Source organism: Microtus pennsylvanicus, chromosome X (genome assembly GCF_037038515.1).
Source record: "Microtus pennsylvanicus isolate mMicPen1 chromosome X, mMicPen1.hap1, whole genome shotgun sequence".
Taxonomy (NCBI): Eukaryota; Metazoa; Chordata; class Mammalia; order Rodentia; family Cricetidae; genus Microtus; species Microtus pennsylvanicus.
This window is the reverse complement of record NC_134601.1, coordinates 138,052,595-138,124,683: the sequence shown is the minus strand read 5'-3', so window position 1 is coordinate 138,124,683 and position 72,089 is coordinate 138,052,595. Positions and strand designations below refer to the sequence as shown.

The window sequence follows — 72,089 nt, the reverse complement described above, 5'->3', positions numbered from 1 at the left end:
ATATGAGGTGTTCCCCATTTTCTTATAAAATGGGCTTTGTGCCAACCCCAATACCCTCCAAAACATGTTAATATGGTTAGTGTTATGTTAGGCAATTTTCATGGCAACAATAATTGTAATAATAGTAAATACTGTCTTTTCCAGGTATAGTGGTACACACTTAGGATCTCAGCACTCAGGAGACAGGGTGCATCATTCTTGCAAGACCAGCCCCAGCTACATACAGATTTCAAAGTCAGCTGGGTTCACATGAGACACTGTCTCAAAAATATATAATAAAATACAATAAAAAGGAGAGACAACTCAGTCAGTAAGGCTCTTACTCTTCACATGCCTGGAATCCCAGTGCTGGGGAAGGAGAGACCAGAATGTCATTGGAGTTCACTGGTCAGAAAACCAGTGAGTTTAAGGTACTGTGAGACCCTGTCTCAAAAACTAAGATAGTGCTGCAATGATTGATGGTCAGCGGGTAAAGGCACTTGCTGTCAGGGGACCAGCCTCGACAAAAATACCACATGCCAGGGTAGGGGCATGGGGATCAGAAATATAAGCAAAGAATACTAAGATGAGTTTAAAAATAATAAAATAGGAAACATAGAATCGCACTGGAAAGGAGTTCCGGTGAATACTGAGCTTGCCCATGTTTAATTTCCAATTGCTTAAAATATCCCAACCCCAAGAGGTAGGAGTAAGATTTAAAAAAAACTGCATTAACGTGTTACAACGAAATGAACAGGCCAGTTGAAGGTCACAGACTAGACTCAGAAACATTCTGTTGCTAGAACAAAAGAAGTCACACTCACACCCTGGACCAAAACATTCTGTAGGCAAACCACTCCCTGGGTGGAATCCAATGGTATCTCCTTAAGGGAACTGGAAATTAGTTGGATCCTTATACTTTTGTTCCAGGTAGAAACACAATCTATTTCTCTATTCCTGAAATACAAGGTCTGGCTATTAGCCACACCTGTTGACAATAACCTTGAGAGAGAAAAACTCTCTGTTCTGAATCTAGGTGGGAACTTTGTTTGAGTTAGAAACATAAAAACCTTGAGGGAATAGAGGTAAGTTCCAACACTCTGACCTTTGGTCAATGTGGAAATAGGCTCACATTTTTGGGCCTCCACAACTTGTCCCATAAGCCAGATGACCTGAGTTCAAAGTCCAAAACACACATAAAGATGGAAGGAGAGAACTCCACAAAGCTGTCCTCTGACCTCTGCATGCCAGCTGTGCCGTGTGCACCCACGCCCCCACCCACCTCCACAATAACAATACATTTAAAAGTAATAAGGACAGCAATGCCGACCTCTGAGCTCTGATGAATGTACCCACTCATTCATGCACACCCACCCCACTCATGAACATGCACACACAGAAAATCACTCATTCATTAAAAACACTGTCTCAATAGAGAACAAAATGATTGGAGTTATTATCCACCAAGACACATCCCTACCAGCTTCCCTTCCCACACACACCATTCAGGGTTGGTCCTCTATTGACACCCAAGCTGGGAGACTGGGAGGGGCAGGAGGTGGTGCACTGTCTGCCATAACAGCTAGTAACCTCAGATGGACCCAGGGGTTACAGGGCCATCAACAGCATCTGCAATATTTGCCCTTGTATGTGCCACATGGTCACATTATTTCTTCCCAGTTCTCTTCTGTAGATCCAGAAGTACTTCTTGGTGAGTAAATGTCTGAATGAATGAACAAGCACAGAGTTCTTGGTCAGGTGTTAGGAGAGAAGATAAACTTGGGGCTGGGGAGCTGGGATCAAATTACAGACACTGTCGATGCTATCATGAGTTGTCGCCCTTAATAACTAGAGGGAATGACTTCCACAGGTAAAACTTGGCAGCTATTTAGGGCTCCAAGTTCTAGGCCCACCTGAGCTACATTTCGAGTTCAAGGTCGACTTGGGCAACTTATTGAGAATTTATCTCAAAATCAAAATACAGGGCTGAGTGGTAACTGAGTGGCACAGCTTTTGCCTGGTTTCGGGCCTAAGACTGGGGAGTTGGAGAAGAAAACACAGGAGTTTCAAGTCATAAAAATCTCCAGGTGCTGGATGGTGGTTGCGCACGCCTTTAATCCCAACACTCGGGAGGCAAAGGCAGGTGGATCTCTGTGAGCTTGAGGCCAGCGTGGTCTACAGAGTGAGTTTCAGAACAGCCAATGTTTAGCGTATTGAAAAAAAATCCAGACAATTGGGACAATAAGATCACTTGAAAAGCAGGGGTCATTTCCCTCATGCTAGGAGTTTTGAGAGCCTTAATAGCTCCTTCTGAGGTCACCCCCAGACCTCCCTCTCCATCCACGTAGAATGCCGCTGCTGCTTTTCGGTTTCCTTTTCAAGCCTAAGTGCTATTAAAAGTAACAACAGGGGCAAAACTAAAGTTACCCCCAGACAGGAAGAACAAGTTGTGTGGAAATCAAGAGTCTTCACTTAATTACCCGACACTCCCTCCTGGCCCAGTTCACGGCCACGAAAGTGACCTGCCCACCACCCTTGGGCCAATAGGTGTGTCCTTCCAAGCACTCTCAGGCCCCACGTGTGCTGGCACTTAGATTAGCCTATTCCACCCTGGTGGTGTGGAAGCAGAAGGGAATCAAGTTGCTCCTATACCCTCTGGTCCTGAGCTAGGCCCAGGAGTCCCTGCTCTGAGCCACTGAGGGCCTGGAATCATCTGTTCTACCTAATATAGGTATGACCACAGTAGGGACCCTACCATAGGGGATTGGGTGGCTACAGTGAACAAGGACCTTGTCTTTTACTGGCCTGGGACCTACCTCTACCTCCACACACAGAAGCTGAGTGTACATCATCACTTAGAGCATATAGCCCTTCTGATGGGGATCAACCTAAACAGGAAACGAAGAATGTTCTATAAGCTCTTGAGGTTTCTGTAACTTCTTTGCTGATTTTTCTTAGCAAATATCCAGACTCTGTGGCACCTATCTCCTGTGCTCTCCTTAGCTGGGAGTGCTCACAAGCTTGGGTCCCTAATGATAACTGTCCCCATCTATCAGTGAGCTTTTTTTTTTCTTGAGACAGGGTTTCCCTGTGGTTTTGGAGCCTGTCCTGAAACTAGCTCTTGTAGACCAGGCTGGCCTCGAATTCACAGAGATCCACCTGCCTCTGCCTCCCGAGTGCTGGGATTAAAGACATGCACCATTACCACCCAGGTTGTCAGTGAGCTTTTAAGCTTAGCTTTGGGGTAGTGGCTGCTGCTGCTTCTCCTCCTCATTTTTCTCCTTCATTCCTTTAGTATTGGGGATTGAACCTAAGGTTTCATGCGTGCTAGGGAAGTATATGTTTAGTATTTTTTAAAGACTTCTTTTATTATTTGTATGTATATGTGTGGTATCTAGAGGAGGGTGTCAGATCCCCTGGAGCTGGAGTTACAGGTGGTTGTGAGCTGCCTGATGTGGGAGCTGGCAGCTGCACGCAGCTGTCCTAAGAGAGCATCAAGCTTCTCTCAACCACTGAGTTCTCTCGTCAGCAGCCCCTTTCCTCTATCTTTTGAGGCACGGTCTGTCTAAGTTGCTCAGGCTGGCCTTGGACTCATTCGGAAGCCAAAGAAGACATGAACTTATCATCCTCCTGACTTACTGTGGTTACAGGCCTGAGCCATTAAATCCAGATTCAAGGATCCCTTTTAATGAGCTAAAACTGCAGCTCACCTTCACACCGCCCTGTTTTTTATGACAGAACTTTCTAGGGGGAGTTCAGTAGATGTTGACTTCTCAATATCTGCCTGTAGTTTGCTTTCCTTTTCTTTGTCTAAATCCAACCAGGGCAGAACTTTCTGTCTGGGCCACACACACCATATTGCAATTCAGGATAAGATGCCTTGTCCTCTTGTAGCTCACGTACCTCCCAGACACACCACATGGTTCTTAGATGCTCGGGGGATGGGGTACAGAGAGAGGAACATGTCCTCTCAGAGTCTCAAATAGGAATTTGGCCAAAGACATCCAACATGTGGTTTCTCTTGTACTTTGCTCACCGTTCCACCCTTGTCTCTGGCCAGAAGCCCAGAAGAGTGACCTCGGAAGTTGCCGCCACTCCTTTCCTGGCCCTGCCTTCAGGTTTCTGTGCACAATTCGTGGGAACCAGAAGCATTTGGTCATATCTTCCTATTCCAGGGCAGCAAGACCCAATGGCCAGAAAGATATCAGTTCTCTACCTTGGGAGAGACATTGTGACTTGAGTTCTGTGGGACTGACTTGTGATCTACTAGAGAAATTTAGAAAAATCTTTCCACTTATCAAGCAGATGGTTTCAGGCTACCCAGTGAGAAAGTTTTTGTTAGTTTGATTTGAGACAGACTGTAGCCCAGGCTGGCCTAAAACTCATAGCATAGTTTTCACCTTCCAAGTCAAGATGAGTAAGTAGCCTCCAGACCACAGACAGCACAGGCCTTAGTGACTCTCACTATGTCCATGCCTGGCCCATTCTCCTGTCAGCCACTATCATCTTGTCCATCCTCCTAGACTACCTTAGTACGCAGACGTTTATGCTGGCCTGCTCTCAGAGACCAGCAGGACATAGCAGCAGCCGCCAATATGGGACAGGGTCACTGCTGCAGCCACTAAGCAGAGCACTCTCCCTATGTGCATAAGCTATATCCTCTTACAAAGGCAGGCCCCTCCCTCCCCTCTCACTCTCCTTCTGCTCTTGCTCAGAGGCCTCCTCTGCACCTCCCCTCCCCACAAACCTTTCACATGAGCTCTATTGCCTGATGCATTTGTGGCGCCCCTTTGCTCCAGCCCAGAAAGGTCACCTTCCTCAGCTAAACTAATACCTTCTTGTGGTTTGTGGAGCTCAAAGCCAGGGCCTCTCTTGAATTCCTGCATGTTTCTCTCCAGGACCACATGGGCTGACCCTAAAGTTTTACCCACATTTCCCAGGGTGACTATGAGCTGCTCTTCAGGGACCCAAGTGATGTCATATGCTTCCTTGTAAATCACCCTTCCTCTAGTGCTTAGAAATGTCACTAAAAATGTAGATTCTAAGCCAGGCCTGATGGAACAGTTCTGCAATTCCAGTATTTGGGACCATCGTGGACTGTACAGTAAACTCAAGGCCAGCCTCAGCAATTTATGCAGAACCTATATATCTTGAAATTAAAAAAAAAAAGCTGAGGGCTGGAGAGATGGCTCAGTGGTTAAGAGCACTGCCTGCTCTTCCAAAGGTCCTGAGTTCAATTCCCGGCAACCACATAGTGGCTCACAACCATCTGTAATGAGGTCTGGTGCCCTCTTCTGGCCTGCAGACATACACATAGACAGAATATTGTATACATAATAAATAAATAAATTTTAAAAAAAAAAGCTGAGATTTAGCTCCGTGGTGGAGTGCCTGCCTGGCATATTAGACCTTACTAGCATCACCAGCCTCCCAGCTTGTAATTTTAGCACGTGATAAGGAGACGCGGGGGGGGGGGGGGGGGATCAGGAATTCAAGGACAGCCTGGCCTATGTGAGACCCTGTCTCAAAAAGACAAAAACTGAACAAGAATTTAAAAAGCAGATTCCATGTGGCTCAGCTGCAGAGGGCATGCTTAACACGTGTAAAGCTTTGGGCTCCATCCCCAGCACCAAAACGTAACCGAAGTAACCAATCAACCAAACAAGAACCCTTGGGGATAGATCTTCATCTCCATGTCATAGATGGGGAAACTTAGGTTCACAGGAATGAAGTCACACCCTCAAGATCGAACCCAGGCATGGCCAATTCCAAGCCTGTCTTTTTGTTTTGTTGCTGAGTGAGGCCTGAACCTGGAGGTCACGGATGCTAAGCCCACTCTCCTACAGCTGGCCCCTATCCCCAGCATAGCCTACCGCCTGGCTACCACATCCAGGCCCAGGCTTCAGAAGAAGAAGACTATCTATGGAGGAGAATGCCTGTAATCCCTAGCACTTGGGAGGCTGAGGCGGGAGGATCACTGAGAGTTGGAGACCAAGACCAGGTGTCAAAATTAAACCAATTTCCCACATCAAAAAAAAAAAGCAGATTCCCAGCTCCCGGGAATCTCTGAAGGTAGCAGATATGACTTTTGGTCATGGCTTAAACTGAAATGCAGTTCACATCCCATAAATTTTACTCTTTTTAACTGGATAATTCAACTGGGAATGTAGCTAAGTGGTGGTATGCAAGAGACTCTGGTTTCCATGGCTAACAATGCAAAAAAGGAAATTAAGCACATGATTCAATCAGTTTTGTCATAACCGCAGAACTCTGCAACCATCATCACTACCTAATTTTATTTTCAAATTTTTTTTTGATTTATTTTATGTATGTGAGTGTTTTGCTTGCATATATGTATATGCACTATGGTGTCCTCAGAGGTCAGAAGAAGCATATGCTCTGTGTTATTATAGTGAACTGGAGTTACAGATGCTTATGAACCATCATGTAGATGCTGAGAACCAAACTTAAACTCAAGAGCAACGAGTGCGCTTAGCCCCTGAGCCATCTCTCCAGCTCCTCCCTAATTTTAGAGCATTTCTGTCTCTCCCCAAAGAAATCCCTTCACTATTAGCAGACATTTCCCATCCTCATCCACAGATCTGCTCTCAGCCTCTACGGGTGCACCTGAGCTGGCCTCTTCATAGAAACAGCATTGTAAGGCGGGAGGGTGGTGCAGGCTTGTAATCCTTTACCTTGGAGGTAAAGGTTTTCCTCAGCTACAGACCAAATCCAAGGCCCGTCTGGTTTCCATAAAACCCTGTCTCAAAAAAAAAAAAAAAAAGCAAACAAGAAAACTGGAATCCTACACAATATGTGACCCTTTGTGCCTGGAAGCTTGGTGGAACGTTTCCAAGGCTCATGCCTTGAACTTCTTGGACTTCCTAGGAGATTGAATGGAGGCCCCGCTTGCCTTTGATGTTTTGGTTTTCGAGACAGTGTTTTTCTGTGTGGCCCTGACTGTCCTGGAATTCAGGCTGGCCTCGGACTCACAAATCCACTTGCTTTGCCTCCCCAGTGCTGGGATTAAAGGCGTGTGTCCGGCATGCGTGACTTTTTAAAATAACATCCACACAGCCCTTGACATGCTCTTCCGGCAATCAAACAAGGGTCGAATCCTTGACAATACTTTTTTCTCCCCATTGAGCCACAGCGTGGCTACGTTTAGGCATTCCTATGTTGAGCTCAGAAGCTATCATCCTGAGCAAGGTGCTGCCTAGCCTCGGATTGGATCATCTCCCCCTTCTCCCCCCAAAATCCTAGGGTGGGGACGGAAAGAATGGTGTGCTTAGAGGCCTTAGCTCTGCCAAGGGATTAACTACTCAGCACCAGACCGTCCGGGTGGTAAAACCTAAAAGCCCAAGTGATGAGAGATATTGAGATGGAAGTTGCTGGGGGAGGGGAAGGACCCAAAACCAAGCCCAATCCTGACTCAGTCTTCCGAGCGGCGAATCCGCCACAGCAATTGCATCGTGGAACCTCCGCAGCACAGTGCTGACGGGGGGGGGGGGGGGGGGCTGGTATCTGTTCTCCATCTCCGCCCCCGAAAGGATGCTGCGTGGTTACCCGAAGCTAGATGACAGCACCTGCTGCGAGCGCCCCGAACCTCCTTGGTATTATTATGGTATTAGCTCTGCCTTGTCCGCGGGCGAGCAGAGTAATGGGACGCAATGCTGCAATTGTTGCCCTGATCCAGCAGTTTTGATTCTTTCCTAGAGCCACAGGCAATCGCTTCCATCACCGCTCCCCACCCTCAGCTTGAAGATACTAAACAGGAAGTGGCTGTTTCTCCCAGGAGGGCTGTATGGGACTTCAACATGGTGGGAACCTTTCAGGTTGGGGCGTTGCTTTGCACACTCGATACTAGGCTCTCTCCCGCGCTTGCTCTTTCTAGCATCCCCCACCCGGTCCCTTCCCTCCTCCCATCTCCTTTCCTTCTCCTCCAATTGCCCACTCCTCTTCACCCTCTCTTCCTCCCCCCCCCCCCCCACCCATAGGATGTGTACTGAGGGTTAGAATTCAGGTTGAAGCCCAGCATCCAGGTTGCAAATGTTAACACCAAGCCTTCGGCACGACTGCAAGTTGTTAATCAAGCACAACTCCGGGTAGCCAGAGTTTGAGGAGGGGCGTCTTTTTGTTCGCTTTGTTTTGTTGTTTTGTTTGAGACAACGTCTAATCGCGTAGCACGGATAAGACTAGCCGTAATTCTCCTACCTTAGTTTTACAAATGCTAGGGTTACAGACACTCCAGCCGCAGGGGATTTGCAGGAGTAGGCGTGCTGGGGATCAGACCCTAGGACGTGGGTGTAAGAATGTAATAGAATTCAGCAGCCCTTCCCCCATGCAGACACAGACCGAGATCGTCTACAAATAGCTAGCTCACAGACTTCCAGGTGCCAGGGTTTCTCACCTGGGGAAGTGAGTTTACATCAAAGGCTGCCGCCTTCGGTAGCTAGGCTACGCAGGCTGCCTCCCTCCCAGCCCCTTCCCTAACTTTTGCCTGAGAATGGGAGAGCCTAGCTGCTAGCTCCTGCTCTGGAATCTCCACCGTCGCTGCACACAATCCCACTTAGGCCGGGATTTCTCACTTCAAAACCCTTGCTGTGCCTGCCATCGGTCCACAGCGTTGACTCTTCTAATAAGTACACCGCTTACTCCCAAGAATCTGTCTCAGTGTCACTTTGAGCCCCACATCAGAGACGTTTTTTAGGGAGTTTGCTGTCAGGCCCTCCACGACTGAACTACACCCCCAGCCAGTTTTCATTTTCAGTGTGTTTTATTTTACTTTTAATTACATTTATCCATTGATTTAGTGTGCGCATGTGTGTGCGGGCGCATGCGTGCCATAGCACGCCTTTGGAGGTCAGAGGATAAATTGCAGGTAGTCTTTCCGTCCACCGCGTGCATGGGTCCCAAGAAGGGACTCAGGTCACTGGGCTTTAGTATTTAGAGAGCACTTTTAGCAGCTGAATTGAGCTGGCCCAGATTTGGGGGAGGGGAGGAGTGTTTTAAACAGTGAAACTTCAATCTTTTGAGCTCCATTTGTCTTTAACCTGGAAAAAAATTGCGGTTTGTTTCTGTGTGCTGCCCGTGTTCCTTTTGGAATAGGTCACAATGGCATTGTGGCTTTTCATTTGTCCCTGGACTGCCTCATATGTCCTGATGGCGGCCAAAGTAGAAGAGGGGTGAGCGATGACTCCATGCGCAGGAATCTGCGTTTGTTTTCTTTCTGTCAAAACAGTAGAGCCGCTGTTCCCGCTGTTCCCGAAGGACTGCAAGCTCCTGGGCCACAGCAGGCCTCCCTCCTAGCTTCCTGGAATTGTGGTAGTTGTGCTGGTCGATGGGCAAATGGTGTTTTTTCATTTGTGGCTTTGGAATTAAGGCCTTTTGGGGAGGGAGGTTGTTTTGTTTTGGGGGATTTTTTTTTAAGACCTAATGGCTTCCTTATGGGCTACCATCCAAATTCTTACTAAATTTTGCTCAGCCTTTATGGCTTTCTTGTGTCTTTTCAGCCAGCTCTCTCAGTCATGAATAAATAAGCTGAGGCGAACCTCTGCCCTTTGCTTTTTCTGCAGCCAGATGAATCACCCAGCCCCTCCACTTCCCTCTCTCAGAAGCTGTGGAGAGCATGACTAAAGGAGACTCTACCCCAGAGAAAATCCTGCCAGCCCAGCCCCCCTGACTTCCCACAACAAATTAATTCCAGTGCTGGTGGGGAGAGGGGAGCTTTGTTCTCAGCGGGCAGAGACCAAAGAACTTCCTAAGAGGGCCTAGAAATGTCACCATGTTCTGAGGAACTGAGAAAGGACCTAGGCCTCCTGTTGCTTTATAGAGTGACAGAGCTATGAGATACCTGACTAGCCAGGGTCAGTCACCTGTCCTCAAAAGCCAATTTCCCCCAACAAGTAATGGTGAAAAGCGGAAGAAGGAGACTTATTCAGGGATGCTGCCGCATTTCCAAGAGCAGAGGTCCAGTAACAACCCCCAAGTCCATTTCTTGGGTCCTAACTTGAGAGTTATGATCTTTTATTTATTCCCAACTACATACATATATGTGGTGCATTCTGATCATGTTCCTCTTCAATACTCCGTCCCACCCCAGCAACCATTAATTGCCTATAAGGTGCAGGTGTTAATAGAGGGCCAGAGGTATACTACATGTAACAAAGCTGTTCATCCCAATCTAGGTGCGGACACCCATCACCGCTGTTGTCATTTATAAACACATGGTGGGGGAACAGTTCCACGAGGGTGGTGGTCCCTAGAGGAGTAGTGGCAAGTCCCCTTGGTGGGTGGGAGACCATGGCAGGCAGGGCTTGTCTCTTAAAGGGACAAGGTACCCAGGTGACAGACCAGGCTAGCAGATTACATTCCCATCTTTTTCTTATAATAAAAAGGCGGGAAATTGGGCATAGCAGGTTGAGGGAATTGGGATGGCAGAGTCTCAAGACTGCTTCCTGCTTACTTGTGGGTGTTATCTTGGGGGGGAGGCTGAGAAAGTTGGGTGCTGGTCACATCCTGGGGTAGCTGGTAACTTTACTCCCATCCAGGGTTTGTGGTATGGAACTGTCTGGTGTCTCTTGGACCTGGTAAGGTGTTGGCAGAGCAGCGGACAAAGTTAAGTTTAGGAAGAAAAAATTTTTAGGACCAAGGAATTGAGAAGGAATTGAGAGACCTCTTTAAAGTGGGTCCTTCAATTTGGTTCCCTGGAACTCACAGGAATTTTGAGTTTGTGGATGTATGGATGTAATTATTCAGCCACAGATAAGGCTGCACTTCTGGGTTCTAAAGGCAGGCACATGTGGGTGGACCCTTGGTCACGCCCCATGTGACCTACGTGCATGCATGTGTGGTTACCTCCACGTGTGACTCAACTAAAACCCTTGTGTGCATGCATGGGTCACCCGCCATCTGCATCATCAGCGTGTGACGTAGCCACGCCACCTCCCTGCGCACATGTGCTAGACGTGGGTCACCCGTCATCTGTGTTATCAGCGTGTGATGTAGCCATGCCAACCCCCTGTGCGCATGCGCTAGGCAGCTTTTAAAAGCTGGACGTGCCCTCTTTGCTCTCCTTCCGTATACCATTCCCATGCCTGTGTGCACTTTCCCCTCTAATAAACTCCTAAGTGGGTTTGTTCACGTCTCGTGTTTTCTTCTCACTCATGTCAGATCATTTCAGTGGAAACATAAGTTTTAGAAACATACATTGTACATAAACAGCAGCATAATTTATGTCAGAATGACTGTGACAGATGTTTTTGCACAATGAAAAGTATTTTTAAGACTATGAATACTCATCTAGCTTCGAAAAAAAATTAGCCAGGCAGTGGTGGTGCATGGGATCTACCTGAAGAGCTGAGTTCAAGCTTGACTGTAACAGCTCTCAACATAACAGGTGAAATTTATACTTGTGAAAGACAAGGAAGAAAAAAACTAGAGAAAAATGGTAGAACTGACAATAGTGGAGAACAGCTTAATGTATTTAAAGCAGGGTTGAAATATATATATATATATATATATATATATATATATATATATTGTAAGAGATTTAAGTTGGTAGTTACTTTTTTTCTCTTCTGTCCCATATCATGGCTCTTCTGACATAAAGCATAGATTTGGATTTGACTTTAATAAGCATTCTTTGGTTTCGAGAAGGAGAGAGCCACATTCCAACTCAAAATCCAGCTTTAATCTTTAACTGGACTGGGATTACAAAAAGACCATTTCTAGTATATGTCTGTAGAGAAGAGCAGAAACAAACATTTGGGAAGATTTATGAAATTTTTACCCTGTTGGAAATGTGATATACCAATAGGCCAATTTAATCTTTTTCTTGAGACATTTTTTTTTCTGGATGATTTGTCCTTTTTCTTTAGGTGTCTCATTTGCCCAGGAATCTTCAGATTCCTTTGCTGGATGCCTTTATTATCTTGAAAAGACAAAAACAAAACCCTTCCCCAACCCTAATTTTGGGGAGATTCTCTTTTGGCAAGTTATATCTAATCAAATGAAAAGCATTTGTTATTTTTATAGGTTAGTTTAGATTAAAAGGCCATGATGTTTAATGAACTATTATCTCTTTAATTAAGAGGTACCTCTTGTTCAAATTTTGATTTTATCAATTTCAATGGTATCCATAGTTTTTCTTCCCTGTGGACACAAAAGCAAAACCCCTTCCCCAACATAACACATGTCTTAGTTTCCATTCTGAGGTCAGTACATCTTTAGAGTATATTGACTGATTTAATTCTGTAGCTTTTTCTACTGTCCAATGTCTCTCTGCAGCTCTTGTTCTCTTTTCATTAACATTTAGAAAAATCAAAGTTAATAAAGCATTATGCAATCTATTTCTGGGGGTATTTTTCATCCCTTTTTGTTTATTTAACATATCTTTTATAGCTTGAATTGATCTTTCTATAGCTACCTGATCTGTAGGACTGTGTGGTATATCTGTAATATGATTTATATTATAAGTAAAAACCTGTTTCATTTTCTTAAACACATATTCTGGACCACTATCTGTCTTTATTGCAAGTAGACCCATGGTAGCCATAACCTCTACCAAATGTGTGATTACCAAATCAGTCTTCTCTGAACTTAAAGAAGTTGCCTATTGAAAATGTGAATAGGTCAATGGCTTGGTGTAAATATTTTAGTTTTCCAAATTCCACAAAATGGAACACATCCATCTGCCAGATTTCACTCCTTTGAGTACCCTTTGGGTTACTTCCTACAGATAGTAGTGTTTGGTTGTATAAAGAACAAGTAGGACATTTCCTTATAATCTCTTTGGCTTGTTGCCTTATAATGAAAAAGTCCTTTTTAAACTTTTGCTATTGCCAGGCAGTAGTGGCGTACACCTTTAATCCCAGCACTCAGGAGGCAGAGGCAGGCAGATCTCTGTGAGTTCGAGACCAGCCTGGTCTACAAGAGCTAGTTCCAGAACAGGCTCCAAAGCTACAGAGAAACCCTGTCTCGAAAAAAACCAAAAAAACAAAAAAAAACAAAAAAATTAGATAAATAAATAAGCCTTTGCTATTGACATGATGTTTTTTATGAAATTCTGAGGCCTTTAGCACTTTTCAATCAATAATTGATCAATTTCTTCATTATCTTGTGCTAGAGAACCTGGCAGACATGTATGGGATCAGATATGTGTTATATATATGGGATGATGACTATTCCTGATCATATCTTGTTCCTGAATATTAATGAAGTCAATTCTGTATCATCTGGTATGAATTCAGTGGTTTCAATAGGCAAAACAATTCTTTCTATAGATTGCAAATCTGTAACTATGTTGAGAGTTTCCTTACAATCCCTTAGTATCATGAGAATAGTATATAATTCTGATTTTTGGACAGAATCCTAAGGGTTTTGTTCCACTTTACTTGAATTTTCTGATTTGTAACCTACCTTTCCTGATTTATTTACATCAGTATAGAATATTGGGACTCCAGTTATTGGTGTATCCTGTACAATGCAAGGAAGCATCCAATTAGTTCTTTCTATAAATCAAATTTTCTCACTTTTGTTATTAATCTCTCCCCAAAAATTACTACAAGCTCTTTGCTGAAGCTGAATGCATAAAAGGGGGAAAACACAAGTCAAATAATCTGAAACTGACTCTGAAAAGAGTATTTTAAGGTTTTTCTTTATTAAAGGGGAAAACTCACAGAACAGGAATGGGGGTCCAATCTCAAGTAGTGAAGTGCAGGAAGAAGAGGCTGAGCTGGGCAGGCCAACAGCTTTCTCTGGGTAACCAAGTCACTCCCTAACCTGGTCCAGTCTCCCAAAGCCATTTGCTGAAGGAGGTTCCATCACCTCCCCCTTTTGTCTAAATAAGAGAGTTCCCAAACCAACACAAAACTGTATACACTAAGAACAGATAGCAAATATAAAAATTAGAATTACAACCAGCATAAACAATATTAAGCATGGAGGATATGTTAAATGTTTTAATAAACATCCTATCCTAAGGAGTTTAAGTCTTATATTAGAAATGGCTTGCCTAGATCATAAGAGGAAGTAACTATGACTATCTAATCTTCAACCAGATTGAAAGCCTGAGAAGGGAGATAATATTACTTGAGTAGGCAGAAAGTACAATCAAGAAACTTCCAAAATGTGCAGTAGATGACAGAGACAACTGGCTACCTGTGCAGTCACCCAAAGTCTGATTTGCATTGTTGAAGCAACCAACTTTGGCTAAGGCCTAGAGTAACTGACAGACCATTTTCAGAGGCAGGAAAAAATTTTCAAAACCGACTTACCCTGTCTTGGCAAGGTTTGGCAGTCTTTTTTCTTGTCTTCTTTGTCTAGTCAGGTCATTGTACACTTTGTCCGTGGTCAAGACATGGGCAGTTCCTTGCCCAAAGGCCAGTTTTGCCAAGAAGAAAACAAGCTCCCAGTGGAATGTCTTTGGTGCTCAACATTCTCTCAGGAATAGATTGGTGCTGCCAGAAGCAACCGTGTCTCACGTCAACAGAACCCTAAGTTATTTAAATGCCCTGTTCTACGGATCTTTGAAGTGGTTGAAGATTACCTATCTATGTATAATACAATCTGTATCTAAAGAACCTAAATAGTCTGACTATAAGTATGACAAACATTGTCCATTAAAATCCCAGCAAAATTCTTCAAAGACCTCGAAAGAAGAGTAGTCAACTTCATTTAGAAAAGCAAAAAAACCAGGATACCCAAAACAATACTGGGTGATAAAAGAACTTCTGGAGGCATCACAATCCCTGACTTCAAACTCTACTACAGAGCTACAGTACTGAAAACAGCCGCGTATTGGCATCAGAACAGACAGGAGGACCAATGGAAGTGAATAGAAGACCTGAATATTAATACACATACCTTTGAACACCTGATTTTTGACAAAGAAGCAAAAAATATCAAATGGAAAAAAAGAAAACATATTTAACAAGTGGTGCTGGCATAACTGGATAGCAACATGTAGAAGAATGAAAATAGACCAACATCTATCACCATGCACAAAACTCAAGTCCAAATGGATCAAAGACCTCAACATAAAGCCAGCCACAATGAACCTCACAGAAGAGAAAGTGGGAAGTACACTTGAATGCATCGGCACAGGGAACCACTTCCTAAATATAACCCCAGCAGCACAGACACTGAGAGAAACAATTAATAAATGGGACCTCCTGAAACTGAAAAACTTCTGTAAAGCAAAGAACACGGTCAACAAGACAAAACAACAGCCTACAGAATGGAAAAATATCTTCACCAACCCCACATCAGACAGAGGTCTGATCTCCAAAATATACAAAAAACTCAAGAAATTGGATACCAAAAGATCACATAATCCAATTTAAAAAAATGGATTACAGACTTAAACAGAGAACTCTTAACAGAGGAATCTAACATAGCTGAAAAGACACTTAAGGAAATGTTCAACATCCTTAGTCATCAGAGAAATGCAAATCAAAACAACTCTGAGATTCCATCTTACACCTGTAAGAATGGCCAAGATCAAAAACACTGATGACAACTTATGCTGGAGAGGTTGTAGGGTAAAGGGAACACTTCTGCATTGCTGGTGGGAATGCAAGCTGGTACAGCCCCTTTGTATGTCAGTGTGGCAATTTCTCAAGACCCAATAATACCACTTTTAGGTATATATCTAAAGGATACTCAATTGTGCTACAAGGACATGTGCTCAACTATGTTCATAGCAGCTTTGTTTGTCATAGCCAGAACCTGGAAACAACCTAAATGCCCCTCTATCAAAGAATGGATAAGGAAAATGTGGTACATTTACACAATGGAGTACTACACAGCAGAAAAAAAATAATGACATCTTGAATTTTGCAGGCAAATGGATGGAGCTGGAAAACATTATTTTGAGTGAGGTAACCCAGACCCAGAAAGACAATTATCACATGTACTCACTCATAGGTGGGTTTTTTTAATATTTATTTATTATGTATACAATATTCTGTCTGTGTGTGTGCCTGCTGGCCAGAAGAGGGCACTAGACCTCATTACAGATGGCTGTGAGCCACCATGTGGTTGCTGGGAATTGAACTCAGGACCTTTGGAAGAGCAGGCAGTGCTCTTAACCTCTGAGCCATCTCTCCAGCCCCTCATAGGTGGTTTTTAAACATAAAGCAAAGAAAGCCAGCCTACAAACCACAATCCCAGAGAACTTAGACAACAATGAGGACACTAAGAGAGACTTACATAGATCTAATCTACATAGGAAGTAGAAAGTATAAAGAGACAAGATCTCCCCTTGGGAGCATGGGGACCTTGGGGGAAGGTTGAAGGGGGGAGGGGAGAGGCAGGGAAGGGAGCAGAGAAAATGTAGAGCTCAATAAATATCAATAAAAAATAATAATAAAATAAATTTAAAAAAAAGAATTTCCAATTATCTCACCAAATCTACCAATGATGTTGATGAAGATGTGAGGCTGATTGCTGCTACATAGAACAGTAAAAGCCTGGCTGGATTTCAAGGCAGCAGCACAAGAAAGGGGCTCAGGAAGAGCCTGCAACCCACAGTGGAGAGAGAGAGAAAAGAGAGAGGGAGAGAGAGACAGAGACAGAGAGAGACAGAGACAGAGACAGAGACAGAGAGAAGAAAAGAAAGCCTAGCTGGGTGGGGCTGGATCCAAGCGTGCAACTCCAGTGGGAGCCCTACATGCAGCCCCCGGCTGTGTTGGTGACTAAAAAGTCTCAATCAAATGACTTTTTCATAAATTTGTACCCCAATCATTGGACACCAAATGTAGCAAGAATAATAAAAACCCAGAGTCCAATATTGGGGTTCAACCCAAAAACCAGAAAAGCAAGGCAGCCAAGCCACCAGAGAAGTCTTACCTTTACCAAGGCTGGGTAAGCACAGACTAAACAGACTAGGCCTTTCCTCTCATTTTATATTCCCTCTAGTGCTGAGATTAGGACTTTTTTTTTTTTTGGTTTTTCGAGACAGGGTTTCTCTGTAGCTTTGGAGCCTGTCCTGGAACTAGCTCTTGTAGACCAGGCTGGTCTCGAACTCACAGAGATCCACCTGCCTCTGCCTCCCGAGTGCTGGGATTAAAGGCATAAGACTCCCTAGTACTTGGATTAAAGGTGAGGCACCACCACCTAGATTTGTTTCTGTATCAACACCCTGCATAGCCCAGGGTGACCTTGAACTCACAGAGATCCAACTGTGTCTGTCTCCCAAATCCTCACATAAAAGGTGTGTGCCACCACTGCCTGACCTTTAGTACTTTAGCCTTGCCCTTCTGATCTTTAGGCAAACTTTATTTATTAAAACAGAAATAAAATACCATTATAGTTGTGAATTTGCTTAGGAGCCACTCTGAAACCTCATCCAGGCCTAGGCCCCCACTGAGAGCCTTAAAAAGTGACCCCAAGTATAACCTCATTAACTGCCCTGAAGCTCAGACCTGAGGATGCACCTTCTCAGCAGAATAACCTTTGCCTCCCACGTACCCTGCTCACCCAGTTTTACAGCTTGGGGACCACTCCCACCACAAAAGCAGTTTCTAAGGACACTAGAATCAATTCAGCAAGCAAACAAACAAAGCCATAAGTGTAATTCTCTCACCTCAAAGTGTGTAAGAGTTTATTCAGGAGCCAAATGTGAGTGAGCATTGCCTGGGAACACAGATTTAGATTACCTCAGGGTATTCAGATGCTATGTCCCAACATGATAACACTTTCATTACATTTTTATAGTGATAGAACAAAGAAAGCATGCATCAAGACACTTTTCAAATACTTGGGTGGGTCCATCAGGTAGGCAAGTAACAGCAAAGTGATAAAGTCTCTTTTGTAGCCCCCTGATGACATTCTTAGCTTTCGGGCTGATGGAAGCTGGATACCTATTTGTACATTCCAAAAGGATTTACCTAATAGCTACAAGGAAGTTAGGTCAAACAAGAAGTGGACAATAAATGGTTATTTAGAGGGCTCAGATAACTGAAGGGAGTTTGGCTCTAAACCTGCAAATTTCAACTCTCCAACAATCATTGACCTTTTAATTGGTCAATCAGCCTTATAGAATATAAATGTGGCTGCTACCGTTTTCTCCTGGAGCTTCTCTTAACACTGGCATCCAACACGGGGAGCTGGCAGTCCATCCCAGACATTGTCCAGCTGTGGAAAATAACTTGAGTTAAAAAATAACTAGCTGGTGACTCTTACCTTCTCCCAGATATGTGGAGAGGACAGAGCTCATTTTCCAGGAAGTTAGCACATGAACTGCTAGAAGTCTTGAGCAAGTGCTTCTGGAAAGTCCACTGAGAACCTATCCACCCATCTGCCATGAGGACAGTACCATTCTGACCCCAGGGCCATGAGTCACAGCAGAACAGCATTCCTAGGAATTGACGGGTACAGATAAAGACTGAAGGGGGCATGAGAAGAAAAAGAAACCCTTTCCTTGGGATCTAGGTTGCACTCCACAGGCGGATTTCTGTGAGTTCGAGACCAGCCTGGTCTACAGAGCTAGTTCCAGGACAGGCTCCAAAGCCACAGAAAAACCCTGTCTCGAAAACAACCTGGAAACAACCTAGATGCCCTTCAATGGAAGAATGGATGAAGAAAGTATGGAATATATACATATTAGAGTACTACTCAGCAGTAAAAAACAAGGACTTCTTGAATTTTGCATGCAAATGGATGGAAATAGAAAACACTATCCTGAGTGAGGTAAGCCAGACCCAAAAAGAGGAACATGGGATGTACTCACTCATATTTGGTTTCTAGCCATAAACAAAGGACATTGAGCCTATAATTAGTGATCCTAGAGAAGCTAAATACGAAGGAGAACCCAAAGAAAAACATATAGGCATCCTCCTGAATATTAACCTTCATCAGGCGATGAAAGGAGACAGAGACAGAGACCCACATTGGAGCACCGGACAGAAATCTCAAGGTCCAAATCAGGAGCAGAAGGAGAGAGAGCACAAGCAAGGAACTCAGGACCGCGAGGGGTACACCCACACACTGAGACAATGGGGATGTTCTATCAGGAACTCACCAAGGCCAGCTGGCCTGGATCTGAAAAAGCCTGGGATAAAACCGGACTCGCTGAACATAGCGGACAATAAGGACTACTGAGAACTCAAGAACAATGGCAATGGGTTTTCAATCCTACTGCACGTACTGGCTTTGTGGGAGCCTAGACAGTTTGGATGCTCACCTTACTAGACCTGGATGGAGGTGGGGGTTCCTTGGACTTCCCACAGGGCAGGGAACCCTGATTGCTCTTTGGGCTGATGAGGGAGGGGGACTTGATTGCGAGAGGGGGAGGGAAATGGGAGGCGGTGGCGGGGAAGAGACAGAAATCTTTAATAAATAAATAAATTTTAAAAAAATTTAAAAAAATGATTTTAAAAATGCCTACAGAGATAATGCAAACAAGACCTTTAAACAAGGATGTTTAAAACAGCAAATAGGGGGCTGGAGAGATGGCTCAGTGGTTAAGAGCATTGCCTGCTCTTCCAAAGGTCCTGAGTTCAATTCCCAGCAACCACATGGTGGCTCACAACCATCTGTAATGAGGTCTGGCGCCCTCTTCTGGCCTGTAGGCATACAGACAGAACATTGTATACTAAATAAATAAATATTAAAAAAAAATAAAATAAAACAGCAAATAGGGGCTGAAGAGGTAGTTCAGTCAACAGTAGGTTTTCCTGGTGTGCACAGTGACTTCTTGAGTACACTCCTCTGTACCATGTAAATCAGGTATGATAATACGTACCTGTAATCTCAGCACTCAGGAGATAGAAGCAGGAGAATCAGAACTTTGGGGCCATTCTCAGCTACATAGTGAGTTCAAGGCCAACCTGAGCTGCATGATGCTCTATCTAGCTAAGAAAAAAGAAGAAAGAAAAATAACTTTTGCTTATTTAGAGCCTGAATTATATTAATTTGAGTTGTATCATATCAACACTCCTTTGTCATCCTTAAATCTAAACACCTCATAAAACCTTACAATTTTATTCACTAAAGAAAATACTTTTCTGGTTTCTGGTTGTCCTGAAACTCACTCTGTAGACCAGTCTGGCCTCAAACTCACAGAGCTCCATCTGCCTCTGCCTCCCAAGTGCTGGAATTAAAGGTGTGTGCCATCTGGGTGTGCTGGTGCCAACATTTAATTGGGGTGGCTTTCAGTTTCAGAGATTTAGTCCATTATCATCATGGTGAGACATGGCAGAGTATAGTCAGACATGGTGCTGGAACTGAGAGTCCTACATCTTGATCCACAGGCAACAGGAAGTTGACTGAGACACTGGGCAGTATCTTGAGCATATATAAGACCTCAAAGCCCATTTCCACAGTGACACACTTCCTCCCACAAGGCCACAGCCACTCCAACAAAGGCACACCTCCCGTTAGTGCCACTTCCTTTAGGGACCATTTTCTTTCAAACCACCAAAATTGTTTTGTTTTGATTTTTGAGAAAGGATCTCTCTACATAGCCCTGCCTGTCCTGGAATTCACTCTGTAGAGACAAAGATCTGCCTACCTCTGCCACCCAAGTCCTAGGATTAAAGGTGTGCACCACCAGGCCAAGTTTGTAAGGTATTTATTAACTACAAACAGAAAACAGGAATGTTGTGGTGTGGATCATCAGAAGCCACTCAGCCAAGTGACCAAGATTAGCATCACTAGCCTGCCAACCAAACATTTGGGAGGCTAGAGTTGAGAAGATTGCCTAGACTTTGAAGTGGGCCTAGGTTACATAGTAAAATTCAAGCCAGCCTGGAGTTACATAAAATCTTGTCTCAAAGAGAGAAGAGAGAGAGAGAGAGGCATCCCACTATAACTACTGATGATTTTAAAAGTACATCATTTCTGTGGCAGATTTATTTTCTAGTTATTTTTATTTCTTTATTTTTTATGTGTGAGTGTTTTGCCTTCATGTGTGTCTGTACAGCACATGTGTTCTTGGTACCCATGGAAGCCAGAAAACAGTGTCAGATTTCCTGGAACTAGAATTACAGATGGCTGTGAATTGTCATGTGGGTGCTGGAAATCAAACCCAGGTCCTTTGCAAGAGCAGCAAGTACTCTGTGGTAGTTTGAAAGAAAATGGCCCCCAAAGGGAGTGCCACTATTAGGAGGAGTGGTCTTGTTAGAGCTGGTGTGGTCTTGTTGGAGAAGGTGAGTCATGTGCAGCAGGCTTTGGAATTTCCTGTGCTCAGTCTCTCAGTCAACTTCCTGTTGCCTGCAATAGATAAAGCACTTTCAGCTTCAGCACCACATCTGTCTGCATGCCACCATGTTCTGCATCCTCATGATAGTGGATTGAATCTCTGAACGGTAAGTGAGCCCTAATTAAATGTTTTCTTTATAAGCGTTTCCGTGGTCATGGTGGCTCTTCACAGCAATAGAAACTTAAAACATACTCTTAACTGCTGAGCCATCTCTCCAGTCCCATGTCTATGGTATTTTTGTCAAGAATGCATAACCTCATCTAATCATGAGAAAACATCATCAGAAAAACCCCAATTTAGCCAGATGGTGGTGGTGCACACCTTTAATCCTAGCAACAGGAAGCAGAGGCAGGTGGATCTCTGTGAGTTTGAGGTCAACCTAGTCTACAAAGCAAGTTCCAGAACAGCCATGGTTGTTACACAACCTTGTCTCAGAAAAAAAAAAAAGAAAGTAGAAAGACCCCAACTTAGATACACCACAAAATACCTGAGCATGCAATTCAAAGGCATCAAGGAAAGAAAACTGAGGCACTGTCAGGAATTAGAGGGGAGTAAGGGGATGGAACAGAGTGAAATCCTGGCCTGGATCCTGACACACATGAGAGCACTAGTGAGAAAAGGTGCTGAAACTTGGGTGTGGTGCGTGACTGTATTAGGCTCATAGCCCAGTTAAAGTCCCCTTTCTGGTTAGTGGACTGTGGCTGTGTACAGCATAAAATGATGGGGAAATAAAACAAAGGAATGATCAACTTCAAAGATGCTTAGGAACTGAGGATGCCAAGCGAAGACTGTACTGGAAGTCTGAATGGTTTGGGTAAATGTGAATTCAAAACAAAGCTGCATTTTGATTCTGGTTAGGATGGACTAAGGACATTCTAGTCTGCTTATCTTGCTACAGTGTACCTAAGAATCCAGAGGAGAGAGGTAGGGCACTGCTCAGTGATTCAGTTCTTTCTTAGAGGCCCTGGGATCAATCCCTAGGTACCAAAAGAGAGGCAGAGATACACAAAGAGAGCTGGGGACATCCTGAGTAGAAGACTTGGGGAGCTTATCTGACGACTCTGAAAAATACGTGGTACCCTATGACTAATTCAGCCATGAGATTCCTCGGTTTATTTAGTCACTTATCTCCTGCCCAAATCCAAACGTTGGATGGTGCACAGAAAGAACTCCAAGATAAACATGATCTCCCTGGTCTAATGCATGCAAAGGGGCAACTGGAGACCAGAAAAATAAACTACTTCCAGCAGACTGTCCTCTAACTTCCACATGCACACTATGAAAAGTGCATTCCCCCATAAATAATAAACGTAATTTTTTTTAAAAAAAAAAAAGACTATACAATGAGATACAATTAAAAACCTCAACATGCCGGGCAGTGGTAGTACACACCTTTAATCCCAGCACTTGGGAGGCAGAAGCAGGCGGATCTCTGTGCATTGGAGGCCAGTCTGGTCTACAGAGAGAGTTCCAGGAGAGACTATAGCTACAGAGAAACCCTGTCTCGGGGGGGGGGGACTCAACAGGTGCCAGGGACCCTGGAAAGTTCACAGGAACTGTTCTTAACTGTTCTGTAATATATGATAGTGGCAATTTCTTCCTCATAGAGTTATTCTAGCTATTTAAACAAAATTGTGGTTTAAATGATGTAAGGAATGTGGAAAGAATACAGTTAAACAATGAAAGAACCCAGCAGAAGCCTGGGGATATAGTTCAGTCCAAGTGTTGACCTATCATGCACAGGGCTCTGGGGCCCACCTCCACACTTCAAAATGGTTTCTGAAAATGCTTGTGTCCTTTGTTCCTAAACAACACTTTTTTTTCCCTAAAAAAAGTGACTGTTTGCACAGCAGTTGCCTCGTATGAGGTGTGGTAAGTCACCTAGAGATGATGTAAGTAGGGGGCTGGCTGCCTGGGAGTTCTATGCAAATACAGTACCATTTTCTACAAGGCCTTTGGGCATCTGTGGGTTCTGACAGGATTCCTATCGCTGAGATACTGAAAGACAACTGAAATCAACAGGATCAGTGACTAGAAAATCAGCAGCATTATGGAAGAACTGAGGGAAAACCATCAAGCAACTGATTCTAACCAGCCACTGTGGGACACTATCCAGCAGCATGTGTGTATGCTGTTTTGTTTGGGGATTTCTTTTGCTTGATTTTTGAAGCAGGGTCTCTTGTAGCCCAGGCAGACCTAGAACTACTATTCTAGCCAAGGATGAATCAAACACCTGTTCTTCCTGCCTCCATTTCCCAAATGCTTAAGGTAACACCCCCAGCTTATACGTGCTTTTCAAGTATATGAGAGTCACCAAAACAAAACCTTTTATTTTACTTTTTCAATCTAGGGGACTGAATCCAAGATCCCTACTGTTGTTAGAATCTAAGCTCTGTACCGCTCCTGTCTCAAAACCAGAGATTAGAGGAAACAGATTTACTCAAGTACAAGTTTAAGGAAAATAGATTTCTCTTTTTCCACCTCTGTATATGTGTGGTGTGTGTGTGTGTGTGTGTGTGTGAGAGAGAGAGAGAGAGAGAGAGAGAGAGAGAGAGAGAGAGAGAGAGAGAGAGAGAGAGAAGGAAGGAAGAGAGGGAGAAAGAATGTGTGGGGGGGGTGTGGTGTCTGCATTTCTTTCTATATTAATATAGACTTTTTCTGCAAGTCAACCCATATGAGCTGAGGAGAGAGAGAGGCTATACACAAGTAGGGATAGGCTTTGGTCTACCTGTCTTGGCAGGATGAGACAATCAATTCCCCAGTGTGTTGTCATCCATTCCAGGCAGTGTCCAGACAGCTGATGAAGTGAAAGGCAGCTTTTTCACTGTGTGGCTGAATTTGCCAAAGGCAAGCCTCCAGGAGGAAGTTGTTCTGCAGCCATGCATCTTCTTAGAGGAGCTACAGGATGCTGTAGAAGCTGGCATGTCTCTATTATAAGAAGCTCTTTTGTTAAATGCCATACTCTCATATCTGTAAAGACACTTGATCAGGGTACCATTACCTGTCAAGTATATCTAAATTAGACATATAAGTTAAATTTGGACATACAGTTTACCCAATCAGTTACAGCTTACCAATGTTAGTAGAGGCAAGAAGATTAGAAGGAATATTTTAATCTCTAGTTTTTAGTTATGGTCCTGAGACCTAAAGTATAATTTTAATCTGTACAAGACAAAACTAAGTTTTAACATTGTAAACAAGTTAGTGTTTTAAATCAGTATTAAGTTTACTCTTAAGTTACAAAATCTGGCTGCCAGCAACATTTATTCCTGTACATTAATGCAGAGGTGCAGCTTTAATATCTCAGTAAATTAGCATTGTTTTTAAGAACAGGACAAGAATTATCATATAGAAATACATTGTAAGACAAAGTATATTGGAGAGGAATATTTCCTTGATGGGACCAGCACACATAGGTGCCCTTAGTAAGGATGGCACTGAGGTTTTTGCTTTGAACTTAAGCAAAATGGTGGTTATCCACGTGTTTGTATTTTTCCAGAGCAGTTGTAATCTGGAGTTACAAGTTTTACAGATTTTAAAACAAGCACACATACATACATAGACATAAAGCAAGCATACTGTGGTCACATTATTTACACATATATATTAACAGACAGATGAACAAAACTTCTTCCAGGAAACTGTCAGCTGACCAACTTAGAAATCCTGGAGTAGGCTGCAGGAGCCAGGCAAGCACAAAGGTGACCCATTAAGGGCCATGCCAGCAGTTGCTGTAAGGGAGAACAGAAACATAAGGATAGAATACCTATGCAGCTCCGAGTGAGAGGAAAGGGAAATGGATCCCTTGCAGGGAGAATCCCAGCATGACCAGATCACAAGCCAGGAATGAGAGACAGGAGTGCAGAGATGCAGACAAAGAGCAAACAGTGCAAGAAGCGGGGGAGGGGTTGGGTGGGGAGAGGGACCAGTGTCTCTAGCAGCATGGCCAGGGCAGAACTTTCAGGATCCCAATTCCAAGATAGGTGGGAATCTGGAGGCACAGTGACCCTAGAACCAAGACCAGTGCTATGAGACACTGGCCACTGAGGGAAGGACGGGAGCACAGTACCCAGATACCATGGACATATGGGAGTTCTGTCCACTTGTCCCCACGCTGGTAGAAGTTTTTAGGTGTTTAGGACATATGGTGTCAGACAGCCCCAATTTAAAAAGATTTTGTAAAAGCTATCCCAAGGGTGTTTGAGGATCAGGCCTCAAATTGCAGGTGCCCATTTTGCAAGTCTATGCCAGGACCAAAGTCTAAAGTAATCCATCCACTGTGGTAGGCTTTGGGTCAAAAAAAAAAAAAACCAGGGGATTCCTCCACAGTCCTGGCCCATGCACTGATGAAGCAGGATGCGACCCGCCCTGCTGAAAAAGACACTGTAGTGGTCTGCCAAACAGCCATCTACCCCATCCCCAATGCATTGCTCCCTGCGAGCTCCATGGAGACCAATACTTGGTGGACATAGGAGGTGAGACAACAGTGGTCCTGGGACCCAGGACCCCTACTCCCTAAAACCTCCACATGGGAAAAAGGCCAGGGACCTCCTCCCCAGGTGCCTTTGGCATTCCTAGCACCAACCAGCATGAACATCGATGCAAAAATTCTCAATAAAATTCTGGCAAACCAAAGCCAAGAATACATGAAAAAAAATCATCCATTATGATCAAGTAGGCTTCATCCCAGAGATGCAGAACTGGTTCAACATACGAAAATCAATCAATGTAATCCACCATATAAATAAACTGAAAGAAAAAAAACCATATAATCATTTTATTGGATACAGAAAAAGCATTTGACAAAATTCAATATCCCTTCATGATAAAGGTCTTAGAGACATTAGGGATACAAGGGTCATATCTAAATATAATAAAAGCAATATACAACAAGCTGACAGCTAACATCAAATTAAATGGAGAGAAACTCAAAGCCATCCCACTAAAATCAGGAACACGACAAGGCTGTCCACTCTCTCCATACCTCTTCAGTATAGTGCTTGAAGTTCTAGCAATAGCAATAAAACAACATAAGGAGATCAAGGGGATTCAAATCGGAAAGGAAGAAGTTAAACTTTCGTTAGTTGCAGATGATATGATAGTGTACATAAGCGACCCCAAAAACTCCACCAAAGAACTCCTACAGCTGATAAACAGCTTTAGTAATGTGGCAGGATACAAGATCAACTCCAAAAAATCAGTCGCCCTCCTATACACTAAGGATAAGGAAGCAGAGAGGGAAATTAAAGAAATATCACCTTTCACGATAGCCACAAATCACATAAAATATCTTGGGGTAACATTAACAAAGAACGTGAAAGACCTATTTGACAAGAACTTTAAGTATTTGAAGAAAGAAATTGAAGAAGATACCAGAAAATGGAAGGATCTCCCCTGCTCTTGGATAGAAAGGAGCAACATAGTAAAAATGGCAATTCTACCAAAAGCAATCTGTAGATTCAATGCAATCCCCATCAAAATCCCATCAAAATTCTTCACAGACCTTGAAAGAATGATACTCAATTTCATATGGAAAAACAAGAAACCCAGGATAGCCAAAACAATCCTGTACAACAAACTGCCGGAGGCATTACCATCCCTGACTACAAGCTCTGTTACAGAGCTACAGTAATGAAAACAGCTTGGTATTGGCATAAAAAGAGACGTTGACCAATGGAATTGAATTGAAGACCCAGATATTAATTCACACACCTATGAACACCTGATTTTTGACAAAGAAGCAAAAAAGATACAATGGAAAAAAGAAAGCATCTGCAACAAATGGTGCTGGCATAACTGGATGTCAACCTGCAGAAGAATGAAAATAGATCCATATCTGTAGCCATGCACAAAATTCAAGTCCAAAGGGATTAGAGACCTCAATATAAATCCGACAACACTGAACCTGATAGAGGAAAAAGTGGGAAGTAACCTTCAATGCATGAGTACAGGAGACTACTTCCTAAATATAATCCCAGTAGCACAGACAATAAGAGCATCAATAAATAAATGGGACCTCCTGGAACTGAGAAGCTTCTGTAAAGCAAAGGACACTGTCAATAAAACAAAAAGGCAGCCTACTGAATGGGAAAAGCATCTTCACCAACCCCACATCAGATGAAGGACTGAACTCCAAAATACATAAAAACTCAAGAAATTACACATTAAAATTCTAAATAACCCAATTAAAAAGTGGTGTACTGAACTAAACAGAGAATTCTCATCAGAAGAATTTCAAATGGCCAAAAGATATTTAAGGAAGTGTTCAACTTCCTTAGCTCTTAGGGCAATGCAAATCAAAACAACCTTGAGATACCATCTTACACCTGTCAGGATGGCTAAGATCAAAAACACTAATGATAGCTTATGCTGGAGAGGATGTGGAATAAGGGGAACACTCATCCACTGCTGGTGGGAATGAAACCACTTTGGAAATCAGTGTGGTGGTTCCTCAGAAAACTGGGAATCAACCTACCTCAGGAACCAGAAATTCCACTCTTGGGAATATATCCAAAAGATAATCATACTACAAGAGCATTTGTTCAACTATGTTCATGGCAGCATTATTTGTAATAGCCAGTACCTGGAAACAACCTAGATGCCCCTCAACTGAAGAATGGATAAAGAAAGTGTGGCAATCTACACATTAGAGTACTACTCAGCAGTAAAAAATAATGACATCTTGAATTTTGCATGCAAATGGATGGAATTAGAAAACATCATCCTGAGTGAGGTAACCCAGCCCCCCCAAAAACGAATATGGTATGTACTCACTCAAAAGTGGATACTAGTCATAAACAAAGGGCAATGAGCCTATAGCTCAGGATTCTAGAGAAACTAAGTAATAAGGTGAACCCAAAGAAAAACATATATAGACCCACTTGGAAATTGGAATCAGACAAAACTTTGGGAGCAGGTGCAGTGGGGGGTAGAGCGGGGGAGAAGGGGGTGGAGGACTTGAGGGAATGGGATGGTCGAGATGGAGAAAGGACAGATATGAGAGCAAGGAAAGAGATATCTTGACTGAGGGAGCCATTATGGAGTTAGCAATAAAACTGGCTCTAGGAAAATGCCCAAGAACCCACAGGGATGAACCAAGCTGAGACCTTAAGCAATAGAGGAGAGGGTGTCTGAACTGACCTTACCCTCTAGTCAGACTGATGATCATCTTAAATATCACCATAGAACTATTGTCCAACACCAGATGGGGAACAGAGGCAATGACCCACATCGGAGCACTGGACCGAACTCCCAAGATCCAGTTGAAGAGTGGAGGGAGTGAGAGTATGAGCAAGGAATTCAAGACCATGAGGGGGTCATCCACTGAGACAGTTTGCCTGAGCTAATGGGAGCTCACCAACTCCAACTGGACTGGGAGTGAAGGAGCATGGGAACAACCAAGCCCCTCTGAAGAGGACTGACAGCTGGGGCAGACAGAGGGACCACTGATAGTGATACTGGGATTTGTCTCTACTGCAGATACCAGCTTCATGGGATCTTATTCTCTTTGGATGTAAACCTTGCTCAACCTAGACGTAGTAGGGAGGGCCTTGGACTTTCCACAGGGTGGGGTGCATGGCATTCCCTTAGGGTTGGAGGGGTGGTGGAGGGTCTGTGGAAGGAGAGGAAAGGGACTGGGAGGATGGAAGGGAGGGGGAATTTAGATTGATATTTTTTTCAAGTAATAATAAAAAGGAAAAAAATAACAGGGGTATGTGGGAAATTCCCTTGAACAAAATGTCTTCTGAAAAAGGGATCCCAGAGGACAAGGCAGTTCCTTGTCCTAGTAACAGGTTGGGGGCCTGGCACAGCCATGTCTTTGGCAGGAGGCCCTAGGCCTGTAAGGCAATGACTTGGAAAGGACAACTTACCCCATTGAAAGCAGATCTTAGCCTGGTGGAGACCAGGTGAGGGGAAGAAGGGTGCTTTCCCTCCATGTTGCCCCAGATAAGTGAGAGAAACAGCCCCTCAGTAGAACCTCCAGTTGAAAAGTTTCTGCACCCCAATAAGCCTCTCTGCTGATACAATAATCAAAATCAGACCAAAGAAAACCGAATTAGAAAAAGTCCAGTTTTAATGGATACAATGAAAGGATAGCTTTCCAACCCCTCACCCCAGAGGAGACAGGAAAGGAAGACTGGAAAACCACATGTTTGTTTTCAGGGGGCAGTTTAAATACCCTGTGGGAGTGGTCTTGAGCATCTGTGGGGAGGGGTCATCGTTTGACGGGATTTCTTAGGGGTGGAGTCTGGACTGAGGCAACTCCAATGGAGGGGGCTTGGGAAGGAACTTCCACCTAAACATTCCAGACTCTTTGGATATATGGAGTGAAGTCACTTCCAGAGACTGGAGTGAAGCGTCCATCTGGTATGGGAGGTCCTTCTGTCTATGTGTTGCTTTTATTGATTATTCTACCTCAAGGGCAGAACAGAACTAGGCGGGGAAAACTAAGCTGAATTCTGGGAGGAAGAATGGCAGCATCAGAGAGAAGACATGAAACTGCTGGAGACAGACACTGGGAACTTTAGCCAGTAAGCCACTGTCACGTGGTGATACACAGAATAATGAAAATGGGTTAAATTAATATGTAAGAGTTAGCCAATAAGAAGCTAGAGAAAATGGGCCAAGCAGTGATTAAATTAATGCAGTTTACTAAAATTTACAGGATGCAATTAAGTGCAGTGCTTTTAGGGAACTGTATAGCATTAAATGCTTACATTACAAAAGAAGAAATTCAATAACCTCAGCTTCTGTCCAGGCTAGTTTTATGTCAACTAGACACAAGCTAAAGTTATCAGACAGGAGGGAGCCTCAGTTGAGAAGATGTCTCCATAAGATCTGGCTGCAGACAGACTGCAGGGCATTTTCTAAATCAGTGATTAATGGACCCAGCCCATTGTGGATGATGCCATCCCTAGGCTGGTGGTCCTGGGTTTTGTGAGAAACGAGGCAGAGCAAGCCAGTAAGCAGCAACCCTCCATGACCTCTGTACCGATCCCTGCCTCCAGGTTCCTGTTTGAATTGTTTGAATTCCTGTCCTGACATCCCTCAGTGATGGACTACAAACTGTAAGCTGAAATAAACCCTTTCCTCCCAAGGTTGCTTTCAGTCCTGGTGTTCATCACAGCAACAGAAAGCAAACTAAGATAGCTACTGTGCTAAGTAGAAAAACAAAGATAGAACAAACCCAAAGCAAGGACAAAGAAATAATAAAGACATGAAAACAGACAGGCCATAGAGAAAGAATATCAGCATGGAACCAAAAGCTAGCTGTCTGAAAGGGTCAATAAACCTAAGAAGTCTCTAACCACATTGGCAGAGAGAGGGAGAAATGACCCCAGCAGGATACAGTGGAGCTCCACTGAGCTCCTGTGTAAACCCGATTTTGTGTTACACCCTCGGTACAGTTCGCACGCCAGGCAAGAGTCAGGCAAGGGCCTGGAGATTGAAAGAACACACAAAAAGACCTGGATCATTTGAAAGGAGATCAGCCGAATGCCATTTGCTCAACCTTGGGGAAATCCTTATATACCTAGCTGCTGCACAAGGATTTCCACCCAGGCAGGTGGGAAATTACCACACCAAAGATGGAGTCAATGCCCTATAGCTAATCACCAGGCGGGGCAGGGAGAGCACAGGAACAAACAGGATGCTTAGTTAGCTGACCAGAAACTGTCCTCAAGATGCATCCCAGGAACAAGGGTAGACCCGGGCCCTACACTACTGCAGAGAATGAGAGGGTTGCTGACAACTCTATGAAAAACACAGACCACCCAGGACATTGCAGTAGGTTGAACAGGGCGTCTAAGAGCCATACTGAAGTAGTTAAAAAAAAACAAACTTCCCATTAACAAAACATAACATGCTGGGCAGCAGTGGCGCACCCTTTAATCCCAGCACTCAGGAAGCAGAGGCAGCCGGATCTCTGTGAGTTCGAGGCCAGTCTGGTCTACAGAGTGAGTTCCAAGACAGCCAGGGGTATATAGTGAGACAATATCTCAAAACAAAATACCAAATTTAAAAAGGGCTGGGAATGTAGCTTAACCAGTATAGCACTTACCTAGTGTTTGTAAAGTCCTGGGTTCAATTCCCAGTGCTAGGAGGGAAAATACAGGAGAGAAAAGAAAAAAGATTAAGGAAGGAAGAAGTCCTCTTAAAGCAATTGAGCCTGGCTTGGTGGTGCTCAGCTGTAACCCTTAGCACTTGGAAAACAGGCAGGAGAAACAAAGGTTCAAACATTTAGCCATATAACAAAATTGAGGCTAGAAGGCTACATGAGAGCATGTCTCAAAAAACTGTATTGCCATTCACATCTTCAAACAACCATAATTCCAAACATAATATCAGGATGTTTGCAAGAATAGCAATTTCAGGACCTGGAGAGATGGCCTAGTGGTTAAGAGCACTTGGTGTTCTTTAGAGGACCTGGGTTCAGTGCCCAGCACCCATATCATGTTGCACAGATACACACACACACACACACAAATCAATTTTTTGTGTGTTCACTTGTTGGTGTTTTTGTTTTTTGTTTTTTGGGGGTTTTTTTGTATTCTTGAGACAGAGTCTTGCTATGTAGCTCTGGCTGTCCTAGAACTCACTATGTAGATCTGCCTGCCTCTACCTCTGAGTGCTGGGATTGAAGGCATGCATCACCACACCCAGCTAAGAATAAAGAAATCTTTTAAAAAAGGAATTCAAATATCTACATAAAGAAAATTTATTTCTGTATATCTTTATTATTTTATTTATTTTTATTGTTTTTATTGAGCTATATAGTTTTCTCTGCTCTGCTCCCTGCCTCTCCCCCTTCTGCCCTCTCCCATAATCCCCACACTCCCAATTTACTCAGGAGATCTTGTCTTTTTCTACTTTCCATATAGATTAGACATAGAGAAAATTTTAAATGAAGAATAGTAACAGAAAACAAGAACATGGCTCATGTTTATACTCCTAGAACTTGGGAACCTGAGGCAGGAGGATTAGTGAGTTCCAGGAGCCTGTAATTCCAACACTCAGGAGGCCAAGGTGGTAGAATCATGAGTTCCAGGCCACTGGGAACTGTATAGCAAGACCTTATCTCAAACAATAAAAAACAGTAAGTTTAAAAGAAAAGAAAGAGAGATAGACAGAGAAAAAATGGCAGTTGTAGGGCTGGGTTGTGGCTAAATGAGAGAGCACATGTCTACCCACACAGTCGTGGGTTTAATCCCCAACAACAACAAAGTAATAGTGGGGCTGGAGAGCTGGCTTAACAGTTAACAGCACATGCTGACCATGTAGAAGACCTGAGTTCAGTTCCCAGCACCTACATCAGGCAGCTCATGGCTGCCTGCAACTTCAGCTCCAGGGGGATCCAATGCCTCTGGCCTCCAAGGGCACAAATGTAATTGGTTGGGTCTTTTTTTTTTAACTCTTTAGGCTCTTACTCTTTGGGGGAGCCACCATCCAGCTCCCAAATAAAATACATGAAGGCTTAGTCTTAGTTAGGAATGCCCGTTCTTAGCTGGGCTTGTTTCTTACCAGTCTTTCTTAAATTATCCCAGCTACCTTTTGCCTCTGGGCTAGGTCTTACTCCTTGGCTTGCTGAGTAGGTGGATGGCTGGCCCCTGGTGTCCTCTCTCCTCCTTTTCTTTTCTTTTCTTTTTTTTTTCTTTTTGGTTTTTAAAGAGAGGGTTTCTCTGTGAAACAGTCCTTGCTGTCCTGGAACTTGCTTTGTAGACCAGGCTGGCCTTGAACTAACTGAGATCCACCTACCTCAGCCTCTCGAGTACTGGGATTAGATTAAAGGTGTGTGCCACCACCACCTGACAGGCCATTCACCTCTTTATTAGACCAATCAAGTGTTTTAGACAAGCAAAGTAACATAGTTTCACAGAGTTAAACAAATGTAACACATCTTTGCATCATTAAACAAATATTCCACAGCATAAACAAATGTAACACATCTTCAACTAGTATTCCACAACACACCTGCATTACCATACACCTACACACCCACAAACACACATACACATAACTAAAGAGATAGATAGATACATAGATAGATAGATAGATAGATAGATAGATAGATAGATAGATGATAGATAGATAGATAGATAGATAGATAGATAGATAGATAGATAGATAGATAGAGATATGTATTTGGTTTTTTGAGACAAGAGTTTCTATGTAGCTTTGGAGCCTGTCCTAGAACTAGCTCTATAGACCAGGCTGGCCTCAAACTCACAGAGATCTGCCTGTCTCTGCCTCCTGAGTGCTGGGATTAAAGGCGTGCGCCACTAATGCCCAGATAAGATATTATTTTTAAAATGGCAAGTGTGATGGTCTGAAAGAAAATGACCCCCAGAGGGAGTGGCACTATTAGGAGGTGAGGCCTTGCTGGAGTAGTTGTGGTCTTGTTGGAGGAAGTGTGTCATTGTGGAGGTGGGATCTGAGGTCTCATATATGCTCAAGATACTGCTCAGTGTCTCAGACCACTTCCTGTTGCCTGCAAGTCAAAATGTAACCAGCACCATGTCTGCCTGCATGCCACCATGTTGCCCCATGATGATAAAGAACTAAACCTCTGAACTGTAAGCCTCCCCTTTAAAACATATAGTTATGTGATTCCCCTCGTAGCTTTACAACAGAGTTGCTGTGGTTATGGTGTCTCTTCACAGCAATAGAAACCCTAACTAAGACAGCAAGTTATCTTTTTTCTTATGTGTGCGTGTGTGGTGTACATGCTGTGTGTGTGTCTGTGTCTCTGTGTGTGTATGTGAGTCTAGGCTTGAGTCTGACATTGGGATTTTCCCTCCATTGCTCTCCACCTCATTCATTAAGGACAGGCCTTTCAGTTGTACCTAGAGTTTGCTGATTGGCTAGTCTGGCCTGACAGTTTGCTCCAGCCATCTCCACCTTCCGAGGACTGGAATGATTGGTGAGCCACTGTACTCGCACAGCATTTATCTGGGTTCTTAGAATCTGAAATCCAGTCTTCGTGCTTTTGGAAAACTGCTTTAACCACAGGGCCATCTCTACAGTCAGTGATAGTTACCTTTGAGCTTTGTTTTTCTTTCTTCTCAGTACTAGGGTACCAGAACCTCATGTATGCTAGGTAAGTGCTCTACCATGGAGCTATAGCCCCAGCCCTCTTTTTGCTTTCAGTTTCTTAATTTTGAAACTAGATGTCACTAAATTGCCCAGGTAGGCATTGAATTCACAGGTAGGCCTTGAATTTGCAGTTCTCCTGCCTCAGCCTCCTAAGTAAGACCTGAGCTAACAGCTCAGGTGGGTTTTGTCAATAGGGTCTTATTCTGTAGCCCAGGCTGGCCCATAATTGTGTCAATGCTCCTGCCTCAGACACCCAAGTGCTAAGATTATATACATGAGCAACTATTCCAGGCTTATTTTTTTTGGGGGGGGGTCACTGAAACAGGGTCTCATGTAACTCAAACTAGCCTCAAATTCCCTATGTAGCAGAGGATGATGAATTCCTCATCCCCCTGCAACCATATCATAAGTTCTGGGGTTACAGATGTGAGGCCCTGTGGCTTCTTTGAATCTCCATTGGCTGTTATTGGCCTTTCCTTGTAATGGGTTCTATCCTATCCCAACAGTGTCCTGCTGCAGATGTTGTCCATAACCCTGAAAGGACTGTGTGTATGTGTCACATAGATTTTGTCCTCTTTTAACAGGAAAAATTAAAACATAGTTATGTGATTCCCCTCCTAGCTTTACAGCAGGCAGGGGAAAACAATCCATGAAGAGACAAGAATGAAACTTTGAGCCGAGCAGTGGTGGCACATACCTTTAATCCTAGTACTAGGGAGGCAGAGGCAGGTGGATCTCTGAGTTTGAGGCTAGCCTGGTCTACAAAGCAAGTTCCAGGACAGCCAGGGCTACACAGAGAAAAACCTTTCTTGGAAAAAAAAAAAGAATGAAACTCAGCTTAGCCCAATTCTATTGTGCTGGACCAAGACTCGAGTCTGGCCCAGATCATTTTACTTTAGTTATATGTAAGAAAAGCACAATTTTGGAAAGAAGTATTCAGATAACAATTAACTCAGTCCCAAGTGCACAGTTTAAGACATGTTTACATTGAGACTCTTTACAAAGTACAACTGGCTTCTTTCACAAGAATGGGTACTGTTGACTCAGAGATAGGGCCCAAGGGTCTAGAGAACTTGACTGAAGTAAACATAATGCCTGTGGGTGTCAGGATTGGCCTGGCCCTAAGATAAAAAAAGAAGTCATGTAGGTTGTTGTAAAGCACAATGACAGCACTCATAAGAGTGGGTTTTATGATCTAAAAACAATGTTCAAGATTAGGAGAAAGCCGGGTGGTGGCGCACACCTTTAATCCCAGCACTAGGCTGATGTGGGAGTGTCATATATCAATCTGTTGATTTCATTGGTTAATTAATAAAGAAACTGCTTGGCACTCATAGGTTAAAACATAGGTGGGAGGAGTAAACAGAACAGAATGCTGGGAGGAAGAGGAAGTGAGCTCAGACTCGACAGCTCTGCTCTCTGGAGCAGAGACGCCATGCTCCCCTCTCCAGATGCGATAGCTCTGCTCTCTGAGACACACGCGATGAAGCTCCGACCCAGGATGGACGTAGGCTAGAATCTCCCTGATAAGCCACCTCGTGGGCTACATAGATTATTAGAAATGGGCTAGTCCAGGTGCGAGAGTTAGCCTAGAAGAGGCTAGATAGAAATGGGCCAAGCAGTGTTTAAATGAATACAATTTGTGTGTTGTTATTTCAGGCATAAGCTAGCAGGCAGCCGGGGTGCTAGGGACACAGCCCCGCCGCTCTTATTACAACACTAGGCAGGCAGAGGCAGGCAGATCTCTGTGAGTTCAAGGCCAGCATGGTCTACAAGAGCTAGTTCCAGGACAGGCTCAAAAGCTACAGAGAACCCTGTCTCGAAAAACGAACAAAAAAATTTAGGAAAAAAAGGTCTTCGATAAGTAAAAATATAAATTCTGGAAGATGTGGCAGAGCCTGTCTCAACTGACAGCAAAAGATCACCAGGTTGTAAACCAACATCATTCCTGGCATTCCAGGAAGAGCAGCTGTGCACCTCATTCCACTGAAGATGTAAGCTGTATGTTTAACTTCCCTGGCTTCTCCAGCACTTATCTGGGTACACAAGACTTTTTGCCTTTTTTGTGAGAGTATGTGCAGGCCAGAGGTCAGCCTCAGGTGTTGCTCCTAGGGAACTGTCTGTAATGGTCTGTCTGGTCCCTGTAAGCAGACAAGCCAGTCTTCCTTCAGCTTCCAGCCTGAGCTCTCTCTCTCTGTCCTGTCTCTCTTTGGAAGAGGTGGCTGCTGCCTCTTCTCTTCTCCCCCACTTCTCTCTCTCCCTCTCCCCATTCCCTTTCCCTTCCATAACCCACTAAATAAACTATACCCACTTTCTCTGCATGGTGTCCCTTTCTGTCTCTCACCCGCCGTGGCTCCTCGTGGGACCAGCTGCCCCACTGACCCACCAAGTTCTCTCACCCACCACCTCTCACCCGCCTGGGACCCACAGAGGCCTCGGGTGGTGGGACCAGCTACCCCTTGTGGCCCTCCGTGGTCTCCCACTCACCACTGCCCTATACCACCCACAGTGGCCTGCTGTGCACCAAAGCTCCCCACCTGGGACCTGCCACCCCTCATGGACTGCTGCTGGCCCTCAGGGAACTGCACCGTTTTATCTAAACCATTACATTGGTGCTCTGTGACTTGGTCAGGCTCTCTCCACATTTCCTCCCACCCCACAGGCAAGCCGGCTGAGCACACATAGAACCCTGGGCTTGGGAACCAGGTTTCTCCACCCCCACACACACCAGTGGCTCCAATTGGTGAGTTTTCCCCTTCTAGTCAGCTTAACTGTTTCTCTGAACCCAAGGCCTTGACAGTTAAGCTCCCAGAAACCCTCTGGTATTCCTAGATATGGGGGAAAGCCCCCCAACCACAGCCTTCACAGCTATGGCTGAGCCCTTCACTGACATTCAGCTCTGGTTGCTTCCCATAGCTAAAAACCACCCAGGGGGGGTCCTCCTGCGCTAGCACTGCACACGATGAGTGGTGCGTTCATTTTGGGACCTGGGGTTCCTCATATCTTTTTTCTTTTGGACCACTCATAAGTGATCCTTACTGTGAGAGACTGCCCACGGCGGCCTCTAGCCTCTGGCTTTCAGGTCTGCTGGACCAGAACCAGTCAGGCTACATTATCACTGTAATGGTCTGCTCTGTTTCTTTAAGAGACAAGCCAGGCTCACTCACTCCCCCATTCACCTAGGCAGGCTTCCAACCTGAGTCCCTTCTTTTTCCATCTCTCCCCCAAAGAGGCAGCTTCTACCTCTCTCCATTCTCCCCACATCTCCCCTTCCCCTTTCTCTTGGTGCCATGAGACTCTGGAGGCTCTCCCGCCCGAAGCCTCTCTCCTGGGGTCAGGATCCAGAACCGAGTATTTTTTCCACAACAACCATGTGTTCCATATGCCTGAGTGCAATTTCTATGCTCACCACCAGCTTCAATTGGTGAGTTTCCCCCATTCTGGTCAGCTTAACCATTTTTCTGAACCTGAGGAATTGACTGTTGCGCTCCTGGAAATCTTCTGATGTTCTTAGAAATGGGGGTCTTTAAGAGCCCTTCACTGACATTCATCTCTGGATTGCTTCCCTTAGCTAAAATCGTGTTTGGACAGCCTGGGGTCGGTCCTCCCATGATTGGGGGGCCAGGGTCCCTCAGATTCTTCTCTCTCTTTTCTTCTTTTTCTTTTCTTTTTTTCGGCCACCAAGAAAGGCTGCTGGGAGAGGCCTCTGGCCTCTCTGGCTTCTAAGTTGCCCCAACCAGATCCAGTCAGGCTGAGGCATCCCATCCATGGGCAGAAGACACTCTCCCATGGGTCCTATGGTGTTCGCTGCCTATTTACACCCTGCCTATCGAGGAAGAGACATCTCCTTGTAGACCTTGTGGGGTCACTGTTTCACAGGTTTTCGCAGTTTCAGCTATGGGTAGCAAGCCACCCATGTCTGTCCTCCTGGGATGGATGTCTTTTAGAGGCCTTAAAACCCCAGGTCTTACTGCCCTACTTCTTCAGATCCTACCCTCACTCCTCCCGTGTCCTGCTGACTCCACCTTTACCAGAGCTTTTTAACTACTGTCAGCCACAGGCAAATGGAAGGAGTTTCCTCAAACTGTCCCTGCCACCGCTACTGCTGCCAACAAGATTGGTCGGATCCACGAGGCAACCGTTTTCAATTCCAGCCTCTTGCTTCCTGCTGTGGCTTGTGACATGGTGGCTTAGTGACAGGGTGGATCATACCTCTAGGTCTCTCTTATTATTAAACTTAAAATTCCTGCATCTCAAAAATTGTGGCTTCTCCATACAACATGTGATTGCCACCATTTTGATTGTGGTCAGGTGACCTTATCACCATCTTAACTGAGGTCAGGTGACTTCATGGCCGTCTTAACTGAGGGACAGGTCAGGTGACCAAGTCCTACCACCTTTTCTAAGGTATTCCCTGCCTGCCCCCTGGAGATGATTCTGTTACATGTGTGTTTTGTACAGTGGCATGTCTTTGGTAGGGCCCACTAAGAGCATCCACGTTGTCCAACTCCTGTTTAGTGTGTGTGTGTGTGTGTGTGTGCATACATGTGACTCAAATGCATGTATGTTTACTGTTAAATGTTATTATTGTCTGCCCATTATATCTCATTCCAGACTAACAAAGTAATAAGTCTCATGTTTTAAATTGGTATGTACTTCTAAGTCTCTTACAAAAATATGGTATATTTAATCTAACCCTGCTTTAAACTATATTAAGCTGGGGCTGGAGAGATGGCTCAGCAGTTGAGAGCACTGACTGCTCTTCCAGAGGACCCAGATTAAATTCCCAGAACCCACAAGACAGTTCACAACTGCCTATAACTCCAAAATCTGACACACTCACACAGATCTATATGCAGACAAAACGCCAATGCACATAAACTAAAAATAAATAATTTTATATATAATATATAAATATATATTATAAGTAGAGAACAGCTTAATATATATTTATATATTATATATAATATATTTATATAAATAATATATAGAGAACAGCTTAATACATATTTATATATTATATTATATATTGTATATTATATTATATATAATTATATGTTGTATTTATATTATATATAATAAATATATGTAATATATAAATATATATATTAAGCTGTTCTCTACTATTCAGTACTACTGTTAACCTTCTATTGCAAGCAGTTTTTTCTTCTTTCTGTCTTTTACAGGTGTAAATTTTACTGTTAAGTTGAGAGACATTACAGTCAAGCTTGGACCTAGCTCTCCAGGCAGATTCTATAATTTATCTATACTCCATAAACAGCCCTCAACTGCTCAGAGATCTGGGAATATGGTATTTAAATGCTTAATTATTAAAAAACTTTTCTTAACAAAAGGAGACAGGTTGGCTCCCGGGAACAACACTCTACTTCCTCCCAAGAAGACAGAAAACAGATGAGCACAAAACAATGTCCATCCACAATTCACTTCAACTGCCAAGCACTGACCACTGGGCTAAACTGCCTTTCATCTAAACTGAGGATCTCCAGACAATGGACAGAATCACCTATAGCCTGAAGGCACTTTTTGTTTCTGTAGGAGATATTTTGACCTACAGAAACAAAAAGTGCCTTCAGGCTATAGGTCCTTTCATAGCAGAAGACAGTAGGTGAGGATTATGTTTGCAATATACGTACATTGAGGGGACTAGGAAATACATGTCTCCCTGTAGCCAGTGACCAGGAAAGTGGATACTCTCTGTGACCTTTGCTGCAGTAGCCAAAGAAGAATCAGGCCTCAGCTTATGCTCAACTTCCATAGGCAAGACACTGGCCTGGAGCCCTACCAGGAAATGTTTTTTCTTATTTATTTATTTTTTTTTTTTTATTTTTTTTTTTTTTTTTGATTTTTCGAGACAGGGTTTCTCCGTAGCTTTTGGTTCCTGTCCTGGAACTAGCTCTTGTAGACCAGGCTGGCCTCAAACTCACAGAGATCCGCCCTCCTCTGCCTCCAGAGTGCTGGGATTAAAGGCGTGCGCCTCCACCGCCTGGCTTCTTCTTTATTGATTTTTATTTATTTGTTTGTTTGTTTGTTTTCCGTTTATTTATTTATTAAATATTTCTGTCTCTTCCCCGCCACCGCCTCCCATTTCCCTCCCCCTCTCGCAATCAAGTCCCCTCCCTCGTCAGCCCGAAGAGCTATCAGGCTGTGAGAAGACCAAGGATCACCCACCTCCATCCAGGTCTAGTAAGGTGAGCATCCAAACTGCCTAGGCTCCCACAAAGCCAGTACGTGCAGTAGGATCGAAAACCCATTGCCATTGTTCTTGAGTTCTCAGTAGTCCTCATTGTCCGCTATGTTCAGCAAGTCCGGTTTTATCCCAGGTTTTTTCAGACCCAGGCCAGCTGGCCTTGGTGAGTTCCCAACAGAACATCCCCATTGTCTCAGAGTGTGGGTGCACCCCTTGCGGTCCTGAGTTCCTTGCTCGTGCTCTCTCTCCTTCTGCTCCTGATTTGGACCTTGAGATTTCTGTCCGGTGCTCCAATGTGGGTCTCTGTCTCTGTCTCCTTTCATCGCCTGATGAAGGTTAATATTCAGGAGGATGCCTATATGTTTTTCTTTGGATTCACCTTCTTATTTAGTTTCTCTAGGAACATGAATTATAAGCTCAATGTCCTTTATTTATGGCTAGAAACCAAATATGAGTGAGTACATCCCATGTTCCTCTTTTTGGGTCTGGCTTACCTCACTCAGGATAGTGTTTTCTATTTCCATCCATTTGTATGCAAAATTCAAGAAGTCCTTGTTTTTTACTGCTGAGTAGTACTCTAATATGTATACATGCCATACTTTCTTCATCCATTCTTCCATTGAAGGGCATCTAGGTTGTTTCCAGGTTCTGGTTATTACAAACAATGCTGCTATGAACATAGTTGAGCATATACTTTTGTTGTATGATAGGGCATCTCTTGGGTATATTCCCAAGAGTGGTATTGCTGGGTCCAGGGGTAGGTTGATCCCGAATTTCCTGAGAAACCGAAACACTGCTTTCCAAAGTGGTTGCACAAGTTTGCATCCCCACCAGCAATGGATGAGTGTCCCCCTTTCTCCACAACCTCTCCAGCAAAGGCTATCATTGGTGTTTTTTATTTTAGCCATTCTGACAGGTATAAGATGGTACCTTAAAGTTGTCTTGATTTGCATTTCCCTGATCGCTAAGGAAGTTGAGCATGACCTTAAGTGTCTTTTGGCCATTTGAACTTCTTCTGTTGAGAATTCTCTGTTCAGCTCAGTGCCCCATTTTATAATTGGGTTGATTAGCCTTTTACGGTCTAGTTTCTTGAGTTCTTTATATATTTTGGAGATCAGACCTTTGTCAGTTGCGGGGTTGGTGAAGATCTTCTCCCAGTCAGTGGGTTGCCTTTTTGTCTTAGTGACAGTGTCCTTTGCTTTACAGAAGCTTCTCAGTCTCAGGAGGTCCCATTTATTCAATGAGGCCCTTAATGTCTGTGCTGCTGGGGTTATACGTAGGAAGTGGTCTCCTGTGCCCATGTGTTGTAGAGTACTTTCCACTTTCTCTTCTATCAGGTTCAGTGTGTTTGGACTGATATTGAGGTCTTTAATCCATTTGGACTTGAGTTTTGTGCATGGCGATAGATATGGATCTATTTTCATTCTTCTACATGTTGACATCCAGTTTTGCCAGCACAATTTGTTGAAGATGCTCTCTTTTTTCCATTGTATACTTTTAGCTCCTTATTGATTTTTATTGAGCTCAACATTTTTCTCTGCTCCCCTCCCTGCCTCTCCCCTCCCCTTCAACCCTCTCCCAAGGTCCCCATGCTCCCAATTTACTCAAGAGATCTTGTCTTTTTCTACTTCCCATGCAGATTAGATCTATGTAAGTCTCTCTTAGGGTCCTCTTTGTTGTCTAGGTTCTCTGGGATTATGGTTTGTAGGCTGCCTGGCTTCTTCTTTATTTTTTAAGACAGGTTCTCACTGTAGGCCAGGCTGGCACTGAGTTCATGGCAATCCTCCTTTGCCTCAGCTTACCATAGCACCACACCAGCGAATGTCTTTAGCATTCACTTCAAGTCCTTTATGTTTAGAGTAGCTAGCCAGGAAAGTCAGGGAGATCTCTCTGGAAAGGTAGGCACCGGAACTGAGATCTGAATGAGGCGATGGTTGTGTAAAGAAAGAATCTAGCAGAAAGAATGCTCTCAGTTGGGTTGAGGCACTGGAAGGAGCTTGGTGCAACAGGCACACAGAGGATGTGGGAAAGCGTCTCAGAAGCCATGGTGAAGACAAGGCCAACTAATGGGGCTCTTAGAGTGGTTCATACAAAAGAGGAAGTGAATTCAGCCTATCGTTTTAGTAGTGGTGGTGATACAGGGAACATATCTGAAAGCAAGACTTAGATTTTCTGGTAATAGAGATAGAGAAAAAAAATGCCTTTTAAGCCTTCTCACCTAAGTGACTAGGTAAATGATGGTGCCATTAAACAAGATGAGAAAGAATAGAGAGGGCAGAGAAAGGATGAATGTCCAAGGATCTATTGCTACCTGCCATCTTTCTTTGGTTCAGGTGGCAAAGAATACCATACCACTTGAATATTATAAACTCTATTAAAATGCTAAAATACATTAATAAGTTTTGAGATAGCCAGGGGTTCTGGACACGCCTTTAATCCCAGCACTCAGAAGCAGGTAGATCTCTGTGTGTTTGAGGCCAGTCTGGTCTACAGAGTGAGTTCCAGGACAGCCAGAGATACAATCAGAGATAGAAAGACCCTGCCTCAAAAGTAAATAAGGAAAATATGGGACAAAAAACATATAATCATCTCCATAGAGACAGATAAGTCAAATTCAGGCCCCATTCATAATTTAAAAATTGAAATATAGGGGCTAGAGAGATGGCTCAGTGGTTGAGAGTGTGAGCTGCTCTTACAGAGGAGTGGAGTTCGGTTTCTGCACTTAGGTAGCTGGTTCACAACACCTGATGCTCCAGCTTCTGAGGATTCTGATACCCCTCTTCTGGATGCCTTAGGTACCTGCGCTCACGTGTTCATACCTACACATAGATGCACATGCATACACACAATCACAATTTTTTAACTAATTTTTAATTCAAAATATCAACACACTAAGAACTTTAACACATTTGACATTATTCTTGCATCATGTTTAATGGAGAAATTCCGGAAGAATTCACTAATATTATATAACATTGTACTGGTGATAGTAATAAAGACAAATAGAAAAGAATTAGAAAAGAGAAAACCAATTAGATACACTAACAAATATAATTAGAAAAAATAAGAACAAATAAATTAGAGATCTAACTATGACAGGAAATGAAACTGCATTCTTTGCAGATGATGTGAACATGGGAAATAACTGTGAAATCAAAGAAGTAATTGAGAAACTACTTTTCAGGAAGGTATCTAAAAAGAAAATATATAGAAATCAATAGATTTGTATATATAAAATCACTTGTTAAAAATATGAGCGGGATAGCTCAGCAGGCAAAGTTTCTTGACTTGAGTTTAATCCTCAGAACCCACTCACATAAAGGTGGAAAAAAAGCATTCACAAATTGTCCTCTACCTTTACATTGCTGTAACATGCATTAGTTCGTGTGTACACACACAGAAAGACAGAAAAATACCATGTACAAGTACATACAATAATAATCAACAAAACTTCTAAAAATATACAATAGGCTGAGTGTCATGGTGCACAGATTTTCTTTTTTTTTTTTTACTCTCTATGTGATTCTGGCTGTCCTGGAAGTCACTCTGTAGACCAGGTTGGCCTCAAATTCAGAGACCTGCCTGCCTCTGTGTAGTGATGAGGTGAGCAGCCCCGCTTTTCATCCCGCCCGGCTCCCACATGGTTAGCTTTACACCTGAAATAACAACACACAACTTGTATTCATTTAAACACTGTCTGGCCCATTAGCTCTAAGCTCTTACTGGCTAACTCTTACATCTTGATTAACCCATTTCTAATAATGTGTGTAGCACCATGAGGTGGTGGCTTACCGGGAAAGATTCTAACCTACGTCCATCTCAGATCAAAGAATCATGGCGTCTGCCTCACTGCCTTCTACCCTGTATCCTGTTCTGTTTACTCTGCCTACCTAATTTTCTGTCCTATCAAAGGGCCAAGGCAGTTTCTTTATTAACCAATGAAATTAACACATAGACAGATGACCTTTCTACATCACCTCTGCCTCCCAAGTGCTGGGATTAAAGGTGTGTGATACCATATCCAGCATTATAGTGCACATATTTAGTCACAGTATTTAGAAGGCAGAGGAACTCTCTTGAGTTCTAGGCCAGTCTGGTCTATATAGCAAGTTCCAAGCCAGCCAATGCTACATAGTAAGACCCTGTCTCTAAATAAATAAATACCTTAAATATATAATGGAAGAGGAAGATACTCTAGTTATAATACTAAGAAAATTACCTAAGAATAATATTTATAGAAAATACAATATATATAAAGAATTTTTATGTGTGTGACAGTCTCACTCACTTTGTAGCCCAGGTTGGCCTCGAACTCATACCAATCCTCTTGCCTCGGCTTTCCAAGTGCAGGGATTACAACTGGGAGTACCATGCCTGGCTTTCAATGGATATATTTATGTATACAAAGTTAATTATTCAGGACAATATTCTTGGAGACAGAATATTGGGGAAAAAAGAAAATATGGAAAACAACCTAAACATCCATCAGTAGATTGTTGCATGGCACACAAAATAAAAAGAATTCAAGCCGGGTGGTGGTGGCATATGCTTTTAATCCCAGCACTCTGTGAGTTCGAGGCCAGCCTGGTCTACAAGAGGTAGTTCCAGGACAGGCTCCAAAGCTACAGAAAAACCCTGTCTTGAAATAAACAAAAAAACAAAAAGAATTCTATATAACTGATATAAAAATATCTTCAATATGTATTGTTTTGTTTTTTAAGACAGAGTCTCTGTGTAGATCAGACTGGCGTCAAACTCACAGAGATCTGCCTGCCTCCACCTCCTGAGTACAGGGATTAAAGGCGTGCGCCATCTCACTTAACATATGCTTTATAGTATTCTTTTGTATAAAGTGGGAGAATAGATTCTTGGAAACTTCTGTTTACATAAGGACACTGGCAAGTCTTCAAGTAACTAATACATGGTTACTGATTGGGGTTGGGGGTGGATATGATGGAGATGGATGGGAACAAGATGGAGGGAAAGAAGAAGTCAGGGCCATGTGAGTTCATGGAACTCTTGAGACAAAAACATGTCAATAAGGAAGTGTTTGTTCCATGGCAAGTGGCACTGAATGCCTTAGTAAAGCAAAAATGGTTGCTATGACTTCCACAAGAGCCACTTCAGAGGGATGACGGCAAGAAAGGCTGATTAGAATAAAAAAAAATAAAAGAAGCAAAGACATAAACTGCAGTGGAGTGGAGGAGGGAGGTTCAGAAAAAGAGAGAGGAGAGCCGGAAAGGAACATGGGGTCAAAACAGCTTTGACGTGGGTGCAATTAAAAGGGAGCAGGAAGAGTGAAGAACACGGACACGCAGTAATGGAGGAGATGACTGTGAGTACAAGTTGGTCAGAAAGACACGAATAGATTTTAGCTGTAACTGCGGACACTCTCCATTCCTTCTCCACCTGAAACCATGGAAAGATGCAAATGGAGGAAAAGTGCAGGTAGCCTGAGTAATACTACTTCTCCCTTTATTTTCAAACAGGATCTCATGCCTCCCAGGTTAGTGTCGGAATATTTAACTATGTAAAGATCTGTTACATTTGCTTATGTTGCATTTGTTTAATTACAAAATATGTGTTGCTGTTTCACTTTGCCTGCCTAAGGCACCTAATGGGTCTAATAAGAAGCTGAACGGCCGGTTGTGGTGGCACAGGCCGGTAGGATTTGCTGAAGGAGGCAGAGGCAGGAGGATCACGAGTTCGAGGCCAGCCTGAGCTACACATTGCCGGGCGATGGTGGCGCACGCCTTTAATCCCAGCACTCGGGAGGCAGAGGCAGGCGGATCTCTGTGGTTCGAGACCAGCCTGGTCTACAGAGCTAGTTCCAGGACAGGCTCCAAAGCCACAGAGAAACCCTGTCTCGAAAAACCAAAAACCAAAAAAAAAAAAAAAAAAAAAAAGAAAGAAAAGAAAAAAAGAAGAAGAAGAAGCTGAACGATCAATAGCTAGCTGGAGAGGGATACGCAGGACTGGCCGGCAGAGAGAATATATAGGAGGAGGAATCTAAAGAACGGGGGAGGGGGCGATGAGAAGAGAATGGAGGGAGAAAAAGAGGTATATGCCCAGGGCCAGAAACCAGGCAGCAACCAGCCAGACGCTGGAGGAATCAGGAAAGTAAGACATACAGAAGGAAAGGTAAAAAGCCCCGAGGCAAAAGGTAGATAAAGAGAAACTTTATTAAAGTTAAAAAGAGCTAGCCAGAAACAAACCTAAACTAGATTGAGCATTCATAACTAATAAGAAGTCTCCATGTAGTTGGTTTATGAGCTAGTTGGTGGCCCAAAAGAAAAAGCCTGGTACACTACATTTAAAAACAAACCTTAAGCCGGGCGGTGGTGGTGCATGCCTTTAATCCCAGCACTCGGGAGGCAGAGACAGGCGGATCTCTGTGAGTTCGAGGCCAGCCTGGTCTACAAGAGCTAGTGCCAGTACAGGCTCCAAAGCCACAGAGAAAGCCTGTCTCGAAAAACCAAAAAAAAGAAAAAAAAAGAAAAAAAAACAAACCTTAAGGCTGTGGTTACTTGTCTTTAATTCCAGCACTTGAGAGAAACAGGCAGATTTCTGAGAGCTGGAGGTCAGTCTGGTTCACATAATGAGTTTCAGGCCAGTCAGGGTTACATAATAAAACAGTCTCACAGATTCAATGCAATGCCCATCAAAATTCACAGCCCTCAAAAGCACGGTACTCAACTTCATATGGAAAAGCAAAAAACCCAGCATAGCCAAAACAATCCTGTACAATAAAAGAACTTCTGGAGGCATCACAATCCCTGACTTCAAACTCTACTACAGAGCTACAGTACTGAAAACAGCCTGGTATTGACATAGGAACAGATAGGAGGACCAATGGAAGCGAATAGAAGACCCGAATATTAATCCACATACTTTTGAACACCTGATTTTTTGACAAAGAAGCAAAAAATATCAAATGGAAAAAAAGAAAACATATTTAACAAGTGGTGCTGGCATAACTGGACATCAACATGTAGAAGAATGAAAATAGACCAACATCTATCACCATGCACAAAACTCAAGTCCAAATGGATCAAAGACCTCAACATAAAGCCAGCCACAATGAACCTCATAGAAGAGAAAGTGGGAAGTATACTTGAACACATTGGCACAGGGAACCACTTCCTAAATAGAACCCCAGCAGCACAGACACTGAGAGAAACAATTAACAAATGGGACCTCCTGAAACTTTTCAAGCTTCTATAAAGCAAAGGACACAGTCAACAAGAAAAAACGACAGCCTATGGAATGGGACAAGATCTTCACTAACCCCACATCAGACAGAGGGCTGATCTCCAAAACGTACAAAGAACTCAAGAAATTGATCATCAAAAGATCACATAATCCAATAAAAAGAAATGGAGTACAGACCTAAACAGAGAACTCTCAACAGAGGAATCTAACATGGCCAAAAGACACTTAAGGAAATGTTCAACATCCTTAGTCATCAGAGAAATGTGAATCAAAACAACTCTGAGATTCCATCTTACACCTGTAAGAATGGCCAAGATCAAAAACACTGATGACAACTTATGCTGGAGAGGTTGTGGGAAAAAGGGAACACTCCTGTATTGCTGGTGGGAATGCAAGCTGGTACAGCCTCTTTGGATGTCAGTGTGGCGATTTCTCAGAAAATTAGAAAACAACCTTCCTCAAGACCCAGTAATACCACTTTTGGGTATATATCCAAAGGATGCTCAATTGTGCCACAAGGACATGTGCTCAACTATGTTCAAAGCAGCTTTGTTTGTCATAGCCAGAACCTGGAAACAACCTAAATGCCCCTCTATTGAAGAATGGATAAGGAAAATGTGGTACATTTACACAATAGAGAATTACACAGCAAAAAAATAAAATAAAATATGACATCTTGAATTTTGCAGGCAAATGGATAGAGGTAGAAAATATCATTTTGAGTGAGGTAACCCAGACCCAAAAAGACAATTATCACATGTACTCACTCATAAGTGGTTTTTAAACATAAAGCAAAGAAAACCAGCTCACAAATCACAGTCCCAGAGAACCTAGACAACAATGAGGACCCTAAGAGAGACTTACATAGATCTAATCTACATGGGAAGTAGAAAAAGGCAAGCTCTCCTTAGTAAATTGGGAGCATGGGGACCTTGGGAGAGGGCTTAAGGGGAGGGGAGAGGCAGGGAGGGGAGCAGAGAAAAACGTAGAATTCAATAAATATCAATAAAATGTAAAAAAGAACAGTCTCAAGACTGTTTAAAAATTTAAAAAAAAACACCTCACTGTAAGCCTTCTACCGCTCTAACAGAGTGGATGTGGTGACAAACACTGCCACTCTCAATGCTGCAGATGCCGAGGCAGGAAGATTTTGAGTTCTAGGACAACCTGGGCTGCATAATGCGACTTGTCTTAACACACAGGGCTGGGGAGGTGACTAGTCTAATGCATGCTGTGAAGCATGAGGACCTGAGTTAGATGCCTCAGAACCAATGTAAAAAAGCTGGGTGTGCAGTGCATGTGCTGGCGGGGAGAGGGGTGGCAGAGACGAGAGGACCCTGCACTGTAGTTTGCCAGCCAATCAAACTGAATTGGCAAGTTCCGGGTCCAGAACCTGAGACCCTGCCCACAAGACAGCTCAGGGTAATGACAATTGCTACCATAGCAGACAACCTGAGTTTGACTCCTGGGACCTCACATAGTGGAAAAAGAAAACTTCAAACCGTCCACACATGCATAGTGGCTGGCTGGCAGGTGTGTGAAAACATGCACAAACACACCAGAATAAATCTAATTTTTTAAAAGGTGACTTTTTAAGATGGGGTTTCTTTACACAACAGCCCTGGCTGTCCTGGAGTTCACTCTGTAGACCAGGTTGGCCTCAAACTCAGAGATCCACCTGCCAATGCCTCCCAAATGCTGGGATTAAAGGTGTGCACTGCCATACCTTGTTGAAGGAGCTGCGGGCCGGTTCCTACCACCCAGCTCCCGACCACCTGGCTAGCTTATGCCCCGAAATAACAACACACAAATTTTATTCATTTAAACACTGCCTGGCCCATTAGCTCTAGCTTCTTACTGGCTAATTCTCACATCTGGACTAGCCCATTTCTATTAATGTGTGTAGCACCCCAAGGTGCGCTTACCGGGAAGATTCTAGCCTACGTCCATCCTGGGTTGGAGCTTCACCGCGTCTGCTCTGGAGAGTGGCAGCGCCATGGCGTCTGAGCTCACTTCCCTTCTTCCCAGCATTCTGTTTTGTTTACTCCACCCGTCTATGTTCTAACCTATCAGGGCCAAGCAGTTTCTTTATTAATTAACCAATGACCTTCCTCTATCAATACCTAGTTGATAAGATTTAATTATTTTTATTTTATGTGCATTGGTGTTTTGCCTGCATGTATGTCTGTGTGAGGGTGTCAGATTTTGGAGTTATAGACAGTTGTTAGCTGCCACATGGATGCTGGGAATTGAACCCGTGTCATCTGGAAGAGCAGTCAGTGCACTTAACAGCCAAGCCATCTCTCCAGCACCTGATTAAAAAAAATTAATATTAAATTTTTAAAGGTAGAGAGCAATTGAAAAAGATACCTGATGGTGAACTCTGGTCTTCACATGCTGGTTCATGCATGTGTATACACAATCACACACACAACACATATATAAAATCACACATATACAGAGTAAATGGGGAGGGGCAAGAAACAGGGAGCCTCAAATGGATCATGGATTTCAACATAAAACTATACAAGTAGAGGCTAAAATAAACAATCTTTATGACATAGGGCTAGAGATGTAACACTGAAAACATTGCCCATATCATAAAATATGGACAAATGAGACTTCAGAAAAGACTAAATGTCCCTCACATGTACGCTGGGAACAAAGAGCCAGATATCCAACCTAGGCACTTTAAGGCACATACTCCTGAATCTGCACAAAAACTGTTCCTAAGTTCATATGCAGCCCAATAAAGACAGCAGCTTTTATTTGCCAGAAAAATTGGAAAGAAAGCCAGGCAATGGTGGCTTTAACCCCAGCACTTGGGAGGACAGAGGCAGGAGGAACTCTGTGAGTTCAAGGCCAGCCTAGCCTGCAGAGCAAGTTCCAGGGCAGCCAGGGCTACACAGAGAAACCCTGTCTCAAAAAACAAAACAAACAAACAAACAAAAAGACAACCAAATGTCTTTCTTTGACTAGCAGTGAAAGGAACAATCTGTAACAATCTGATCAAGGATAGTATGTTGTGTGAAAATCAGCCAAGCTCAAAAGGTCACATTCTTCATTATGTAACAATTGGGAAATGTCATTTTAAAGACGTTTAAACAAATGATAGTATGCCAGAAGCTAGAGACAAGGAAGAGAGAGGAAGTAGGCACATGTAGCTATAAATACGAAATACAGGCGAAAGATTGTAACATTTAGCAGTTCTGTGGAGTCACACAAATAAACGTGGAAAACTACATAAAACTACACAAGGGCAGGTTAGCATGCACAAAAATGAAGCCAAGAAGGGAAAATTAAACTCTCGTAACTTATTGATGGACTAACTAATCTGAATTCATGCCCTTCTCCAATGGGTCAGAAAGCAAGTCAGAATCAATAGACTATTCTCTCTTTTTTTTTTTTAGATTTATTTATTTATTATATATACAACATTCTGCCTCCATGTATGCCCACATGCCAGAGGAGGGCGCCAGATCTCAGTACAGATGGTTGTGAGCCACCATGTGGTTGCTGGGAATTGAACTCAGGACCTCTGGAAGAGCAGCCAGTGCTCTTAACCTCTGAGCCATCTCTCCAGCCGCAATAGACTATCCTCTACGAGTAGGTCCTGACCACTTAGGAGGGGCAAACAACTCTTTCATGTAGGGTTGCATATCAGATATCCTGCACATTAGATATTTACCTTATGATTCATAACAGCAGCAAAATGACAGTTATGAAGTAGTAATGAAAATAATTTATGGTTTGGGATCACCACAACATGAGGAACTGTATTAGGAAGGTTGAGAACCACTGCCCTAAATGAACCTCCAACACGTAAAGACCCTTAGATACTTGGGATGAGAGTGGATGTTCATCCACATAACTCTAGCCAGGGTAGATGTGACACCGTAGTCATGTCACATGCCCACATAAGATCCTTTAAAAAAGGGTTGGGGATGTGGCTTGCTTCCCCCAGAGGATACTACTCCTCACCTACTAGTTGGTTCAACTCTGACACTACCAATAATGATGGTAACTGTCACACAAACTTTATATGCATCTTCTCCTGGGCAGAAATTCAGATTTGGAATTACTGTTACATGGCAGATAACCCCACTAAAATGCTGGAGACATTTTGAGCTTACAAATTTTGTTTTCTTCTATAATAAACATCTTTCGAGGTCACAAAATGCCCTTTCCACAATATGCAACAAACTGACCACAAGCTGAAATGAGGGCAAGATAGGAAAGTGTGCATAATCAACCAAGATGAAACAAAGCCAGCCCCTTACAGCCGTTGATGTAACTGGCACTTCATAGGAGACATGGCCACTGTGAACATCATGGGGCCATCCAAAATCATTTGTGTAAAGGAAATAGGCAAAATGTGTACTGTTTAAGCAGTTATTTTCAACACATGAAAACACAGCTATTAGAAACACTTAGAGCCTTTCTCTGTGCTAGGCAATCCTGGAGAGTACTCTTGATTGGGGGTATACCTAAAGTAGGAAGATGGTGGCTGAAAAGATGCAAATGACTGGACTGAGCTCCCAAGGTCCAAATGAGGAGCAGAAGGAGGGAGAACATGAGCAAGGAAGTCAGGACCATGAGGGGTGCACCCACCCACTGAGACAGTGGGGCTGATCTATTGGGAGCTCACCAAAGCCAGCTGGACTGGGACTGAAAAAGCATGGGATAAAACCGGACTCTCTGAACATGGTGGACAATGAGGGCTGATGAGAAACCAAGGACAATGGCACTGGGTTTCGATCCTACTGCATGAACTGGCTTTGTGGGAGCCTAGCCTGTTTGGACGCTCACCTTCCTGGACCTGGATGAAGGGGGGGAGGACCTTGGACTTCCCACAGGGCAGGGAATCTGGACTGCTCTTCAGACTCAAGAGGGAGGGGGAATGGAATGGGGGGAGGGGGAGAAGAGTGGAGAGAGGGGGAGGGAAATGGGAGGCGGAAATCTTTTCAACAAAAAAATAAATAATAAATAAAAAAAACAAGGAAAAAAAAGATGCAAATGTCTGTTGCCAACCACCTCTAGACTCCTAACTTGTTATGAAAAGTGTAAAGTACATGGGATACAGATACTAAAGACAAGACAAAATGAAATTGGTTATCCTTGCCATCAGTTGCCCAGCTCGGAAGAAATCTGGATTAGAATAGCCATGTTGGTCAAAAGTGGTGTCTATCAGTGCAGTAGTAATAACATTGAATTAAGCAGTATACAAAAAACACTAGAGTATGCACATCCAGGATACTGATTTTAAAACCACGTCAGAACAGACTGTTGAAAAACAAACCAGTAAAGATTTTAATAAAAACAAACATGGTGCTTGCACACCTGTTAACTAAAAGCACTCAAAAAAGCTGATACCCTAGGGCTGGACATGGGTTCAATTCTCAGCACCAACATGGCAGCTCACAAACATCTGGAACTCAAAGATCTGACTGACACCCCTCATAGAAGCAAAATACCAGTGCACACAAAATAGAGGCTGGCTTAGGTGAGTTCCCATTAGATCAGCCCCACCGTCTCAGTGGGTGGACCAAACCCTCATGGTCCTGACTTCCTTGCTCATCTTCTCCCTTCTTCCAATCCTCATTGGGACCTTGGGAGCTCAGTCCAGTGCTCCAGTGTGGGTCTCTGTCTCTATCTCCACCATCGCCAGATGAAAGTTCTATGGTGATATGCAAGATATTCATCAGTGTGGCTACAGGATAAGGCCAGTTCAGGTACCCTCTCTACTGCCCAAGGACCTAGCTGGGGACATACCCTTGGACACCTGAGATCCCCTCTACAGCCAAGTCTCTTGCCAACCCTAAAATGGCTCCCTTAATTTTCTTCCCTGCTCCCATATCCACCCAAGCATGTGATCAAATCGGACTCTGATTGTGGCTGACAATGGGGACTAAGAAACCAATGATAATGGCACTGGGATTTGTCTCTATTTCAAGTACTGTTTGGATGCACACCTTCCAAGGCCTGGGTGGAAGGGGGAGGGCCTTGGACTTCCCACAGAGCAGGGAGTCCTGCCCTCTCCTAAGACCGGAGGGAGAGTGGGGGAGTTGGAGGGAAGTGGAAATGTTGAATGGTACTTATAAAGCAATAAAAAAAATTAAAGAGACTGGAAATGCCTGGTGGTGAGTGGTAGTCTTTAATTCCAGCACTTATGGCAGGGACACAGAAAAACCGTGTCTCAAAGGGAGGGGAAAAAACACTAAAGATAATTCTCAAAACTCACATCAAACAGCCCATTTTTCAAATAAAGTTCTCACATTATACCACCTTTCAATCCAAAATACTGTAAATTCATATTCGTTTCTATTTACACAGATCAAAACTGGCTTGAGTTATCTGAGAACTATCCAGATCCCAGCAGTTTTTGTAGAGCTGCCTGCTTAGTGCTGGGAATGAACGGATGCACAACACCCAGTTTTTAAAAAAAAGGTGACAAAATTCTGTGTACTGGACAGGCATTTGTAAGCATTTTGACCAAGAAAATATGGTTCAACTTCGATGTTGAGACTCACAAAACCTGCACTAACATTAATAGCCTGTAACAATTGAACTGTAATGATCTTGCCCCCATGTAGATTTAACCATCTGTTAGACTAATACACCTGACTTTTACCTTGCACTGCTCAGCTACCTTCCCTATCAAATATTTTTTTTAAGATTCACATTGTGGCTCGGAGGGCATCTGTGAGTTTTAGGCCAGCCTGGTATACAGAGCTGGTTCTAGGACAGCCAAGGGTACACAAAGAAATTCTGTCTCAAAAAACAAAATAAAATGCTTAACAGCACCATTGGTGGTGGTACAACCCTTTAATCGCAGCATTAGAGGGAGGCAGAATCCAGGGCTATGTTGAAAAATCCTGTCTAAAAAAAAAAAGCAAAAACAAAAATATGCTGGATAACACAAACTACACTAACACATGCATCCCTTTCAACTTTTATCTCTCTCACACACACAACCCCATGTACACAGTATTCCAACACTGCTTTATCAAATACATAGGGCAGTTCTGTCTGCAAGAGAAACTTTAAAGAATGAACAATCCAATGACACATTACAATTCAGGCAAGAGCACAACTTTATTTTCACCTCTAAAAGTAAACCACAATTGACAACAACAAAGGAGACTGTGCAGTTCAACTTTTTATTTTAATAAAACCAGAATATGCACAGCACATGCAGTGCTAGCATCTAAACTAATACAATAAGCAACTACTAAAGCTACAGTGACTTGAGGGTCAATCTTTACATTCAGCAAGTTTAAACTCATTTTTGAAACATAACTGAAAATATTGCTTGCTGATATAACTTGCTCAAATGCTATTGCTGAATGTACAAGTCACTGAATATGCCAATACAACAAAGATAACCACATGTTTGAGGATTGCAATGTGCCAGACATTCACTGAAAAAAAAATACAACTAAACAAAACTCACACAACAAACATCTGAGAATCTGGACACTTTGTATCAGTGTTTTGAAGTGTTTCATTAATATCTTAAGACAAGTGTATCAAAACCTTGGCATGATTTAATTTCAAGTCGCCAATTTTGTTTTTACTAACATCAGAAAGTTATGGCTACACCGCCAATGCCGGGTCTGCTTAATTTGACTTAAGAGTTATTATGACTTAACATTAAAAGCTCACACTACCCCGAAATATATAATTTCACGCATACGGTGACATTCAACATTCAAGTGCCAGTGTTTTTGTACTGTCTTTTGGTCAAGTTTCTTTAAACTTTCAAAGAATCACTTTTAGGCTTACAAAAATAAATATTTGTCAAAATGTTCAATAAATATTACATAAAACTAGCAGCAAAAAGTATCTAGAAATCTGTCGTGTGCAAAGTTTTCTTCCCAACTATCATTCCCATGGTCCCAAATAAATTTTAGAATCTAGTCCCATCCCTTTCCTAGACAAGCTGCGTTCAACAATCTCCAAGAGACAAAATAAGATTGGAAGTTTAAGGACACGCACACAAGACATATATATAAAATTCTCTGAATGTGCAATAAAAGAAGTACTTTGTAAAAAGTTATGGGCAAAATGTACAAGGGCCTAAACCTAGACTAATTGAAATAGCACCATAACAAATGACCTCAATACTGTCAAGTGCACCTACTTAATAAAAGTTTTAGAACAAGGCACAATACACTTGAAAATCTATTGCACTTTAGGAAATTTTTGCCGTCTTCCTATGCCACTGTAAAAAGATTGAGCGTTTTGATCACTGCATTCTGGTCACAAAATTAACCCAGAATTCCAAGTGGCATAAGCATTTTAGTGGTGGACAATGCTCATCTTTGGCCAGATTTAGCATAAACAGACTATAAATACAATGGAAACCTATGCAACTAAAACTGACTAAACTGCACTGTAGAGCAGAATTGACACCTTGTGCAGTTATGTACATATTTCCAACCTGTGTGATCTCAGATTTCAGTTTGTTACTCTTCTGGAGCCATTTTTTACAAAGTCTATAGTAAGCCAGTTTAACATCTCAACGCAGCTTGAACAGAGTAATGTGAATCGGCATTTAAAATAAAGCCTGCTGCATAATTCTTCCTGTTCATCCCATCTTGACCAAAAAACATCAACACTAGCATGCGTTATTAGACCAAAAATCATCCGGAGCCCTAAATGAGGGCTGGTCATTGCTGTGGTCAGCCATTCTACCATTTCAATTTCTTGTATGGCAGGCATTTAAAAAGTCTAAGTAGATGAATTCTCCTAAAAACCTATTTCAAGTTATCAGACCTTTAAACTTTCCCTGTAATAACATGCCCACATTTGGCTAGCTCATAGTTAACGATCTGCCTAAACATTGAAAGAGGAATTGCTGTATTTACTTGCATTAACTTTGAGAACAGTGCTTTGAATGTATGCATGTATTCATACATCACCTCATCATGACTGGAATGGCTTGTTTAAAGACTATTATCAGGTTCTAAATACCTATCCAGGATAGAGTGAGCAAATCAGAACTTTAACTTAATACAGTTTGCCATATTAGAAACTAATTCCATTAATATGCTTCAAGACGTTTGTTGTTTGTTTTCCCCCAATCTGCAAGTATCAAAAAGCCTAATGCAGGCTACCACTTAAGTTTTTTCCTTATTTATGGATGAATCGATGATTCCTGTTAAGTTGTATCACACCTGTGTGCCAAGGTTTGATTTTAGCCCAAGTTCAGTAAATTTATTTTGTCAAAAACAATTGGTATCTTGAGCATTACTGAGCCAACAGGACATCAAAATAAAAAGTTGTCTAAAGTTAAAGGCACAGTACATTAACAAACAAATGATCCTCAGTCACAAAATTATAAATGCAGTTTGGGATAGGGGTAGGCGGGAGGGGAGTTAATCCAAACTACAGCAATGAAGTCTTCAAACCACCTTCGAACAGGGCTGCTGATTGTTCCTTTCATCTTTACTTGTGACCTTGAGCTCCCTTAAAAAAAAAATTTCAGTGGAGAATCACAGCTGGTAATGTACTGCGAGTTCTTGAAGCTACACAAGGTATAGTCTGGCTAAGTTACATGTGGTTTCCATATTAGCTTGTTTGGCAGGGTGACCTACTGCAAGGCAGGCTCAGTTACCCCACCAGTCAACCCCCTGGGAGTTATAATTTCCTCCATATCCATCACTGTTGTAAAAGCCTCCATAGCCACCTAGTGAGAGATTTAAAAAGAAAAAAAGAAATTAATTAAGTCATCTATTGTTAGCAACAATCGTTTCTTCAGAAGTTATGAAAAGCAATCTAAGTGATGAATTTCCCTGAATGATCTTAATTGTTTAAGATATACTTTTAAAAAATTATATGGATTTAAAACAAATATTACCTCCACCAAATCCTCTGCTACTGCCATGTCCACCTCCACCACTGCGACTGCTGCTTGAGCGGCTGCTGCTGAAGCTGGAACTGCTGGCACCACTACTTTGTCGATAGTCTCTGGCACCAAAGCCTCCACTAAATCGACTGCTGCAGAGGGCAGGGTAAAGATTGAGGTTGGTAGACAGGTAGTAAGGCATTAAACCCAACTCCTATCAAACTTCCTAATAATCAATTTCTAACTTTCTCATCCAAATTCCCTATCTAGTCATACTTTTTCCCAAGTGTTTTCAAAAGTGTAAGCATTGATGGGATGACATGTATTTTAAAACAATACTGGGAAATATAAGTATACCTCATGCATCATGTATACAACACACACACACACAAAAGAAAAACAAAAAAACCTTACCTCTTAGAGCGTCCACGACTGCTACCCTTGTAGTGGTGTTCAAAAGCCATGTTTTCTAACCAAGATGGCACTTCTTGTTTTGCCTCGACAAGAAGATCCAATAAATCCTTAGTAATGTTTATGTTCCTTTCATTAAAGAATGAAGTGGCAAGACCTAAAACAGTTTCAAAAGGAAAAAATAAATATATTCCAGAAAGGTAGCTTATGATTTTTACTTTTCTTATCAAAAATTAAAAAAAAATATTATGAGCTATTTAACTAATAAATACTGAGTGCATTGTTTGAAATTAAGAATATTTAAGACACTATAAAGTTCTAAGGTGGGCATGTGTGGTTATGAACCACCTTTAATCCAGCACTGAAGGCAGAGGTAGGGAGATTTCTGTTGAGTTCAAGACCAGCCCATTCTACAGAGTCCCTGTTTCAAACAAAAAATAAAAACTATAACAGCTCTTTCCTGTGCATCATCACAATGAATAATAACAACAATCAAGATAACTGATAACCACACTTACCAAGGTTTCCTACACGCCCTGTACGGCCTATGCGATGTACATATTCTTCAATATCACTAGGCAGGTCAAAATTAATAACATGTTTCACATTTGAAATATCCAGTCCTCTTGCTGCTACCTGAAATATATCTTTTGTTATAAATGGCTCACTAAAAACAAGTATTTGGACACAATAAACTTGAGAATAAAAATATACAGAGCATTATACATACTGCTGTAGCCACTAGAATTGGGCTTTTTCCTGAGCGGAACTGGTGAAGAGCCTCTTCTCTATCTCTCTGAGAACGGTCTCCATGGATACTGGTACAGGCATATCCTTCATGATATAAGAAATCCTCCAAAGAATCTGCACCCTTTTTGGTCTCCACAAATACTAGGGTCAGGGAATCCTTGCCTAAATTTGAAAATAAAGTGTTTAAATATCACCATTAGTAACTTATACTAAGACAATCAAAATGGACAATTGATACTGTTTTGAATGAGGGAGGAAAAATGATGATATACAATGTGATTCATGTTACATAAGTCTAGAGGTAGAACTGCTCCTAAGTTTACCTGTTGCATTTAGGAGGTCAAGCAGAAATGACCGTTTGTCCATTTCCTCCACCCAAACTACTTTTTGTGTGATGTTCTCTGAAGTAGACCCAACTCTTCCTACAGCCAGAAAAATGTATTCATCCAAGAAATCACGGGCCAGCATCTAAAGAAAAAAAAAGCCATTCTTTAATTTTGCAGTTTTATTAGATGTATTTATAAGTGTTCCTGTCGAAAGAAGACAGCTCAAAGGAATTGATTCTTTTTCATCATGTGGCTTATAGGTATTGAATTCAGGTAACAACTTTACTCACTGGGCTATTTTGCAAGCCCTCCCCAACTCTCTGTATTGCCCCCCCCAATAAACCTCTATTTTTGCTCAAGTGTGGTGACAAGTAACAAAATACTGAAAAATCTACTGAAATAAGGAAAATAATTGTATAATAGTACCTGTATCTCCTTAGGAAAAGTAGCACTAAACATCATAGTGTGGCGGACACCTTTTGGAGGCATAGTATCTTGTTCAACTATTCTACGTATCTGAGGTTCAAACCCCATATCCAACATCCGGTCAGCTTCATCTAACACCAAGTATCTGTCATGAAAAAAATTAAGATTTTTGAAAAGAAATCGAAGTAACGTATGGCTTTATCTGCTAGTTAACTTAAACGATATAATCAATGTTATGAATATAGATATGTAGCAAACAAATGATTCTTGCTAATAGCTTAAATCATTGGAGATCAGAGCTAATTTTTTTACTTTTTTTACACATGTATATGGCACTGCAGGAATAAATTATTTCTCTACCAAGTTGTTCACCAGGTTTGGCAACAAGCACCTGCTGAGCCACCTTCCTGGCCCCCACTTTGGCTTTGGAACTAGTTATTAGCCTACTAAAACATTAGCTGACTTTTCAACACTAAATTATGATGAATGAACTTTCTGTAAACCACTTCTAAATCTTTATATATTTAGACAATGCTAACAAATACATACTTGCAGAAGTCTAAGCCAATCTTTCCCCTCTCCATCATGTCCACCAGACGTCCTGGAGTAGCTACTAACAAGTGGCATCCACGTTCTAAGTCTCGAATCTGTTGACCAATTTCAGCACCACCATAAACCACACAAGGACGAACTCTAGAGCGGTATGAGAACTATAAACAAAGAAACTCCATCAAATTCAATGTCAAGATTTTTACATGGACATAAAATATTTTATTAGAACCAATGGGAAAGCTATGAATCACTAAATGCATATTTACTTTTCTGGCTTCCTCATAGATCTGCACTGCCAATTCTCTCGTTGGTGCCAGTACCAAGGAGATTGGGTACTGTTTGCGACGCCCATATCGTCCATTTTCCTAAGAAATAGAAGTTTGTTAATCTGCTTATCAACTTATCACGTAAATTGATCTATAAAAATTTAAATTACCCCTTTAAAAGTTCATTTTCTTTTGTAATGTATATACTATACCATAAAACTTCATTAGGCTAGTCTTAAGCACCATTTGGAAGGCTCAATAGCTAGCGTCCTACAAGTTTCACAGTAACTCCATGTTTATAAAGAAACATTGTAATTAATTGTACATACACACAGCTCAAGGACATAGCACTTCCTAGGGAATTACCTTCATGGCCCTCAGAGCCTCTCCTGGACCATCAGCATAAATCTGACTCAAGATGGGCAAAAGAAATGCTGCAGTTTTTCCAGAGCCTGGGAAAAGAAAGCATGTTTAGTTGACCACAATAAAACTAAACCCCTGCTTACTACTTCTGAATCAACATTGGGAGCTAATTAGCAATTTTACTTTATGACCAAGCTTCCCAAAAATTTCATATAACCTCTTTAGCTGACTAAAAAAGACTCAGCAAATTTAGGAACAAACTAAACTTTTTTAAAAAAGAAATTTACAGAAAGAATACAGATAATAACAATTTATATTATCACCTATGACTTCTGACACTAATTGAGTATGGCACACAAACCCACAAATACCTATTGTCTATTTCTTTACTAGAAAAAAAAATGTGTCATTTATTCCTATCCAGTGAACTTACCCGTTTGGGCACAAGCCATCAAGTCTCTCTTCTCCTTGATAATAGGAATAGCATGCTTCTGCACTGGAGTTGGACGAGTATATCGAGTAAGCTCAATGTTTCCCATAATAATTTCTCCCATCTCAACATCACTGAACTGTGAAGAAATTCAATGGCATGAAATAAGTAGAAATGTTATCCGAAGGCACCCTGTTTTATACTAATAAAAATGAAAACAAACAGCAAGTTTAACTTACAATTACTTAAGTTGGGCTTTTATATTTGACACATTTCCTATTTCAGGTAGTGAATTAAGGACAATGGCAACTACATTCAACTAATGTTTCTCTTTACACAAACTCTAATGTATAGCTAGTTATGTATGTTTCTCTGTAGTTTAATAGAGTAAGTACTTACACTTTCAATATGTGGAGGACAGTTGTTGCCTGTTGCTTCGACTGGAATGTCATCGTATTTCTCAAAGTTAATCCCAGTATTGCCTCCAGAAAAGAGTTCCCTAAAATAAAGATTGGTAAATTTACATGTAATACCAGTGAGAGACCTCATCAAAATTGCACACTTCAAAATCTTACTGTTCCAAGCGTTCACTGGGCGGGAGTGGTTTTGACCAGTCATCTTCATCTGATTTGTCACACCAGCGACTGTTTCCACCTCTTTCAAATTTGCCAAAGCCACTTCTGTCTCCACGACTGCCAATGCTATCATAGTCTCCCCGTCCACGATCATCAAACCTGAGCACCAAAAGTAATAAATTAGAATCGTAACCATCATCAGATCATATTACTACTACAGAAACTTTCTCATATAGAGGAACTGATCAACTACAAGATGTCAACAGTTCAATTGTTTTATTCTTATTGATAAACCAGATTCTATCATTTTTAAAAATCAGTATCTTCCTTTATTCTTAGAGCCACGGGGCCTAATCTTGCCTCATACATTCTATCATTAAGAATTAAGGTTTTACTGCCCCTTTCTGAAGAGGAAGGGAAGAGTGGATGTGGGGGGAAAGAGGAGAGGTAGAGGGTAAGGACTGGATGGAGAGGAAACTGTTCAGGATGTAAAAACAAAAAGGAATGAACGACTTAAGACTCTAATAACATTACATGCCTTTAATCCCAGGAGGCAGGCGGATATCTCTAAGTTTGAGACCAGCCTCCTCGTCCACAGAATGAGTTCCAGGACGGCAGAGGCTACACAGAGAAACTATCTTGGGGGGAAAAAATTAATTAAAAATTTTTAATTGCCAGCCAGGAGCTGGGCGGTGGTGGTACATGCCTTCAATCCCAGCACTCGGGAAGAAGAAGCAGGCAGGTCTGAGTTTGAGGCCAGCCTGTCTACAAGAGCTAGTTCCAGGACAGGCTTCAAAGCTACAGTAAAACTGTCTCGTGAAAAAAAAATTGGCATATAGCCCTTGCCATAAAAGTGTACAAATGTATTTGTAGTAAAGTTTTATAAAGGAAAAGCACCTCAAACACCAATTGCTCGGGTCATGCTATGACGCCACTTGAGATAATTCATGTGGGACAGGTTAAGTAAAAATCCTTGCCTGAAAAAAAGTGTTTAGTTTTAGGTCTGTCTGCCAAAAATCTGGATACAGGAGACTAACCACAGCTATTATTAGACACATGGGGTCAGTTCACCATACTTTTATAAAGGTGTTTAAAAAAAAAAAAGCCTATTCACCAGGAAATTACCTTTTAAATAGGTAAAATAAAACTAGAGAAATGAAAAAACTGACTTCTCTTTTGGACTTGTACTTTTTTGTATCTATGTAATATGCTTAATCTTGCAGCTAAGAAAATGTAGTAAGTAGACAAACTCCCAACATCTACTTTTACTCTGAATGTCAGGGTAAAGATATCATATAAATGGTAAAATTCCTGGCCGGGCGGTGGTGGCGCACGCCTTTAATCCCAGCACTTGGGAGGCAGAGGCAGGCGGATCTCTGTGAGTTCGAGACCAGCCTGGTCTACAAGAGCTAGTTCCAGGACAGGCTCCAAAACCACAGAGAAACCCTGTCTCGAAAAACCAAAAAAAAAAAAAAAAATGGTAAAATTCCTAAATGACAAAGTATATACATGTAAAGGGATTTCACTTACCTTCCCCTTGGTCCACTTCCACGATCACTGAAGAAACTGGACTTCCCTCTTGAATCACCCCGGGATCCAAAACTACTGTAAGCATCCTTATCTTTACTAGAACTCCACCCTGAACTGTCTTTGTCATAGAATCCTAAAAATAAAAAACAAACCCACCACAAACTCAAAAGAATCCAATTAACAAAGACTCAAGTTTTCTGAATTTGAAGCCCAAAGACTCATATTTTTCTGGTATCAAACACCAATGTAAATATTTTAGTGGCAGCACCAGAAAGTAACTAAGACCAGTTGTATCTAAAGTCTCCGATTCTCTCCACTATAAAGTACTGTATCGCAGATCATGCAATCTGTCAGGCTAGGAATATTTTGGATGAATACCACCTCCAGAGGTCAACAGTTTTGCTTGTACCAAGATGACTACGGTGCTGTCTTCCATCATATAATGTATTAACTTCCATTTATTTTACAAGTGTGAATGAATTTACAAAGAAACAGCCACTATAGTTTTCAATTAGCATTGTCAAGATTATTTGCTTTATTTTTCAGTTCCAATATCAAAAATGAAAGAATGCTTTGTACATATGAATCACACTACGATGGTATTATTTTAGTGCTTTATTTACAAGTTTAAGAATATCAACTCAAGCAGGGCGGTGGTGGCACACGCCTTTAATCCCAGCACTCGGGAGGCAGAGGCAGGCGGATCTCTGGGAGTTCGAGGCCAGCCTGATCTACAAGAGCGAGTTCCAGGACAGGCTCCAAAGCTACAGAGAAACCCTGTCTCGAAAAACCAAAAAAAAAAAAAAAAAAAAAAAGAATATCAACTCAAAAACACCCTCCCCCCATATGCTCCTAATATAAAGTCAAATGTAAATATTTAAGTGGGGATCCCCAAAGACAGGCAGATTTAAGACAAGTAGGGTTGACTAGTTTCAATGACAGTCAGCATTTACGAGTTACTTTCCTCCTGCCTTCATCTCTACCATTACTGAGTCATGTGCTTTCACTAACAATCAAGAATTTAATTGCTTCTGCAGATCTCTTCCAGTTGTAAAATTCAAGATCCTGCTTCTTTTCTTTCTACAATAAAGAGTTCTTGTTCATTTCACATCAGACAACCATTCCCAAATCATTAAAATGTGCCTGATGGCTTAACTTGTCCTAAGTCCATCTTCATTTTGTCATATGCTAAGACAATAACAGCTTACTATTTCCATGTAGTTTGTATTATACAATATGTAACTAATTATAACAGATTAAGAGACTAATTATACAAAAACCACGATACCGAAGACAAATTTTCCATGGTGAAACATCAGTTAAGGTTTTTCAAAGTTAGTAAGTCCCAGTATTTTAAATCAATATCCTGGTAGAAATGTATAGGCCTCACAAGTTGTTTTGTTTTCCCTAGGTTTTGACCAATTTCTAAACGAATCAAGAATTAGATTTACCAAACTGGTGTTAAGGGCTCACTCACCTTTAGTAGCTTCTCTGTTCCTTAAATGAGGAGGAATATAGCGTCCTTCTGTAAGAACATAAAATTAATAAAAATGTCAAATACCTTTACAATAAAGCTTTTCATCAAACCCCTATTAAAAACAAAACAATAAAACATTCCTAACAAATTTAAAGAGTTGGTAAGCAAGATCTGATTTTAAATTAGGAATATGCCTGTAATCCTAGCTAAGGGAGGGCAGGAAGATCATCTCTAGTTTAAGGCCACCCTAACTACATAAACTTTGTCTCCAGAGGAAAAAAGTCACTTTAAGCCTAGCAGTTAGACTGGGTGTGGTGGTGCACATTTAATCCCAACAGAGGCAAGTGGATCTCTGAATGAGGCCAGTGTGGTCTACATGGTGAATAACAGAATAGTCATGGCTTTGTAGAGACCCTGCATCAAAACAAATGAGAGGGACCCCTAATAGTTAACTAGCAACTAGTAGTTTTTAGCCTAATTTTCTTTGTAATTCTGGATTAAGATCTGTTAGGATGATAATCAAAAAGATTCTAAACCTGCCCCCCCCCCAAAAATAATGAAAAACCCATGAAATTTAAAACATGTAGCTAGGTAAACGTGTGCCATTGCTTAATAATACATTTACATGCCGGGCGGTGGTAGCACTCGCCTTTAATACCATCACTTGAGAGGCAGAGGCAGGCAGATCTCAGTGACTTTGAGGCTGCCCTGGTCTACCAAGCAAGTTAGAGGATAGCCAGGTGTATCATACAGAGAAATCCTGTCTCGAAAAACCAAAAACAGTATTTTACTAGGTGAGACGAAACCTAAACTGAAATACTGTCTGAGAAATAAACCACAAAAATCAACTTCAATACCCAAGCTAACTAAAGTACCAGACTCAAGAAAAACTATACATATTATATACACCTAAACACCAACAGGGCACCCCTGAACCTACATGCGTAAAATGTTCCCCATAGCAACTAAAAAGATTCTTTTTGGCAATGACACAGACGGAAGACAGGACCTTGCATATGCTATTCAAGGAAGGACTTGATCACTGACCTACATACCTTATAGCTTATAACCTACCTACTTTGTAACTTCCAGCCAGTGAAAGCACATTTTAACAGTGTTCATTAAATTTTAACATTCAAGGAATTATTAAGCTATCTAGTGCTGATATTCAATGTGCCCATAAAATGTTTTACTTACTGCTTGCTGTACTTCCTCCAGTCTGATTATCTGAGGAGTTCAGGTCTAGGCCAGCAAACTAGAAGAAAACCAGATTGTTTTTAGTCTTCATGCTGAATGAAATACACGAAAGGAGCTAATTGTGCCTTCTACTCCGTTTTCTAGTCCCACACTCAAGGTTGCCCCAAGGAGCCCACAGCTATTAAGAAAATTTAACATGTGACCCCATAGTAAAAGCTCCTCATTTAATAAAACTTAGTTACGCTGAAGCTCAAAAATTTGGCCAGGGCACGGCTGCACTTGCACTTGTAACCCCAGTATTCAAGTGGCTAAAACAGGGTCATTAAGTACTCAACAACTGCAGTTCAAGGAGATCCACTGCTTTCTTCTGGCCTCCAAGGACATCCTGGTACAACATGCATACAGGCAGACACACAAAAAATAAAAACAATTTTTCTTTTAAAAAAAGTTTGAGGTCAGGTAGCCAAACAAAACGGCTTTAAAATATTAAATAGGTGCTCAGAACACATTTTTTATGTTTCTAAATGCCACCAACTTTCTATTTGCTATTACTTTAAACCTAAAAGCACATAAAGACAAATTTCCAAACTATTCTTTAGTTCCTTGTTCGCAAATATATTAAATTGGGATAGCACTACATAAAAGCAAAATTTTGGCAATGCGCTCACCACTAAACTCTATGTTAAAGCAAAACTGAAATAATTCCTATTCTCCCATTTAACTATAAGCTCACAGAACCAGTCATCAGTAGTTTTTGATGTTTTTACTAAAGAAAATTTAACTAGCTTCAACCTTCCAAATCTACCCATCTGTTTATACTGGAAACTCAAAAGCTTCAAGATTCTACAAAAATGCTACATGCTATCTTCATGAGCTTTTTAAAAAGTTTTTAATTTTTTAATTGCATACTTTGATATGTGTATGCCTGCTAGAGTTCTGGAGTGGGGTGGACATCTCACCCTGTCGCCTTGGCTAACTTCGAATTCCTATAGATAGACCAGGCTGGTCTTGAACTCAAGAGATCCTGCCTATGCTGGGTCCCGGTCCCGGACATCAAACTGAGGCAGGCGTCTTTACCTTCTGCACCCTTTTGTCGATTTACCTAACCATTAAACCGCAAATGAAAAGAACCCCCTCCCTAAAAAAAAGCCAGGAAAGATTGAACTACTACATTTTTAGTATACATTTAGTTCATAAATTTGTGCTTAAAGTTCAGTGACACTGGCTAACCATTACTGCAGTCACTGAAAACTAAAAGCAACTGTAACCTCATTTCTATTAGCAAAAATGTTGTCAAATGTTACAGTACTTGTAACACTTAAGATTTAACGTATCATTTGGCAACATTAATCTAATACGCAACAAAGTTGCCAAATGCACTCTTGGTAGTCTTTCCAAATTTGAACGACCCGGAATCCCTAAATTTTAAGTTAAATCGTTGCAAACTTACGAAAGGCTCTTGGAAATATAATCATTTAGACGGAAAATGTTAAAACTAGGGAGAACCTCTACTCTTGACACCAGGCGGTGCTCTTGTTTTCTTTTTAATCTAAGCAACCGTAAAGTTACAATGTCACAACAGCGAAGAGTTACTGTAGCGGGTCACTAACCCAGACTAGGAGGAGAGCACAGGTCGCACATCCTCACCTCTTCTGCCTCTTAAACCTAGAAAGGGAATCTCCATTAAGGAATCAGACACTAGGCCTATCTCTACCAATTATACTTCAACAGCGGCAACAAGTCAACAACAAAACTGTTGCCATATTCTGGGCATTTTGCCTCTGGAAGATGCCAATTGGGTCCTCCCCTGCGCCTAGGAAAACCCGGGGAGCCGGGTTCGGAGCTCCGCGGCCGGATCCTGGCCGAAGGCTGAGCAAGGGCCGCGCCGGGTGGCTCGCGTCACCGCCGAGCCCGGCGCCAGTGCGCACGCAGCGGCCCCGGCCTCCCTCCCCCTCTTCCCCCCCGCCCAATCCGCCCTGAAATTTCTGCGTCACAAAACTTTCCACTCGGGAACCGCGGCCTCCCATGCCGAAACGCACCGGGCCCGCGGTGGCCAAGAACCCCGGCTGAAATGCTCCGGAGCATGCTGGCGGGCAGGCCAGGAGGGGAGGCGCACCGCACAGCCAGCCTGCGCCACACAAAGGAGGCCGCCGCCATTAGCCCGCGCACAGGCCAGCCCCCTCCCCCCGCGCGGCGCCCCCTCCCACATTCCAGCGCCGCGCGGCCCCTCGGCTAACCCGCGCGCCGCCGCCGACTCCCGGGGTTAAAAAGCGCGGCCACGGGAGCCGTGGAGGTCGAAAGCCCTAGAAATCCGAGGCCAAACAAAGGTACCCACCTCCGCCAGCGCGCCACCACGCGCAGTCCCCTCCCTCCCCCACCCCCCGCGGGTCACTAATCAACTAGGGTGCGCGCGCGTCCACAAGAGCGCGCCCCCTCCCCCCCAGCTTGCCTGCGCGCGCTCGCACGCTCGCTCTCGCTTTCTTTCTCTCTTTTTCTCTCTCTCTCACACACACACACAAACACACAGACTCTCTTGCTCGCTCTAGAGCGCGCGCGCGCACACACACACACACATACACACGCACACAAAAGCCGCCATTGTGCTCGGGCCGGGGACAATACCCCGACCCGATCCGAGCCAGGCTGGAGGAGCAGCCGGCACTAGCACTCCCCGCGACCATCCAGTCCCTCCGGAGCCCCTAGAGAGTGCCACCCGGAGCCCCGAGCCACCGGGAGCAACGGGAAGGAAAAAGCAGAACTTAGAGCTGCGCCACAAGGCAGGCTAGGTCTGGGGAGCGCCTGCTGCAGGGACCGCGGAGGCTCACCTGCTGGTCCAGCCCGAGCGCATTTTCCACTGCCACATGACTCATCCCTGAAGAGTACCGAAAATTCGGAGTATTCCGCTGCTGAGCAAATGCTGAGCAAACGCCGGCTGCACCGCACAGACTCTCTCACGGGAGAACTGCGGCTTTGAAGCGCACCGCGCGGCCACCGAGCTTATATAGAAATTCGGAGGGCCATACGTCAGCACGTAAGACATACGCCCTCCTCCCAGGAGGTGGGTCCTGCAGTTAGGATGTCTGCCCAGCTACCGAGCTACCGCGCGTCCCTCGTCTTCTTCCCGTGAAATTTCCAAGTCAGTCCAGTTATCTCTCCCTTGTTCGTGCTTAGTGAATCCCGCGTTAAAGGCTGTTCTGCTTCTCTGGGATTGCGTCCCCCTGTTCTCCGCTGGTACCCTAAATTTAGTGTTTTCTCGAGATCTCGCGAGAAATCATCGCCAGCCGTCCTCTAGCAATGAGGCCTTAATATTGAAAGTAGGCCTATTTACTGCGTCTTCCCCCTGTGCACCTAGTTTTCATCTTTCTTTCTAGCACCCTTCCTTTCCTCTCAGTCCCTGGCCTTGAAAATGGTGTAGTGGGCTTTGTCTGGCCTGCTGTGCCTTTGCTCTTTCCGGTGCACATTTTCCGGATGGCAGTGAAAATTAGGACCGGGAATGGGGGGGGGGGGTCACGTGACCGTGGGTGTCCAGCGCGGTGGCCATTTTGTGAGGAAGAGAAACTGAATTGACTAGTGCTGGGAAACGGAGGGAGGGGTGAGAAAACGGGGGGGGGGGAGAAGGAGGAGGGAAAGAGCGAGGGAAAAGGAAAGTGGCTGGGGAAAGAAGAAAGGTGGAAGGATGGTGACCCGTGCGCCAGAGCAGGGCATGAAGGGGCTGTGCGATGGCTGGAGGCTTCTTAGTGCTGTTGCCTAGGTAGCGGGTACGCCACCCACACATTTCCGCTCTGAAGGAACAATGAGACTATCTCACGCGAATCTAGAGCCGGCAATCCGGGACCCCGAGCCTCCGCTAGTCTGTGGGTCATTGAAGGGCCCTGTGTCCTTCCGCGCGGCACTCGAGGCTCCCTGCCGATGGCTGCTGGCACAACAAGGGCCCCGGAGGTTTCGAACAACTTTCCTAGGACCCTGGTATGTCCAGGGTGTGTGGCTGGCCACAATCTGTGCCTACTGGAGGAGCTAGGAGGGATGATGCCCCTCAGACTACAGTGGAAAGGAATAGGAAGAAAAAGGGAGCTGTCATCAGAGGGGCATCTTCTGGTGAACCCCCTCTTCTAGGCAGACCACTCACGAGTCTCAGCTTCAAAAACACAGACCTTAAACAACAAAATCAGCCGTGCGGTGGTGGTGCACGCCGTTAATCCCAGAACTCAGGAGGTACAGACGGTACAATCTCTGTGAATTCAAGACCAGCCTGATCTACTGGGCGAGTTCCAGGACAGGCCCCAAAGCTACAGAGAAACCCTGTCTCGAAAAACAAAACAAACAAAACAACAACAACAAAAAAAAGTCATCGGCTTTCAGGCAATGGCCACACATATACAGGTTACCCAAAACCTACCCTCTTCTGACCCTCAGCTAAAAAACACAGAACTCTCCACCATCCCCCAAGAGGCCTTCTGCTGCCAGAATTCAAATAACAAGTTCTTATCATATAATTTATAACACACAAGTCCTCTACTTTTCCAGTTTTAAAATTGAAACCGAACTTCTAAAGAGATACAGGAATTATAAAGCAGTCCCCCAGGCAAGTTGCTTTTCAACTTCGGTTCTCAATTTTACTCATCTTTAAGAGTCCTCTAGAGTACAAAACCCTGTTGCTTTAAAAATACTCATTTGTGTAACAATTGGGGGAGGTTTCTTTTGTTCTGGTTGAAGTTGCACTGGCAATATTTTATGCTTACAGCAAACACTTTGTTTCTTGGTAAACCAATGAGTTTATTGGGTTTACTTAGTGGTGCTGTAACTATTTTTTAAACACTTTTTGTTTGTTTGTTTTGTTTTTGTTTTGGGGGTTTTGGAGACACGGTTTCTCTGGTAACAGCCGTGGTTGTCCAGGAACTTGCTTTGTAGACCGGATTGGCCTACAAGGAGCTCCGCCTGCTTCTGCCTCCCATGTGCCGGGATAATAGGTATTGGCAACCACTGCCCGACACTTAACACTTTTAAAATATACTGAAGTAAAAAGTCGGAGTTAGCCGGGCGGTGGTGGCGCACGCCTTTAATCCCAGCACTCGGGAGGCAGAGGCAGGCGGATCTCTGTGAGTTTGAGACCAGCCTGGTCTACAAGAGCTAGTTCCAGGACAGGCTCCAAAACCACAGAGAAACCCTGTCTCGAAAAACCAAAAAAAAAAAAAAAAGAAAAGTCGGAGTTATTACAACTAGGTTTGTTACAGTGTAAAAAACAAAAAGCTTAATTAAACTCAAGTTCTTCAGCTTGTAAGAGAAAAAAGCACAGTGAGGAACCATTTTACACTGCAAAATGCTTTAAAACATACAAAGAGGAAGGATTTTTACATAGACTGTTGGTGTGAATGTGATGTGTAATATCCTGTATTATAGTATGGACTAATCTCCCCAAAATAAAAGGAATAAAAATAGGACTATCATGACATCCAGGCATCCATTTAGAGATATTAAGTAAGCCATAAATAAAGTAGAATACATTTAAAAAACAGACATCTGCCGGGCGGTGGTGGCGCATGCCTTTAATCCCAACACTCGGGAGGCAGAGGCAGGCAGATCTCTGGGAGTTCGAGGCCAGCCTGGTCTGCAAGAGCTAGTTCCAGGATAGGCTCCAAAGCTACAGAGAAACCCTGTCTCGAAAAACAAAAATAAATAAATAAATAAATAAATAAAAATAAAATAAAAAACAGACATCTAAAATATGTATTTTAAATATTCCTTGTAACCATACTGAAATAACAAATTATAGATAATACAATTAAATTTATTACACAGTTTCAAAAAGCATAACCTAATTGTAATATCCAAACCAAATGATGTACTAAAACAATGTATTAGCTCTAGAAGTCCTAGCTAGAGCAATAAGACAACTAAAGGAGATCAAGGGGATACAAATTGGAAAGAAAGAAGTCAAAAGTAGCTTTATTTGCAGGTGATATGACAGTATTATGACTTGGGGTTTCTTTCTGTTTTTAATGACTTAGGGTTTCTATTGCTGCAATGAAACACCATAACCAAAAAGCAAGTTGGGTAGGAAAGGGGTTTATTTGGCTGACACTTCCATATCCATTTATCATCAAAGGAAGTCAGGACAGGAACTCAAACAGGGCTGGAATCTGGATGCAGGAACTGATGCAGAGGCCATTAACGGGTTCTGCTTACTGACTTACTCCTCATGGTATGTTCAGCCTGCTTTCTTATAGAGTCTAGGCCTGCCAG

The 72,089-nt window shown here is 42.8% G+C and overlaps 1 protein-coding gene across 1 annotated transcript; it reads right to left on the bottom strand.

Moving 5' to 3' along the window:
- Positions 1-54,772: 54,772 nt before the first annotated feature.
- Positions 54,773-69,319, bottom strand: Ddx3x (DEAD-box helicase 3 X-linked). The gene is made up of 17 exons (XM_075958536.1): positions 68,675-69,319; positions 65,850-65,907; positions 64,653-64,700; positions 63,176-63,308; positions 61,646-61,804; positions 61,470-61,569; positions 61,074-61,209; positions 60,644-60,729; positions 60,278-60,376; positions 60,009-60,169; positions 59,460-59,604; positions 59,031-59,175; positions 58,688-58,869; positions 58,476-58,593; positions 57,961-58,114; positions 57,559-57,698; positions 54,773-57,387 (listed from the first exon to the last, which is right to left on the bottom strand). The coding sequence occupies exons 1-17, from the start codon at positions 68,717-68,719 to the stop codon at positions 57,308-57,310; spliced, it is 1,989 nt and encodes a 662-aa protein (XP_075814651.1). The 5' UTR covers positions 68,720-69,319; the 3' UTR covers positions 54,773-57,307.
- Between the last annotated feature and the right edge of the window lie 2,770 nt (positions 69,320-72,089).

Coding starts and splice junctions, on each gene's coding strand:
- Ddx3x (XM_075958536.1), bottom strand. CDS start 68,719: ATGAGTCATGTGGCAGTGGAAAATGCGCTCGGGCTGGACCAGCAG. Junction 65,908..68,674: donor CGCTCGGGCTGGACCAGCAG/GTGAGCCTCCGC, acceptor GTTTTCTTCTAG/TTTGCTGGCCTAGACCTGAA. Junction 61,210..61,469: donor GTCCTCCACATATTGAAAGT/GTAAGTACTTAC, acceptor ATTTCTTCACAG/TTCAGTGATGTTGAGATGGG.